At 35.0% G+C, this 70,353-nt stretch overlaps 9 protein-coding genes and 1 long non-coding RNA gene across 12 annotated transcripts in view; 3 read left to right on the forward strand and 7 right to left on the reverse strand.

The window, feature by feature from the left end:
* Window positions 1-7,412: 7,412 nt before the first annotated feature.
* LOC141686565 (TMV resistance protein N-like) lies at window positions 7,413-11,784 on the reverse strand. The gene is made up of 5 exons (XM_074491589.1): window positions 11,348-11,784; window positions 10,085-11,183; window positions 9,589-9,876; window positions 7,998-9,503; window positions 7,413-7,883 (listed from the first exon to the last, which is right to left on the reverse strand). The coding sequence occupies exons 1-5, from the start codon at window positions 11,782-11,784 to the stop codon at window positions 7,413-7,415; spliced, it is 3,801 nt and encodes a 1,266-aa protein (XP_074347690.1).
* A 737-nt stretch (window positions 11,785-12,521) lies between these two features.
* Window positions 12,522-13,886, forward strand: LOC141684953 (LIM domain-containing protein WLIM2b-like). The gene is made up of 5 exons (XM_074490085.1): window positions 12,522-12,802; window positions 12,899-13,001; window positions 13,132-13,148; window positions 13,253-13,348; window positions 13,429-13,886. The coding sequence occupies exons 1-5, from the start codon at window positions 12,668-12,670 to the stop codon at window positions 13,696-13,698; spliced, it is 621 nt and encodes a 206-aa protein (XP_074346186.1). The 5' UTR covers window positions 12,522-12,667; the 3' UTR covers window positions 13,699-13,886.
* Window positions 13,831-15,549, reverse strand: LOC141684952 (salutaridine reductase-like). The gene is made up of 5 exons (XM_074490084.1): window positions 15,391-15,549; window positions 15,029-15,272; window positions 14,854-14,922; window positions 14,386-14,574; window positions 13,831-14,301 (listed from the first exon to the last, which is right to left on the reverse strand). Exons 1-5 carry the CDS (start codon window positions 15,420-15,422, stop codon window positions 13,924-13,926), a joined length of 912 nt encoding a protein of 303 aa, XP_074346185.1. The 5' UTR covers window positions 15,423-15,549; the 3' UTR covers window positions 13,831-13,923.
* Window positions 15,550-16,724: 1,175 nt separating this feature from the next.
* On the reverse strand, window positions 16,725-18,755 carry LOC141684951 (salutaridine reductase-like). The gene is made up of 5 exons (XM_074490083.1): window positions 18,653-18,755; window positions 18,278-18,521; window positions 18,110-18,187; window positions 17,299-17,487; window positions 16,725-17,226 (listed from the first exon to the last, which is right to left on the reverse strand). The coding sequence occupies exons 1-5, from the start codon at window positions 18,682-18,684 to the stop codon at window positions 16,849-16,851; spliced, it is 921 nt and encodes a 306-aa protein (XP_074346184.1). The 5' UTR covers window positions 18,685-18,755; the 3' UTR covers window positions 16,725-16,848.
* Window positions 18,756-20,044: 1,289 nt separating this feature from the next.
* Window positions 20,045-25,071, reverse strand: LOC141684950 (DEAD-box ATP-dependent RNA helicase 47, mitochondrial). 3 transcript variants are annotated; one of them, XR_012560718.1, is made up of 4 exons: window positions 24,951-25,063; window positions 22,643-24,361; window positions 21,438-21,589; window positions 20,045-20,425 (listed from the first exon to the last, which is right to left on the reverse strand). XR_012560718.1 is itself a non-coding variant. In XM_074490082.1 (3 exons), exons 2-3 carry the CDS (start codon window positions 24,307-24,309, stop codon window positions 20,401-20,403), a joined length of 1,692 nt encoding a protein of 563 aa, XP_074346183.1. In that variant the 5' UTR covers window positions 24,310-24,325; window positions 24,951-25,071; the 3' UTR covers window positions 20,045-20,400. The 3 variants fall into 3 exon arrangements, 2 of the variants coding, with proteins under 2 accessions (XP_074346183.1, XP_074346182.1); XM_074490082.1 differs by lacking the exon at window positions 21,438-21,589 and having other exon boundaries at window positions 22,643-24,325; window positions 24,951-25,071; XM_074490081.1 differs by lacking the exon at window positions 21,438-21,589.
* On the forward strand, window positions 20,257-21,810 carry LOC141684954 (CASP-like protein 4A4). The gene is made up of 3 exons (XM_074490086.1): window positions 20,257-20,489; window positions 20,621-20,756; window positions 21,426-21,810. The coding sequence occupies exons 1-3, from the start codon at window positions 20,257-20,259 to the stop codon at window positions 21,609-21,611; spliced, it is 555 nt and encodes a 184-aa protein (XP_074346187.1). The 3' UTR covers window positions 21,612-21,810.
* Window positions 25,072-25,658: 587 nt separating the features above from the next.
* Window positions 25,659-28,084, reverse strand: LOC141686566 (uncharacterized). Its single transcript, XM_074491590.1, has 6 exons — window positions 27,962-28,084; window positions 27,575-27,640; window positions 27,084-27,470; window positions 26,593-26,899; window positions 26,261-26,476; window positions 25,659-26,180 (listed from the first exon to the last, which is right to left on the reverse strand). Exons 1-5 carry the CDS (start codon window positions 28,082-28,084, stop codon window positions 26,463-26,465), a joined length of 897 nt encoding a protein of 298 aa, XP_074347691.1. The 3' UTR covers window positions 25,659-26,180; window positions 26,261-26,462.
* Window positions 28,085-29,282: 1,198 nt separating this feature from the next.
* Window positions 29,283-29,864, reverse strand: LOC141684006 (uncharacterized). Its single transcript, XR_012560527.1, has 3 exons — window positions 29,746-29,864; window positions 29,457-29,666; window positions 29,283-29,377 (listed from the first exon to the last, which is right to left on the reverse strand). It is a non-coding gene; the product is annotated as an uncharacterized LOC141684006 (long non-coding RNA).
* A 34,400-nt stretch (window positions 29,865-64,264) lies between these two features.
* LOC141687259 (uncharacterized) lies at window positions 64,265-65,677 on the forward strand. The gene is made up of 4 exons (XM_074492466.1): window positions 64,265-64,461; window positions 64,985-65,056; window positions 65,156-65,185; window positions 65,279-65,677. The coding sequence occupies exons 1-4, from the start codon at window positions 64,372-64,374 to the stop codon at window positions 65,489-65,491; spliced, it is 405 nt and encodes a 134-aa protein (XP_074348567.1). The 5' UTR covers window positions 64,265-64,371; the 3' UTR covers window positions 65,492-65,677.
* Window positions 65,678-66,087: 410 nt separating this feature from the next.
* Window positions 66,088-70,353, reverse strand: part of LOC141685311 (protein IQ-DOMAIN 22-like) — a 4,500-nt gene continuing 234 nt past the window's right edge. The window contains 4 exon segments of the mRNA XM_074490419.1: window positions 66,088-66,969; window positions 67,057-67,131; window positions 67,486-67,686; window positions 70,076-70,353. The exon segment at window positions 70,076-70,353 is cut by the window's right edge and continues 15 nt beyond it. Of these exon segments, the coding sequence (XP_074346520.1) occupies window positions 66,208-66,969; window positions 67,057-67,131; window positions 67,486-67,686; window positions 70,076-70,353 (1,316 nt within the window). The 3' untranslated portion in view covers window positions 66,088-66,207.

Raw genomic sequence — 70,353 nt, forward strand, 5'->3', positions numbered from 1 at the left:
TTGAACCCGTACCCAACCCATTTAATGCGGTTTGAATTTTTTTTAACCCAACCATGGATCCGATTTTATTCTGCCTAAAAGAAGGTTGGGTTGGGTGGGTCAGTTTGATCGGGTTGACGAACCTATGAACACCCTAGGTGCTACAATGCTGAGCAGAACGCGTGATTAGGACAATTTCATGATTTATTTTTGAAACAAAAAATGGCTGAGAATAGGAAAAGGCAAAAAAAAATGTTAGATTCTGAAAAAATAAATTTACGACGGAATTTCTAGGTTACTTGCAATGATTGATCATCATTTTTTTAATAAATTATTTTTGTAAATGTAGGTAGGTTTCTTTGTTAATTTTCGACAGTTTGTTAGTCGCAAGTTTCTGACAAAATTTGCACCTATGACATTATGACGAAAAGTATAACTTGTGACAAAATGTGTATTTATGACGCAATTTATAATTATGACGAAATTTGTTTTTGTGACGAAAATCCAAATTTAAGGCTTGAGCAAAAATAATAAGATTTTTTCCGTCATAACTGAGCCAATTGCGACAATTTTTTGTATACAAATTATGTCATAAATGACCAAATTTGTTGTAGTGTCATAATCACACCTAATCATTTATTGATATCATCTTATATTTAAATCTAAAGTTTATAATAACCTAATATTTTGAAAGAGTCCGAATTTCTCACAAGCCATTGTTGTAATCACTGTTCAATATACTTAATATTACGTGAATTCAGGGAGGCACGTCGTCTATATATTCAGCATAATCCAAAAAGTTACAACATACGGGCTTTCATTTTGTGAAGTAACAACAAATATTCCTCACACAGTTCATTATTAGGTGCACACAGTCACACTCACGTGAAGATATTTGTTGGGGGAGACTGAAGATGAAGCTTTTACCTTTTCTGATCACATGTTAACAGAAGTTAACCAGAGAGTTATAGTATTATGGCATTGTTAATTGCTCTTAAAAGTTCAGTGCGTAACTTGTATTGAAAGAAAACTAACTAAAGACAAAAGAAAAATGCAAAAAGAGAAAGAAGTTAAAGAGAGAGTTAAAAGACAAAATACATTTTAGGAAGTAGCTAGGGTTTATCCCAGGCGTAAAGAGATGATGAGGGTGAAATGATGAGATTGTACGCACACTTTTATGGCCAACTGAATGTGATAACGTGGTCGTCCCCATGCATGAGAGTGCTCGCACTCTTTTGCAGTTTTGCTCACTAACTCTGGAGAGAGAGGGAGAGAGAGAGAGATGGGGAGGGAGAGAGAGAGTGAGAGAGAGAGAGAGAGAGATGGGGACTGGGGACGGAGGGAGGGAGGGAGGGAGAGAGAGAGATTACAGATTTACAGATAAGAAGATGAAAGTTTCTAAAGGACAAAAGCTGCAGGAGAGTTTGCCTAGTTGTTCTTGTGAAAGGTAAAAGTTGATAACTCATGATTTTTTCTGCCAAGATGAACAAAAAATGAAGATAGGGGGGGGGGGGGGTTCAGCTGGTGGTTGAGCCTCCAGTAAGGTACCACACTAAAGAGCCATTGTAGCTCTTTTCATATCAATTTACTGGTTGCCTGCACTGCAAGTCATTTTAACTCATTTTAGCTTGCTGTTATTAATACTTCGGAGAGGAGCGGATCCGGGAATTAGATTTCGGGAATATCGATTATATTTTGTTAATTTATTATTATATGATGACAAAATGTTAAATTTTGTTTTAGGCGGGACACATGTTCCGGTGATACTTACTAGATCTTAGAGCTGGTAATTTGATATACGACACGATAAGACGACACGAGAACGACACGATATAATTGGATTTATGTTCAGCTTTTTGGTACACGAACACGAAAGTACACAACATGAAGGAACACAGAATCTAAACGGCTACGGATATGTGTTTACCCTGGGATACACGACACGACACGAAAGTACACAAAATAATAAATTTCTTATTTTTTTTAATATTTATATATTCAATTATATAAATATACATATTACAATAATATTATATGTATATAACTATATATACATAAAATTCATATATATATTTATAAAAATATAGCCAAAATTATACCTTTATATGTATATATATATATACATATATTTTAGTATACATATATGTGTGAAATTATATCCATCTATATAATATTTTATAAATTTATTTATTTTTATACACGAAATGTGCACGAAACGATGAGTCACGGACATGTGTTTACCCTCAAGTACACAAATTCTAAACTGGTCGGATATGTATTTTCCCTTCACTACACGAAACACGAAAGTACACGAACGACACGAATTACCAGCTCACCTACCTCTTCCCGAGCCTAGGAGCTAAGATGAGTTATCCACATTAGAGAACCCTAACTTATTATTTCGCTAGCTAGAAATTAGAGAGTACTTTATACCGAGATATTTAATTTCGATCAAACATTCATGACCAAATAATTATTGTACAGTCACAAGGCTTCGATAGGCTCACTAGCAGTGTAGCAGTCACGGGCTTTTTGTGTAATCAAGGAGCTAAAAGAAATATTTTATCTTTCATTAGTTTGCTTTGTTTCGTGCTCACTTTTCTTGGGCCTGGTTCATCAGTCCAAAAACTGAGACATTGATTGGGCCTGCGCGTCTAGCCCATTAAAAGCCCACAGTCTTCTGGGAAGATGTTTTCCACTTGTCAGAGCAAGCCTTATAAATATTATAAAACATTAACTTTTAGCGATATAAGACATGATTTTTAATTTGAACTCCAACAATGATCCTTATTTTCATTACTTATTATTATAATCATAATACATTTGAATAAGATATAAAATGAAGAGAGAGAAAAGAACTAAAAAGAAAAGAGAGAAATTAATTTTTTATTTATAAAAACGAAATGAGGGATGACTTTTGATTCTTTAAAAATAAGGCATGGGTGTCTCACTAAGACATTGAAGTGCAATTTTATGTCATATTTCTTATATTTGAACTTAAGAGCATGTTTAAAGGAGCTGTAGGACCTGCTCTTAGTGCCTCAGTGGCTGTTTAATGTATATCTTTTCTTGTTTGAACCCTAGCTTATCCCGAAATATTTTTAGAAAAGATACTCAATTATAAGATTATAAGTCATGTATATCAGAAAAAGAAAAATAAAATACTAGTACTCGTATCTAAATCAGGATATATAATAACCGATTGCTAAAATTATCTTCATCTGCTTGGTAAAATTATCAAAAATAGATATAAATCAAAAATTGATATAAATGCAAGGTGTGACATCCCGCATCCGTGCTTAATTTTTCTTTTTTTGAAATTCCACTCTTGTTCGTGATAATTTTTCACTACCGATCATCGTATGTTATGAACGGACTGTCTTTAACTTTTTTTAATTGAACTACATTGCATATAGTCAAGTTTATAACTTGCATAGTTGCATCTCATATATTTTAATGAAACAAATAAAGGAGCGTGCTTGAACATATTTTAATTTAAAACTTTTTTTGGCAATGTTGATGACCAATTTATAGTTGACCCAAACCACTGTATAATCCACAAATGGACATACATATATACACGAGATATTATATTATCATATTAGCATCACAGGTTCGTAATTATACCATATCTTAACTGACAAGTTACATTACATTATTATAATCACTTGTATTATTATAAAGGAAAATGCTAGAGGCCCAAATATTATTACAAAAATTGTTCCCAAATACTTTATAAATGGTAATTTTCCTAGTCATAATATGGGATCCCATGTGCATTCATATATATACCCACGAATTATATTTAAACACCTGTCATGACACATCACTTTGTAACTATTTTGATATCAATTTTGGGTTACTCCTACCTGGGGTGGGTTCTATGGAGTCCACCTTTTTATCGGAGTCCTCGGAGTCCATCTACGTTCTGCAAATAAAATATATTGTAAAACGTGTTATTTTGCAAAACATGTTACACAAATAGCATAACTTCAACAAAATCATGCAAATCTCATATATTTACGGTACAATATGTATTTTCTGCAATATGTTCTGCAACATGAACATTTATGTTCTGCAAACTAAACATGTTTTGTAGAATATATATTTTTGTAATGTTCCGCTTGTAAAATGTATGCAATCTACAAGATTTTTGATATAATAGTGATGTTTGTCGAAAAATAATATGTTTTGCAATATTTTAAGCTATATTTTACTTGCAGAACATATATGAACTCCGAGGACTCCAATTAAAGGTGTACTCCATAGAACTTTACTCTACCTAGCATTACTCTATTATAAATCTGACGTTTGGACCGTATCGTTGCCGATCCAAGCCAATCATTACTGATCGGTCCATCTAAAGCATCTCTTTCATTTCACAAAATAACTTCTAGAATATCAAAGAGGCCAAAAACAAGATGTAGACGAGTAACAATTTAAACCATGATGTTTGATTGTAATGATTGTCATTTTCCTCTCCTGCGAAAGGTGAAGAAGTTCGATTTTTTTCTTCAACAATTATCTTTCGATGTGATTTATTTTGAGCTAGTAATTAGTATATTTCTCTCTCACGTGATTGGTGAAATTTTCGATTATCCTACTTAAAAATAAATGTTGGAAGAGTGTTATGATACTCGTTTGGAGAAATGTATGCAATGATGTTATATGTTATAATCAGTGTTGTAAAAAGTGGGAGTGTTGTAAAAAGTGGGAATCGGACTTAGTCGGTGAATGCACAGTCCAGAGATTAATCGGAATGATTAATCGATCACTAATCGGAATTAATTTAATATTATTTTTATTTATAAATAATAATACATGTAATTTATTTTACTATTTTGATTATATATATAATTTTATAAATATTTATACAAATAAATTTAAAATATGAAATATTATTAAAGTAAATATAATTCTAAAGATCTAATTTATGAACTGAGATTAGTTTGAGATGAAAAATTAAGAAATTTATTATTTAACCATTTAAAATAATAAATATGTATACAAGATTATTCTTTTTCTTAATTATTTTACAAATTTATATATATATATATATATATATTTTATATATGTTTTTTTTAATTTTTTTACCAATGAGCCCGATTTTAGACCGATTAACTCGATTTTTAACTGATTAATCCGATTTTCGTAAAAAATGATTTTTGACCTGATTTTCGCTTAATCAATTCGATTTTCTACCGAATAATGATTAATTTCCGACTTTTAAAACACCAGTTATAACTTATAACCTCCTACTTTTTGATATATTTTCGTTTATAACAATTTGTGGTGTCTTGTTCAATTATGATTCAACGTACTATGGACTTAAAATGTACTTCTTCCGTGCCGGTTTATGTGAATTAGTCGAAATTACACATTATTGAAGAAAGATACAGTTTGACTTTACTATCATTGATTTATGGAATGTGTGGTTGTAATAATAATAAATTAGTATCAATAAATTCATTATTTATGAATATTCATAAAAATAACATAAAATGGAACGGAGGAAGTAATGTATTGCTGTTGCAAAGCGCAAAATGATTTTCTGAATTTGTTGTGCTCAGGAAATGCTTGTTCTTGATCGATCAACTCTACGCCTCTACTACTGTACACGTTTCATTTTGTATCCAGATTTACGCAGTTCATAGGTCAACAAGAACACAAAACAATATACAATCAAAAATTCATTGATAGAGATCTGTTAAATTAGTTTTTAATCGAGTTGAATAGTCGTTAGCAGCATTTGGAGTTGAACTACAAAACACAGACATGAAACTGTCTTTTTTGCTTGCTCCAGCAGGCCTGCACAGTGCCGGCCAACACACATTACGCTCCTCAACACGCATATAAAACCCTACAATAATCTCTACATTACATTTCCGTACACTCCATCGCTATATTTTGTGATGAGGCAACCGGGAGCATATTCGGGCCTTCTGTCAGGCGGAATATCTGGGAAAACAGGGCCACATTTGCTGCCACTGGCACGAATCAAGAAGATCATGAAGAAGTCGAACGACGATGTGAAGATGATATCGGGAGAAGCACCTATTGTGTTCTCGAAAGCCTGTGAGCTTTTTATTGAAGAGCTTACGAAAAGGTCGTGGAATATGACTATGCAGGCTAAAAGAAGGACTCTTCATAAGGAAGATGTTGCTTCTGCTGTTGTTGCCACTGATATCTTTGATTTTCTTGTCCCGATTGTTTCTGGAGACTCCGGTGAGGCTCGAGATGAGGTTGAGAAGAAAGAAGAGATTTGATTTCATACAAATTCAACCTGTAAGTTAGAGTTATACAGTTACATTGCAGAACACTGAATTTAAGTGTTCTTGATTTTTACTTGTATACATACCTTGTACTATTACTTAACCTAGACCTGACTATTCATGTTGGGCAAGTTAATGGAAATTGAAATGTAACTAACAAGATCAACGATGTATTATTATCATTATTGTGGTTATTGATATCTCCACTTTGATTCGGGCTGAGCGAGCCGGGCGTAATTCGGCCGAGATTAATCGAGTCGATCCGAGCCGGCTCGTTTAGTTAAACGAGCCTAAAACTCTGCCCGAACTCGACTCGTTTAATTTCACGAGTCGAGTTGAGTCGAGCCGGCCCGTTTAGCTAAATGGCTGGTTGATTAATTTTACACGTAATCGAGTCTAAACCTCTACCTCAACTTGGCTCGTGTAACTAAACGAGCCGAGTCGAGCCAACTTAAACGAGTTCGAGCCGCCCGACTCGAATTACAACCCTAAATGAGTACAGGTCTAACAGTCTTTGTAATGTGGTGTACAAAACATAATTTAGTCTGTTAATACCTAAACATAATTTAGTAATGGGAGAAACTTAATTTATCTCTTAAGAAGCGTTTCTTGTATTATAATTTGCTGATAGAAGCTCACAACAGTTCTTTGAAAAACTGCATCTACCAATCTACAAAATATTCATGTTGAGCATTCAGAACTCTTGAATGTAGCTGCAAGTCTGCAATGCATCTGTAATACGTAAATAATCGCAGCATCTTTACAGCTTGCCATCAAAGCCTTGGATAGCAAGTATGAAGCTCTCTCTCTCTCTCTCTCTCTCTCTCTCTCTCTCTCTCTCTCTCTCTATCGAGACTTGAGCTCAGTGGCGGTGGAGCTACTGTTGGCTGCACAGAGGCCGACGGTCTTGGTGTTAAGATCATTGGCACCTCTGTTCTTGTCACGTAGAAAATAAGAATTTTACATAAGGAAACCACACATTCTCATCATAAAATTGCAGAAAAATAGTAATAAGTGTTAAAGAGTATAAGATCTTGTTCGGGCCTTCCTCTGCCACCTTAAGGTTTTAGATGGACTGGTTACTTAACAATAACAACATGCGAGAAATATCATTTGAGAAAAACACAGAAGGAACATCATAATAAACCAGGTTTAGCCAAGTTAGTTCTTGTCACTTTCCAAATGTTTCAACTGTTTAGAAGGATAGCTTCTTTCATCTTCTACACTGACAATGCTGCTGTTGTGCTCGTCCATTGTTGTATTCTCCGTTTTGTACAGTAGATGAAGACCAAAAATTCCTCCGTTTGCTCTTAATTTAATTCTTTCGTCACCATCATTGACTGGGAAGATTAACGACGGTAATACTATAATCACTACATCATGATAATTATAGCGAAGACTGTCACTCCTTTTAAAATCACTTGTAGTATTATGTACTGAATAGACAAGGAAATCGAAATCTTGATTCCGCACTTTTTTGAAGCAAAGGACCATCGCCAAGAAATTGTGTGACACATTTGGCGGCAAATCCAAAGACACCCTTGAGCCGAAATTACTTAATTGACTAATCCAATCCGGAAACTCTGCTGGTAAAATATAAATTTTAACTTCATGCCCAAATCCAGAGATTATCTGTTGCAAAATGTATGGGAGAGAAGTTAATTAACAGATTTACAGTGGCTTAAACATATCTCATTTTACACCTGATATGTTAATAAGACATTGAGAGTTGAGACTGATTAAAACCTGAAAGAAGCGCTTTGTGAAGGTGTACGTTAGAATCGATGAGCTGCATAATCCCAGATGAAGTTCTTTCAAAGAAGTGAGTTCCTCCAAGCCTTGAATCTCTCTTAAACTACTGCATTTGATAAGGTCCAATTCCTCCAACTTGTTCAGGTTCGATAGATTTAATACTCTTAACATCGACGTACAACTTAGAGTCATCCCTTTGAGATTAGGAGGAAGTTCTACAATGGACAACAGATGATGACAATCCTTGAGGTCAAGATATTTTAGATTCGAGAGCTGACTAAAACCGGATGGCAAGGCTGTAAGAGCACTCTCACTTAAATTCAAACATTCCAATGATGATGAAATCTGGCTTGGCTCTATATCAGGAAGTTTTCTTAACACAGTACTACCACTTGCATCAAGCTTCCTTAACCTTGTAATATTCCATAGTTGATCGGGTAGCATCTCTAGTTTTCCACATCCAGAAATTCTAAGAATTTCTAGTGATATCATATCGCTGATGGTGTGGGGAAGAGTTTTAAGCTTGTTGTTATTACTTAATTTCAGTTCGACAATCTTACTAAGACGTCCAATTGAATCAGGTAATTTTGAGATAGTTAGTCCCTCCGCATTGAGCTCTGTTAAGGATTGAATGTTCCCCAATTCTACAGGCAGCGATTCCAGACTTCTGCATTGGTCAACACTTAGAACTTCCAATGCTCTCAGGCTGCAAATGGAGTCTGGAAGAGTTTTAAGGCCCTCATTAGAAGTTAATCTTAGCTCAACAAGCTTACTAAGGCGTCTGATAGAATCTGGTAATGTTGAAAGACTTGTGCAATAACTTATACGTAGAATTTCCAATGCTGTCAAGTCACAAATGGTGTCCGGAAGAGTTACAAGCCTCCTGTTATAACTTAATCTCAGGTCAACAAGCTTACTAAGCCGTCCAACTGACTCTGGTAATTTCAAGATATTTAAGCCCTCTGCGTAGAGCTTTTCTAGAGATTCAATGTTCCCCAATTCTATAGGCAACGCTTCCAGACTTTTGCAGTTACTTACACTTAGGAATTTCAATGCTCTCAAGTAGCAAATGGTGCTCGGGAGAGTTTCAAGGTTATTGTTATCATCTAATCTCAGATCAACAAGCTTACTAAGACGTCCAATTGAAACTGGTAAATTTGAAACAGTTAGTCCCACTGCATCGAGCTCTTTTAGGGACCTAATGTTTCCCAATTTTGTAGGCAATGCTTCCAGACTTTGGCATTTCCCTATAAATAGAACTTCCAATGATCTCAAGTTGCAGATGGTGCTCTGCAGGCTTCTTAGATTCGAACAACCCTCAAGATCTAAGTAAATTAACCTCACCAAAGTTCCAATCGATACATGGACTTCCTCCAAGCTTGTGCAGTACTTGAGACTTAAACTTTCAAGAAAAGGTAGTTTAGTGAAGTCTGGAGTTGTACTTAAATCTGATGAATGCGACATGTCTAGGGTCGTTAAGTTTTCAAAAACATGTGAAGCCTGTAATGACAAGTACAATTGAGATAAATGAATCAGACTTTTATTTAAATTTTCATATATGCAAGTTTATATTCACAATACCTACCACATTCAGCTCCCACATTGTTCTCATTTTGCTGCAAGGCAACTCAAGGATCACAATTTTTTCGGGGTAAAATTCAGCAGGTAAACACTTCAAAGGACAACCTTCCCAAGAGAGCAACCTCAAGTCTTCAAAAGCATGTTCAAAACTTCCTGTAAGATTTACACCTTTGAGGTAAAGAAATCTTAATTTACTCATCTTCTTGAATGATTCAGTTTTAAACGATACTCCCTCTAGCGCATCCTGGTAGTAAAACTTGCCAGGGATGATACCTTCAATGGCCTCAGTTCCCTGAGGCATACATATCAAGAGAGAAAGGTGAAGATTTATTTGTCATAAATAAATTTAAGAGAAAATAAGAGATATAGAGGGCAAAATTCTATCTTATGATCAATTGCATATGAGTACATGGAGAAAAGTTGATGAGTGCCTATGCATCATATAAATCATGTGAAACCATCAACCATTGTTGGATCTATGTATATATTTTATAAATTACCTTGTGCTTCTTCAACACGTCGCATATATCTTTTGCTACCCACAATCTACTATGTTTTCCAGGCTCATTAGGAGAATTGTTATGTGCTATATTCCTTCCCATATCCCGAAGCAGATCATGCATCTCTAACTCGTCTCTATCATTGACTGTCAGTAAACATCTTTTCTTTAAAATGTCAATATTATGATTGACAAACGGATAACAAGTTTTCAAAATATTTACAACCTCATTTTCCTCCCCTCCGATGAAAAAACAAGCAATATCTAGGAAAATATCCTGCAACATAGGATCAACCAACTTTAACGAATCAAAGCTGACCACAAGCTTTTTCTCAACATCTTCAATATGAACTCGTTTCAGTTTGTGAATGAACCATCTCCATCCTTCCTCAGACTGGTTAAGCAAGCTTGAGCCAAAAGCCTTAAGAGCCAACGGAAGCCCTCCAGCACGTTTCAGAATTTCTTCTGAAAATTCTGCGAATGTGTTGGCCATTTTATCATCTTCAAACGCATGCTGAGTAAAAAGTTGCCTTGACTCAGCAACTCCCAGTACATTCACTTTGTACCTGGATTCTACTTTAATTGAATCCAGCAGATCTTCGTTTCTTGTGGTTATAATGACTCTACTCCCAACAGCGAACGGTCCTTGTAAAAATTCCAGATGTTTTGGGTCATCCAGATCATCAATAACAATTAAAACTTTCGACAAACATATCCTAGCTCTTATCGCCACAATTCCTTGGTCAACATTGTCAATCTTAATGTTCTTACATTTAAGAACATCATTAATCATTTGCTGTTGCAAACACACTAGGCCTTTTTCATTCACTGCAACCTCCCTAACGTTTGCTAAGAAGCAGCTTCCCTCATATCGGTGATAGTTTTGGTTATACACCGCTTTGGCAAGAGTTGTTTTGCCAACTCCACCCATACCATGCATATCGATCCTAATGACACCTTCTGTGCCACTGCTCAACAAGGTTGTTATGTCTTGAACACGAGAATCCAACCCAACTGGATATTTAGCGACATCCAAAGTCATTGGATTTATAGCTAGTAAAATTCTATCAACAATTTTATTAACAATATCAGCTTGAGACCTGCAACACAATTGTTTTTGTTTATTGAACTTGTAGTATCAGATCTTAGTTTCCCATTTTCAATATTTCTCGACCTTGACCTTAGCTTATTTCTCGACCTTAATATAAAAGCACATTATAATTAACAACCAAAGACGATACAAATTTAAAAAATAAACACTTACATATTTCTACAGACATGGTATCCTGAAAGATTCGCTACACTGGTCAGTGTAACGCGCCACTTATCCAATGTATCACTGTCAAACCGAGATTGATGAACTTCAAAAGCATGTTTACAATTTCCAGTCTGGTGCCGTACGGCTGATGGATCAATGTAGTAAAAAACAGGAACAACCAATCTAGCCATAGACTTGATCTCCACAAGCTCATCAAGGCACCATCTCGAAGAAGCATAGTTTTCAGAGAAAACAACAATGTAGGTCTTGGAATCATGAATGGCTTGGACCAATGCGTCTGAGATTACTTCTCCGCTATGTAGCTCAGGATCATCTTTAAATGTTCGAATACTAGTACGATTCAAGGCATCATAAAGATAATCAGTAAATGTGTATCTTGTATCTTTGCCTCTGAAGCTCAAGAACACATCCCATTGAGTCATTGAAGATTCAACAGCTTTAAATTATCAAATATGAAGATGTAAAATGTAGTTAAGTAGCTAAGTGAGATTAGTAAGTGGGAGATGATTTCAAGATCCCTGATCTAGTCAAAGGAGTCCTTATTATAAGTTTGATACTTCATTTAGGGCATTAAAAAAGTTAATGGCCTGTCTTATTTTAATTGTTTTTATACTTCTAGGTTTCCGGGAACATCTTTGCATGACTTTCGGTCAGATGATGAGCACTTTTTGAATGAAAGATATGCTCTATCTTTGTTTATTATATTCTGTATACAATTCATCAATGAATACATTATTTACTGAAAAAAATATAATAATTATTTTTATACTTCTTAACAAACACATTGAAATGTTAAAATATCGCATTTAAATATACTAGTTGATAGCCCGTACAAAACTTTACTGAGTCGGAATATTTAGGCCAAATGTTACCCGAATTATTCATGGCTAATCCGAACCCGAACTGAAGTGACAAAAAGATTTGATATAATGAATCTTATTTTCATTCAAGGAAAAACAATAAACCTTGACAACCATGAATTGTTTTCCTACAAAAATGGCGGTTAAGCAGTGTTTCAGTAACACTGATTTTTCCATCCCTTAATTTTTTAGCACTAAATTTTATTTTAAGGAGGATTACTAAAAATAGTTGTGAAAATTTTTAAGGATCTTAGAAATGAAAGGTAAGAGATGGCTATTAAATATGATACATTCTTTAGTTCTGTCAATGGGGGATAAAATCATTCTGCATTCTCTCAATGAACAACAAAAGCTGAAACTATTAATTTTTCCATCCCCTTAATTAAGTTTAGTTCAAGATTAATCTTCTGTTTAGCAATTCTTGGATAGAAAGAAGTTGGGAAAAATGGCTTTTACAGGGACAACACAGAAATGCAAGGTCTGTGACAAAACAGTTTATTTCGTCGAGTCTGTGTCTGCTGATGGAGTTACTTATCATAAGAATTGCTTTCGATGCAGTAACTGTAATGGCAAGCTTTCGGTATGAATCCTTAATTGCTTGCTTGCCTCATTATAATCTGTTGCATGCATTATGTCATGACTGTGTGTTCTTGTTATATGCCATGCATTGAAATAGATTAGCACTTATCACTCCTTGGAAGGAACACTGTTCTGCAAACCTCACTTTGAGCAGCATACAAAGGAGAATGGAATTGTTCCCAAGATAACACATAATAGTAGTGAGTGACTTTATATCTTTTCGGATTTTGGCTAATATACAAACACATTCTTGCTCTTTGTTGTTTTAATCTACCCTTCTGTTTTTTGGTCTAATAATTTGTTTTTTTGATTCCTGAATTGTTTGATCAGGTGGAAAAGACATGTGGGTAAGAAACCAAACCCTGCCTTATTGCCTTGTTCTTGAATTTCTCGTAATCTTCTAGTATGTTCCCAAGACTAATTTGTATGAATGTTTCACTTATGTGCATAGGAAAAGGCTAAGACACCTAGCAGACTTGCAGGCATGTTCTCTGGTACACAAGAGAAATGTACAGTTTGTAAGAAAACTGTGTACCCGCTGGAGAAGGTTCGTTATCTGTCACGTTCCCATATACGCGTAGTAGATAGATATCTGTTGATATATGTAAAAAAATTTGTTATATACAGGTGACAGTGGAGGGAGATTTTTTCCATAAGACATGCTTTAGGTGTGCACATGGTGGTTGCAGCCTTACACCATCCAACTATGCAGCATTAGATGGAATTGTATACTGCAAGCCTCACTTTTCGCAGTTATTTAAAGAGAAAGGTAGCTATAGCACACTCAATAAAACTTCCGCGAAGAAAAATGAGGCTGATTCAGAAGAAACAACAGCCAGTGAAGATGCTAATCAGAAGCCAGATGAAGCAGAAGCAGAAGCAGAACAACAAGCTTAATCCTACCCTGTGTTTGGGTGAATTAATTCCCTAAATATGTATTTTCCACTTTTGTTTGTGTTTACATTTTTGATTTTGAAGAATCTGTGCATTGAAGGTGTACATTTGTTAGCATTACTTTTACAAACTGTAAAAGGGGGAACAAAAACTTTCTTGAAATTACAATTAATCCGTGTTTTGATTATTAATTATTTATCTACATAAGTTTCATTACATAAATTGGTACTAAAAGGCTGATGGCTGCATCTCTGAGAAGAAGATACCGGAAGGACCATCATGAGGCAAAAGTGCCACCATTGTTGGAGCTCTAGCGCCTTCCTCGGGTGTCAAGGGTCCTGTTCCAATTGTAATGTCTGTTTGGACATAGCCTGGATGAACACAATTAACAAGAATGTTGGGGTACTTTCTCGCTAGCACTCTTGTATAGGCATTGATGGCTGCTTTTGATATTTTAAAAGCTGATGCTGTAATAGGCCAACCATTGCCCTTTAAGCTGTTCTCCTTGAAATCCTTCAAAAACCACTCCACAATCTCATCAATTTTCTCCTCGGTTAAGTTCTCCTCATCATCCAGCTCCGCTCTCACTTTCTCATTGTAAATCCACTGAAACGACAACAAGAATGTGTTATGTAAGTTTCTACTCTTTATTTTCCAGAAGGAAGCATAAAAAATCATGTAATAAATTACTTTCAGTTCTCCAAATGTTCCTGTCATATTCACTATTCTTGCTGAATTGGAGAGTTTGAGCAGTGGAAGCAGCTCTGCAGTGACTGCTTTTGCTCCGTAATAGTTTGTTCTGAGACAGTCTTCTGCCAATTCATAGTCCTCCCTGATGATTCCTTTTAACAGATGGACATTCTCATCATTCACCTGATACTGAAGGAAGACAATCATATTTAGTGGTCTAGTAATGCATATACTAAAAATTTAGAGGCCTATACATGTTCGATAACATTAGCCTAGTAAATAATGTGAATCTGCAGCTTAATTAGCATTTTTAGTCCATATATTACTCTGTGAGCATTCTTTCGATACATGTACATTTAAACCGTAAATCTAGACCCTTCATGATTACTGTTTCAGATCTAGGCAATGCACAGATGTTATAAACACTGTAAATATGCTATGCGACATCCAGGAGTTGTAAACACTTACAAATCCTCCTCCATTTATAAATTTTTCAGGGCTCACAATAACAAGTCCAGGAACTGCTGCATTGTTCACCTGCACATAATTTTCAATCAAAAACAGATGAATCATGATACATTTTTTGTATTAATTTTTAGCGTGATTAGACAGATTATCGAGGAAAATTATGACTACATGGTACCAGAATGTCAAGTTTTCTGAAGTTAATTTCAACAAAGTTTGCTAAAGCTGCAATACTTGCAGGCTCTTTTATATCTAGTTGATGGAAAAACACATCTGAGAGACCAGAAGCTCTAAGCTTTTCAACAGCTTCTCTTCCATTTTGCTCATTCCTTGCAGTTAATATGACTGTTATTCCATTTTCAGCTAGCTTCCGACAGATCTCAAGACCGATTCCTTTGTTTCCTCCTGTTACAAGGGCGCACCTAGAAACAAATTCAAACGAAAGTAAGTTAATATAAAGTTTCGATAAGTAACAATTACACTGCATTATTTCAGAAGTCATCTGGATTCTATGTACACTTTTATGGACTAAGATGGTACCTTCTTACAGTCGGATTGCTGGTTTCTGCCATGGCTTACTGGTTTTTTTGCAGATAGATAATGTTTAGTTCTTGAAATTGCTTTGTGGGGCTCTTCTTATCTGATAATTTGTCAGCTTCATGATTGATTAATAAAGCCTGATGGTCCACAATTCAAAGAACTTTTCTATGGGTCCTGGTCCTTTGACATCAGGTGGCCAATTATTAAGATCTGACCATATTATAGAATCAAAACTCTAGCTTAGTTTCATGAGAATGAAACTAGGAAAATGATGAAAATTATTGTTAGAATAATATAAGATCCTGAAAAAGGCCATTCTCTAGCACCTTAAGATTTTAGAGTACCTGGTTCCTTGACATGGTATCAGAGCCCTTTCCAGCAGGGTTTTACTTAGTACTGCTGACCAGCAGGGTCCCTTCTCTTTAGCTTCGCGACAGAAATGTTGAAGATGGTTTTTATTTGCAGTGCCAGAATCGGGGACTTGCACTGGCAGCATTTTCTTTATTATATTCTGTTTCCACCTTGAACTCGCGCTGCGCTCTGTGGTAGGCTTAGAATGTGGAAGAATGAATGAAGAAATGCGAGGTAGAGAAGAAGGATTAAAAATTTTAAGGTAAAGAAAATTAGAGGGCACACATTAAAAGATTTGAATCACAACACTAGCTTAGATTCATGAGAATGAAAAATATACTCTTTAGTTTTGTTTTCTGTTTGTGACACAACAGTAGTCTCACTTTACTTTCGGAATTGTTCAGCTATCACATGATTAAACCAGCAGGCATTCTATAAAAACTTTGCAGTTCAATTTATAGGGTACATTCACACTGATTCCTTGGAAGCTACAGCGATGAAGAAAAAAATATGATAGACTTTAGTATAGGGTACAGAATGGGGCAGGGCATCTGAGAAATGACTTATGATGGCATCAGATGTATAGCCTCCCTACGGTCATGATCATGGGAACTGTAATAGCCTCGTAGCTCTCCAACCTCACCCCTCCCCATGGTTCCATGAAATGCATTACGTAATAAAAGACCTATGTCTACCGTAGACATGGTGTGTCTTCAGAATCCGTGAGTCCCAGTGTCTACGACAAGAAGTTGTAACCGTAAGCCACACCTCCGTAGGCGTCTGGCCCCACATCTCAATCTTATCCTCTAAATAGTACAAGTGTCATTCACCAGGGTACCATGTCATACCCTTCCCTTCTCCATACCTTCCACGTGTCAAATAGCCTATAACAGTCACCCCCTACTAACTTAAGGGACAGCTGGCTCATAGGGGGATAAAAAGAGAAACAAAAGAAGAAAGAAAAAAGGACACAACATGACAACTAAAATAAAAATAGACTTTCCCTACGGACAATACCCAAAAACAGCTTACAACGACACCAACTTATTTAGTCAATAAAGAGAGCTTCCAGGTGAAGTTTACAAAATTAAGAAGACAATATGTAGACTAAAAAGCTGATGGTTGCATCTCCGAAAAGTAGAGCCCAGAAGGGCCATCATCAGGCAACAGTGCTACCATTGCCGGAGCTCTAGCGCCTTCCTCAGGTGTTAGGGGTCCTGTTTTACATGTAATATCTGTTTGGACATACCCCGGATGAACACAATTGATTATCATACGAGGATACATTTTTGCCAGGAATCTTGTATAAGCCGCGATGGCTGCTTTTGATATTTTATAAGCTGATACTGTAATAGGCCAACCATTAGCCTTCAACTTATCCTCCTTGAAATCCTTCAAGAACCACTTAACAACATCATCAATTTTCTCTTCTGTTAAATTCTCCACATTGGATAACCCTGCTTTCACCACCCCATTGGGAATAAACTGAAATCAACACAGACAATTTAGTTTTTGCTAATTTGGCAATTAGGTATTTATGTTTGTGTATTGACTTACATGAAGTTCTCCATAATTGGATGTTACATTCACTATTCTTGCTGAACTGGAGAGCTGCAGTAGCGGAAGCAGCTCAGTAATAACTGCTTTTACTCCATAGTAGTTGGTTCGGACACAATCTTCTGCTAATTCATAGTCCTGCACGAGTATTCCTTCCAACAAATCGGCATACTCATCAGCCACCAGTGCCTGGTTAGCAATTGTTTTTTTATAAGCACTTAGTAGTGAAATGCTGCTCAAGCTTTAAGCTTTAAGTCCGCAACATGGCAATGTATTGACCTGAATAACTTTATGTACTTTCCTGGACTTGCTAAACTTATGTGAATTCATCTAATTGCATAGTGTTAGAATACTAATATAAGATCCTGAAAAGAGTCTTCTTCTAAAATCTTGACATTTTAGAGTGATTGGTTCCTTGACATGGTATCAGAGCTCCAAGTTGGAAGAAGACTCGGGTTTGATCCCTGCTACCCCCAAATATTCTCACAATTTATCGTGGCACGAAGGCAATTTTATGCCCCAAAAGATGGGCGCCCGTGATCCACTCTCGACCCATAAATGAGTTTTCGAGTGAGGGGGAGTGTTAGAATACTAATATAAGATTCTGAAATCTTCGTATTTTTACATTCCAAAGAAGGTTTTGATTTACAACATTTTGATCGCTTTGAATCAACAACAAAACATGACACAATATCCTAGAACATTAAGATCTATATATTGTTATACTATCAAATTTGACAAGAGACAGAGGTCCTTACTAATCAAACTCTTATCTTTGCAGTTCTATGAAATCGGTAATTTCAGTACTTACAAAGGCTGCTCCATCTTTAAATGATCTTAATTCTTCAGGCTTTGCAATAACTACTCCAGGAGCTGCTGCATTATTCACCTGTATAAGATTTTCCCATACAAACAAATTTATGATATATGATCTTAAGACCTGTTGAAGATACCATCATCAGAAAGTAGTAATAGTTACCAGAATGTCAAGTTTTCCGAAACTGGTTTCGACAAACTTTGCTACTGCTGAAATACTAGCTTGATCTGTTATATCAAGTTGATGAAAAACAACATCTGAAAGACCAGAAACTTTGAGTTTTTCAACAGCTTCTCTACCATTTGTCTCATTTCTTGCAGTTAATATAACTGTTATTCCACTTGCTGCTAGCTTTCTGCATGTCTCAAATCCAATACCTTTGTTCCCTCCTGTCACCAGAGCACATCTAAAGTACAAGATCAAATCACAACTAGTTAAGTTTCATAATCTTTTATGCTTTGCATTCATCTAAAATATGAACAGAATCACATAACATGCACCAAACATATTTGCACTATAAGTACAAATGTATTTAACCTTTTTTTCATCAAATTGTTGGTGTCTGTCATAGCTTTCTTCACCTGAAAAATTGTTCTGGAAAAATAATTTGGTCTTTTCTTTTTGCTTGTACATAGAACTTGATGATCAAGTGAGAATAAGATCTTGAAAATTGGCATTATTTTATACACGGAAATGAACATGACTAATAATATAATAATAATATATGTTATCTTGTTCCTGGATTATTTCCAAGATTAATTTTGACTTTTTACGGTCAACTTGTTTATACTTGGACAGAAATTTACATGTACCATGGAATTGAAAAATATATCAATAAAAAGTATATTTAATCTATTTTCACGTGTAACTTTCAGATTTTAAAATAATTAATAAATAATGTTTAATATTTAGTCAAGAAATTGGTCATTTGAATTATAGAAAATTAAAATGAACATTTAATTAGGTACATAAGGAGTAATTTATGAACATGACAAAGTTTATGCAACCCAGAAAAAATAGTTTAAAATATTTAATTTGAACTAAATTTTAACTATCAAGATAGATTTAGGATGTGTTGGGTCTGTTACATACAGCAACAACAGCTTTTAGCTGAAAAACAGTTAAAAAACTGTTTGGTAAAATTTAAAAGCTACTTTTCCGAAAAATGCTTTTGGCCTAAAAGCTGCCGTTAGAAAAAACCCCATACTTTTAGAAAAAGCTGCTTTTCAGCTGTTGCAGGAAGCATATTGATTTTACCATCAAATCTTACCAAAAACATCATTATTTTTAATTTTTTGCATCAAAACATATACGTATCAAAAAAATTACCAAACAATCATCTGATTTTTCCAACAGTACTTTTTCCAACAGCACTTTTTCTAACACCACAGCAATCCCAAACAGAGCCTTAGATTTTTCAAAATCTTGATTATAATGAACTTCTTCGATACATGTTCCGGATGCAGAACTACATGAAATATATTATTCTAAAAATATATTATATTTACGAACCCAAACATATATATGATTCAAAGGACTCTTGAATATTATTTATTTACACTCCTTCAAATTTTACCTATGTATGTATAATATGATGGTGTCATTGCTGAACTAACCTGAAAATATAGTTAACGTTGTTAAGTGAACTTATCAATAATTCATATATGTATTTTATAGATTACAGTATTAGAAAAACCAAAGTGTCTCACAATACAGATTGTTGACCTTGACCACAATATTAAGTATTAACAAACTAAAATTTTTACCAAGGATATCAAACTCTGAAGAGTCACCTATCAATGTTACATAATAATTTAAAGAATAAAAAATATAATGACAGCTTCGTCGTATTTTCTTCCTGTACCTGCCTCTTTATTTTCCGTCTAATTTTAGTCTATCCAATAATATAATTATTCAGAGAAACAATCATCAAAAATTTGGCAGGCTTGAAAAAGACAATGAAACTCTTACACAAACAGGTATTGACTTCAGTTTATGTAGTCTACTTGCTACTTAAACAAAGCTAACATTAAGTACTTGTAGCATAAGAGGGTTCCTACTTACTGTAAGGAAGTTGAAGGGCATGAACAATCAAATATAAACAATGAGGTTTGGTACTAGTAACAGCTCGCGTATCCATCATGTCTAGTCTTTCAGCAACACCTGGAAGCTGTTCTCAGCCTACACCATCGCCATTTTCATATTCGGTTGCTTCTACAAGGTTGAGCTCTAGACCATCGTTTCATCTTTCAAATCTCTTCCTCCGGTCCTTGTCCCTGGTTCTCTCATCCGTTTCTGCTTTCTTGGTGGCTGGTACATCAAATACAAAGGACGATGATCAGAAGTCCAGTTTTAATGAAAGCCCGGAACTACTGTAAGGACTACAATTGAAAGTCAGTTAAAGCAAAATAGTTGTAAGAAGTCATCAAAAGTCAATCTTCATCCACACACACATAACAGTCATAAATCTTATTTATTAGTTTTTAATTGATCTCTTTTGTACAGATATTGCTTCACAACGACTCTATTGGTTTTCATTTACTCGGCTTATCAACTCTTTAAAGGTGTTAGTGACATCACTTATAGAGGTGTTCTCATCTCAGACATATTCTCTGATTACAGTAGCTTCCCTCTTGATCAGGTATAATTTTCTGTAAGGTTCATTATTTAACACTACAAACTTTTTAAAACATATAACTACATGCCTACAAGTGAACAAACCTTTAGCAATATTACAACCAAAGTTACTTGTGAACATGATACATGCGATAATAGTAACCACTAAAATTACAAGTAAATTAAGCCTGAATATTCAACAAATGAGAAACACAAGTATATAACCCTGCCTAAATGAGCATCTCTTATCCACTTATGAGCTTCTAGCAAAACTTTAACCATGGAGTACGAAAATGTGCTTATAAAAAAGAACTTGAATAAGGAAATAAGTTGCAACAAAATGAATTAGAAAGCTTTGTTATTGTCATGCTCATTTTTTCTGCCTTTATGAATATACATTTCAATTTTCCTTCCAAACCAATTTACCCAAAAAGTAGGAAGATTTGGAGAGTAAAGCAAAACAAGCTTAAATATTTTAATCCTCAAAAATGCCTTTTGCTATAAAATCAGGGAAACACAATCGATTGTTTTCTTCTTTCAACTTATATTTTTCTCTCCTAACAAAACTTAGGAACAAAACGTAACAGATGAACTAGGTATTGTTTTTGTAGGCAACTCAATTTGTGTACAACTTCACACTCAACTATCTTTTACTAATTCATCTAACCGGATTATTAATCACGTCTTGCATCAGATGGCAGCTTACCTCCTCGTATCATCATCTTCAGTGGCAGTAACAGCCATTCAACATAATGAACTAAGTACAGCACTTAAAAGGGCAACAATTGTCTCTGTTTGCATGTCCTTTTCGGCTTTTGTTGTCACTGCCGCTTGTGCTATCTTGTCGGGCTACAAGCTCTGTACAAGAATCATATGGTGATGCTTCACAAAGGCTGAGGATCTCCAAACTGGTTATAGTCCTCAAAATAGTGACTCAGAACATCCCTTTATCCCCTCTTGTTTATATTTTGGTTTAGCAATTTAAAGTCATTCCCACTTCATGAATAATTACGCAATAACCACTTGGTTTTGACAGATGAAAAGAGAACTGTGAGCCTAACACAGTCCAGTTGTGGCAAGTCTCGTTGCTATGGTAATAACATACAACAATTATCAACACAGGGGGGAAATAAATGAAAGAACAATAGATTATGAACTATGGTCCTCATAATAGTGACTCAGAACATCCCTTTATCCCCTCTTGTTTATATTTTGTTTAGTAATTTAAATTTATTCTCACTTTATGAATAATTACGCAATAACCACTTGGTTTTGACAGATGAAAAGAGAACAGTGAGCCTAACACAGTCCAGTTGTGGCAAGTCTCATTGCTATGGTAACATACTAACACGTAACTGAAAAACTATTAGTGTAAACACCACAACTATTATCAACACATTGGGGAAAATAAATGAAAGAACTATAGATTATGAACAAGGATACTATTCAAAAAGATCTTGACAAAAAACATATTACTATATACTAGCAATAAAGATGAAAACATCTGCAGGAGCATGATATCATGGCACAGAGCAGAAGTTGAAGCATCATTACATAGTTGATAAGAATGACCAATTCAAATTAACGGAAATTCAGTGAGAGAATATTTTCATGTTTTTACATGAAAATGTCCCAAGAAGATCATGAAGGAGGCCATTACTTCATGAACACAACTATATAAACACAAGTTTTACTTATGTACCTAACATTTGTCCTGATTATAGAATTATTATAAATTTTACCCTTGAACCATAGATGTTGGAACCAGCAAACTGGGTTTAGTGCTACAATTCAGATGTCTCGAACATCTCACATATAACAGGCTTTAAATTAGTAAAGTATTAGTCATACTACCAATACATAAACATTCAAAATTCAAAAGATGTACAAGAAATTAGATAAGTTTATCACCTCCCGGTATCAGATGTCTTCTCATCCTCCGTGACAAGAAGTTTGCCTTCTGCAAAGTCACATGCTTGAATAGGAACAGCCAGCTGCTTCTGCATTTTCTTCATAATAAATACTTCACGCTCCTCACAGATGGTAACCACAGAACCGTTTCGACCAAGGCGGCCTGTTCTACCTGCTCGATGTGCGTAGTGAATAGAGTCTGTCGGTAAGTCCAGATTAACTACAAGATCACATTCTGGTATATCCAAACCTCTAGCTGAGAGCTCATTTGTAACCAGTACTCTAACCTGACCACTCTTAAATTTCTTTAAGATTGTTGATCTAGCAAGCTTTCCAAGATCTCCATGTAGTTCAATAGCATTCATCCCACGAGCTTCTAACTTATAGACGGCATCCTTTAGTTGTCTACTGTGATTCATGAAAGCAATTACTGACTTGGCATCAAGTGCATACACACATCTTCTCAGAGTATCAATCTTGTGTTGCAACCTTGCGATACAGTAATAGTGCTTCAAAGCTGGTGGTAGACTCTGAACCGCAGATGGAGTCTGCATGGCTGAGGTTGAAGCAGAACCGGATGATGTTCCTGTCAAGTTAACAGGTCCAGAGGGAGTAACAGAATCAAGAGTGACAACCTTTTTTGCTTGGACAAGAAGAGGATCACAACCCCAGCTCCGAGCTGCCCTTACAACAGAAAATGGCACAGTTGCAGACACCATTATAGTCTGACGTCCAGCCTTCCTGGCAGTAGGGATTTTCGAATCACTTTTTCCAGAACCGGGTCTCCTGCCGACATGCTCCAGTATCCGATGCATATCCTCTCTAAAATTAAATGAAAGCAGTTCATCGACTTCGTCTAGGACCAGGTAACGACAGTCATGAGTGTGAAGCTTTCCAGATGCACTAATCTCTGCAAGTCGTCCAGGTGTTCCAACTATGATAGCTGGCTTATTTTTTCTAAGAGCTTCTTCCTGTCTTGATCTATTTGCACCCCCAACAAGCTGCTGAACCATTTTTTTGTCTTCAGGTCCTAGAAGCTTTTCAACCTCCCTAACAATTTGCATTCCAAGCTCCCTTGAAGGAGCCACAATTACTGCTTCTATATCCATTTTCTTCCTAGGTTTGTCGGAATTTTGGAGTTCATTCAGAGGACCAACTCCTGATAGTATAGGAAGAAGATAGGCCAACGTTTTACCTGAGCCTGTGTAGGACTGAATTACTACATCATGATTTTTAAGTATCGTGGGAATTGCTGAGGACTGAACATCAGTAGGAACTGTAAAACCTTCCCTCTCTAGCCTCTCAATCAATAATGATGGAAGACCAAGTTCCGCAAATGACTTTGCAGAAAAAGGAGCAGCTTCAATTTCAAGAGGGTTCCTCTTAATGACTGGCCTGACTCCTGCACTTCGAACTCCTTTTACTTTACTTTTGGGTAATTCAATTGTTGAACTTATCTGCTGAAGATTATTTTTCTCGTCTATCGTAGTTGTTTCAAGTTCACTCCTGAAACCGAGGCTTGCGAGAGTTAGAGGTCCATTATCATGACTAATGCGGGTAAAAAGCCGAATACTTCCGGGAGCTGCTCTCGGAAACCGTGGGAACTTTTTAACAGATAAAGAATCTCCAACTAGAAACAGCAACCGTGTTGTCACCAAAGCTGTCATCTTCTACACTCCGCCACTATAAATACAATACAAAACTCATAAAAATACAACCCTGGAAACATGAAAAAAAAAATCAATCTCCTCAGCGAAGTCCGTTTCAGCTATCTTGAAAATTTGCTATGATGCATAAATAATACTGAGAACGCCTAAGCAAATTTAGACAATATAATACAGGAAAGTAAAAGACCACGCAACTTTACAAACGAGAAATCTCTAAAACCCAATTCCCTCAACCACGTCAAACTTACTATACCATTGTAATATTGTAGTAATTTCAAAATGCATTCGCCTTGTATAAATACCTTTGTATCATTATATCATATCATAATCTCTCGCAACGGTTTTAGCTTGTACAAATGATCATAATTACCAAAACCCATCTTTTACCGAAATTCTTGAACCACACAAAACCAACACGTTTACAAACACGAACACAAACCCAAATCAAAAAATTGACAACCCAATACAGCTATCTTCAAGCTCATATGACGACACAAACTTATTAGCAGTATTTTTAAATTAACTTTCGTTGAGGCATTTCATCAAACATGTGGTGAGCATTAAGTTATCTTATGTATTTCAACAAAGGAAAAGACTAATATGGACAAAAATTATAGAGTAATTAGCAAAATGATAGTAACCTTGAATATCAACGACGGCGTTTGGGTGAGAAAGAGTGCCGAGTTAACTCAGCTCCGGTTGCAGCAGTGAGTTGAAGGAGATAATTGATAGCAATTAGCACCCTTCAAATGTATGAAAAAATGAAACGATATTTGTTTAAATATTTTTTTTTGAATTTATTAGCAAAAAATATATTTGAAATTGAGGTTTTCCTAAAATGTTTTTTTTTTGAAAAAATATACTCATAATTTTTTAAATATAATTATAATTTTTTTTGAAACTTCTCATAAAAATATAGTTTTTCAACTGATGCAACCAAATTAACATTAAATACAAAAAAACAACGGTAATATTTTAATAGAAAACATTAAAGAGATTACATTTTTATCAAAAAAATAGTTGTATTGAGTTGTATCAGTTGTAAATCGTATTTTTACTAATATTTTTAAAAATAATAATGAATAGTATAAGTTTAGGAGAATAATATTTCTGGCAACTTCAATTTAAAATTTATACATAATATATTTTATTGAATATAAAGATCGATGACCTTTATTTTATTCTTTTCAATATTTGTTATACTAGAGATAAGCTATTTTCTTAAAGAATATTTGAGGAAATAGACTTTTTTATTCCAATAAATTCTTAAGGATAATAAAAAAAAATTGCAATCCTACCTTGCCTTATAAATTTGATAACAAATTACTTTAATCTGTGATGCTTCAACATTCATGGAGACCTTGTATAGTACCTGTTACAGACTCACAGTGATCCCACATTGGCCAAATCTAGTGGCATTGCTCACTCTGCTGCGTTACAAGCGAGGGACACTCGACATTTGAATATAGCTGTGGACTCTCGACTCTTCATTTAAAACGAAAACATGCAAACTTGATACTCTATTTTAAAAGAACTCGAGTCTTTTTCTTATGAAGACGACTCATGAACTGTCATCGACGCTGAACAATGTGTTATCGCAACACCTGAAGTTAGTATTTATGAGCTGGTTTCTATAAAACCAGCAGAACTCAGAAGAGCTGAAAATTATGACAGGTGTCTTATAACACACATCTGCAGAATTGACAGGGTTCCGTGTTTATTTCTGCATTGCAATCTATATCCGCTCTATTCAATGTTCATTTATGATCAAAGAGTTTCATCAATATAAATCTCCAACAGCCTCGTTTACGTATATAGTACTGAACAAGGTCTTTAAGTAATTAGGTTAACATACTTCTGGAAACCTTCACCTGCAAGGGAACAGAAAACTTGATGTTGAGGAAAAACTCCACAATTACATTCTAAATATTACATTGCACAACAGAAGTACCTGTAATCACTCAGAGATGTCATCGGAATTAAGGCTAGGCTTAACATCCCTAATCTCAATCTTATGACATGGAAAAGAGGAATACATCGATATTTTTGTTTGGAAGGTAATGGCATTCTCATCAGACAAGGAGGCTTCAAAAGTAATAGTGTAATTTCTACTCCCACAACCAGATATCATTGCCTTGAGCACTTTGACATTGTCATAGTATGTGACCTTGTGAGTAGTGTAAAATTGTTAGATTAGATTAGATTATAATATCAATTCCTATTTTGAGATAGAGGCACTAATCAAACAAATTGTAACACAAAAATACAGATTTACAGACAAACCTCCTTCATGTTGTAAACGCATAAAGCCAGTTTGAGAGAGATAAACTAGTTGATTCAAAGAAGCAGTAGAGAGGTTCCGGTTTGGTGGGTCATAATAAACACGAGGCACACAGCAACTAACCAGCTGAATGCGAGGGGCTTTGCCCCCTACAGTTTGTCTGACAGGGCGCTGTACATTAATGCCTTTCTCATTAGAGAGCTTTTCCTCGTTATTTTCCTCATCAGATTTGTCAGAGAGCTCTTCTTCAGAATTTTCCCTATCAGATTCAGAGATATCTTCTTCAGAACCTTCCTCGGATTCAGAGACCTTTAAAATCAAACAAATTTATATGTATTTAGAGACAAACCACTTTCATGTCATAGACAGCTAGCAAGTAGGATCACATGCGGATAGATTCCAACCTCAAAACCCTACGGTATCTACTGACACACGCATCATAACCAAAAAACTGAACAATATCATGTATAGCATTTAGGGTAAGGAAAAGTACTTCGCTCTTTTTCACATCGATGGAATTTGACCGAGGGCCTTTGCCCCCCACGGTATTTCTCACAGCCAGCTTTTCTTCAGTGTCTTTCTCATCAGAGAGCTCTTCTTCAGAATCCTCCTCATCTTCAGAACCTCCCTCAGACTCAGAGACCTTTTCTTCGGATTCCTCTTCCCCGTTATAATCAAATTCAGATGGCTTCATCCTAACAAACTTTACCTCTACCCTTGTAGTTTGGACCAAGGGAGACATAAATATATTTGTCTGAAAAGTTTTAGCACCACTGCTCTCATTAGGCAAGGATGCTTCAAAAGTAGCAATGTAAGATGTTCCGTTAACAACATCCAATGATTTCATTGTGACAACATTCACTTTCTCATAACATGTTCCCTACAATTGTCAGATTATTAGTTTCTAATAGTAATTATCACTACCAGTAGAACTGGTTTATAAATTTACGAAAGCTCGTTTAGAATAAAGATGCACAGACAGACCTTCTTGGAGTTGAACACGGAAAGAGCAAATGCGGAGAGATAAAGGGGCAGTTTGTATTCAGAATCCTACATTGCTCAAACAAAGGTACATGTATAATCAGCTCTACTAAGAACCTTAAGAATGTAACAACTAATCTTATTTTTTTTTGACAAATATAGCTTATAGCCTTACAATTGAGTATCTGTTCTCAGAAATTCTCGGGTGAGCGAGGGTTGAGCTATCCAACCTCTAACCAATTTTCATAATTTTTTCAATTTCGGATTTTTGAGAATCTTGTGACGCAAATAGTAACAAACGAATGGTGAACCTAAAATGTATGTTCAATAAAAATGAATTATATATGTAAACACTCTGATCATAATCATAAAACGATCAAGAAAACGTACGGTGAAGATAGTATAATTTTCGATGTCTTCGGAAGACGGAGAAGCTTCTAATCTAGGTTTCTTGCTGCAACTCAATGCCTCATCTTCGTCGAAAACAGGGCGACCGTGCACAGCCTTCTCCATAATTAAATACAAGGATAAAGGATGAAAATTTTAATTTTAACCTAGTTTGGTTTTGAAATGCTTATACAGTGTAAATAAATGAATAATAAAATGTTGGGCCTTAACAAGCCCAACGCATTATAACAGAACTTGGAACTTAACATGGTATGATGAGAGTTCTCCTTAAACAAGGACTCGAGTTTGAGTCCCTTCTATCCCAATATTCTCCTGATACGATGAGAGTTCTCCTTAAACAAGGACTCAAGTTCGAGTCCCTTCTATCCCAATATTCTCCTGATACGATGAGAGTTCTCCTTAAACAAGGATTCAAGTTTGAGTCCCTTCTATCCCAATATTCTCCTGGTACGATGAGAGTTCTCCTTAAACAAGGACCCAAGTTCGAGTCCCTTCTATCCCAATATTCTCAATAATTATTGAAATTGGAATTTGCCATAAGGGCCTGATTGAGCTCGAAAATCGGATATTAGCTGAGAGACCTCCCTCTAACAGGGATGATGCTATACTTTGAAACTCGATTCGAATAAAAAATCGTCATGTTCCATGGCATTGCATTCTCTGGCATCCTTTACATGTTCCCAGATTTTCTTTCATTCTTTGAGTTTCTTTGCAGAAGAGATTGTCAACAAATGACAAGCTGGCCAGATTAGGTTTCTCTTTAAATCAAAATTGTTTTCTATGTTCTGGGATTCAAGAAACTCATGATCACCTTTTTCTTTTTGTTCTTGGTAAGACAATACAATTTTACATGACAAAAAATAAGACCAGATAGTAACTGGCCAACAGTTTTAGGCTCCGTTTGGGAGTGCCGTTGAAAACTGATGTGCTGTGAGAAAAAATGCCGGTAAAAAAAGTGTTGTCAGGAGAATTAGATGACTATTTGGTAATTTTTTTTAATTTATACATATTTTGAGATATAATATATAAAAATAATATTTTTTGAGAAGATTTGATGGTGAAACTGATAGCTTCTTCTTGCAAAAGCTGAAAACAGTTTTTTCGAAAAGCATGGGGACATGTTTTTGCTAACAGCAGCTTTTAGACCAAAAACGTTTTTTCAGACAACAACTTTTAGAATTTACCAAACAGCAATACCAAACGGGTTAGATAGTTTAAGTTAAGCTGCAGCACAACAAAAATATTGGTTCCAACAAGTCTTTCAAGAACTCATACACAGGAAGATCGATAAATTTTATACTACCCACTGATTAAAAAGTTCCATTTGATAAGTTTACATGTATGGTACTGAATAAAGTCTTAAACTAATTAGGTCAATGTACTTCTGGAAAGCTTCACCTGCAAGGGAACAGAAGCATTGATGTTGAGAAAAACTCCACAATTGCATTCTAAATATTACATTGCACAACAGAAGTACCTGTAATCACTCAGAGATGTCATCGGAATCAATGCTGGGCTTGATCCTAACAAAATGTATCTCGTTCTTATGAATTTCTACCAATATTGTCGTTTGGAAGTTCATGGCATTCCCATCAGACAAGGAGGCTTCAAAAGTGATCTCGTAAGCCATACCCAGGTAGGCATATATATTTGTCTTGAGCACTTTGACATTGTCAAAGTAAGTAACCTTGTAATGTAGTATAGAATGAATACATTAGGCTATAATCAAACAAATTGTATAACTAAATACAGATTTAGAAACAGACCTCCTTCATGTTATAGATGCATATCGCCAGTTGAGAGAGAGAAACTAGTTTATTCAAATCAGCAGTGAAGATATTAATCCTTGGTGGCCCGTAATAAGCACCACCGCAAAGAGCCAGCTGAACACGAGGGCCTTTTCCCCCTGCAGTTTTTCTCCGACCAGACTTTATATCAGTTTCTTTCTCATCAGATTTGGAGTGCATTTCTTCATCATCTTCCTCTTCAGATTCTGCAGAGACCATTTCTTTAGAAACTTCCTCTTCAGATTCTGCAGAGACCATTTCTTTAGAACCTTCCTCTTCAGATTCTGCAGAGACCACTTCTTTAGAACCTTCCTCAGATTCACAGACATTTTCTTCCGAATCCTCTTCCACATTAAAATAAAATTCCGATGGCATCATCCTAACAAAATTTATCTTCATCTTTATAATTGGTTCTAAGGGACTTAAGGGAGACACAAATATTTTTGTTTGAAATGTTTTAACATTATTGCTCTCATTACGCAAGGAGGCTTCAAACGTGACAAGGTAAGTTGCTCCCTCGACAAAATCCAATGATTTCATCGTCTTGACAACATTCACTATCTCATAACTTGCTTCCTGTAATCGTATATATGTAGTGTAAGATGATCAGTACTTTCAGATCATAATTATCCGTGTGGGGAGAACTGTAGAAGTGGTTAATAGACATTAACAGACAAACCTTCTCGCGGTTGAACACCGAAAGAGCATACTTGGAGAGATAAAGGGGAAATTTGAATTCAGAATCCTACATTGCTCAGACAGAAGTACATGTACAGTCAGCTCTATCAAGAACCTTAAGAAAGTAAAAAGTCAAGACGGATAAATTGGGACGGAGGGAGTATGTTTTAGTGAGTAATGCTACAAATACCAAAACAATTCTAAAATGACACATGACGCGTTTTTATCAGCGAGATTCATATTACCGCACATTGCCATTAATCATGGTGGTAAGGAAACTGTCCTCGTATAGTCGTATCCATTACAAACAGAGGTTTTGTGCAGGTAGCTGATAAGCTAATTACTGGAGGAATTGTGGACTTTAGTCCTCTTAGATTCTTGCAGCAAAACCGGAAGATAAATCTTTAATTACGCAATGTTTAAAGAGGTTTATTAATATTAAAGCTCCAACAGCCTTGTTTACAAAACCGCCATCTCAGATTCTGCTAACTAATCATCATCTATTCCAGCATCCAGGTTACTCTCTTTCACATTATGCAAGTTTCCAAATAAAAAGAGTCTAGCACTTGGATTGGATGCATCAATAATGATACTTGTTACTTATAACTCCTAGCCAATAGTGCAGGATATCTAAAGCAAGAAAAACACTCAGAAACACATCAGGTCACGGTTGTACAAAAATAATATATCCTGTTTATTTGAAAGAATCTCACGTCGTAACCATTTTCTGTTTCACAACAGAAACCGTGAATCATCCTCACAACTTAAAAAACAGGATGGTGCATCAGGCTGTAAACATGTAGCTTGATCATAGCTGAAGGACTTGGCGGACTTTAGATCTCTTAGATCCTTGAAGTAGAAAAAATTGAATAAATAGGCCCCGAGTTTTATATCAAAATCTTATGCAATGGAAGAATAGATCTTTAGTCACAGAAAGATTAAACTCAATAAGCATTAACTAAAAAGTTTCATAAATTTAAAGCTCCAGCAGTCTTAACCTAATTAGGTCTGACATATTTCTTGAAAGTTTGATTTTCATCGCCCAAAAGTTATGATCTCTTGGCACATGACCTGAAACTCTGCAAGGCAGCGGAAATTATTGATGTCAAGAAAAATTCCACGATTACATTCTAATTGTTACAACCGTGGTCTGTGCACACTAGAATTACCTGAAAATTCTGTAATCAATTAGTAATATCAGGAATAATGCTAGGTTTGATCCTGACAAAGTCAATCTCTATCTCTTTATACGGCAAAGGGAGAGATGCGTATAATCTTGTTTGGAAGGTTACCGCAATCCCATCAAACAAGGCGGCCTCAAAAATGATGTTGTAATTTGTACCACCACAACCAGACCTCACTGCCTTGACCACTCTGACATTGTCATAGTATGTACCCTGTATATGGTGCAAATGAAAAGATTAAAATGATAATTAATGGGTTCTAATTAAAAAAAAGTATCACTAAAATATAGTTCTGGAGACGAACCTCCTTCATGTTATAGACGCAAATAGCTAACTGAGAAAGATAAACTAATTCATTCAATAACTCAGCACAGAGAGTCTTTGCTGGTGGATCGTAATATCTATGAAGCATACAACAAGAACCTTTCACATGCGGATAGTATCCAATATCAAAACCCTGCAGATAACTCAATATAACCTTCAATCAGCGTTTCTTCCCCATCAAATTCAATCAGCGTTTCTTCTACCGAGTTTTCATCATTATTTTATGCGAACATTTCTTTTGCAGAGTTCTGTACATTAAATTCTGCGACCTTTTCTTCTACAGAATTTTTTCCGGCTAATTCAGAAGGTTTTTCTTCACTTTCTTTCTCATCAGATCCTTTAACATTTCCCTTAAGGTCTCTTTCATCAGATTTAGCGAGCTTTTCTTCTGCAGAGTCTTTACCATCAAATTCAGAGATCTGTTCTTTAGTGTCTTGCTCATTAGATCCACATAGCTTTTCTCCAATGCCTTCCTCACCATATTCAGAAAGCGATTTTTCAGTATCTATCTCATCAAATTCAGAGACCTTTTCTTCATCATCTTTTTCATCAAATCGGGTGAGCTTTTCTTTGTCAGACTCAGAGACCTTTCGTTCAGAGTCTTCGTTCCCAAAATAATCAGATTCAGATGCCTTGATCCTAACAAACTTAATTTCAATCTTTGCAGTAGGGTCTAAAGGAGACATAAATATGTTTGTTTCAAACGTTTGAGCGTTACTGCTCTTATTATTATCAGGCAAGGAGGCTTTAAAGGTAATAAAGTAAGTTGCTCCCTTCACAGCGTCCAATGATTTCATCGTCTTGACAACATTCACTTTCTCATAACTAGCTTTCTGTACGCATGCAGATATGTTGTGTAGGATTACTAGCTTGTTATAATGACAAGAAGTGATAAATGATACTCCTAGACAAGAGCAAACTCAGTGCTGCATTAAAATATTGATTCGAGACAAGCCTTATCGGAGTTGAACTCCCCAAGAGCAAACTCAGAGAGATAAAGAGGCAATTTGTATCCAGAATCCTACATTGAAGTGAGAATTTGTGTTCAGTCTATATACAATTTGATGATTTACATAATTAAGATTAGTACTCAGTGGCAGAACCAGATCGCTAGTCTTTCAAAAAATTAATAACAAACTGATCTTTAAAGACAGTGATTATTTCTTAGGCACCGTCCACATCGAGGGGATTTAAGACTTCAGTTCAGGGTGTCCACATCGAGGGGATTTAAGACTTCAGTTCAGGGCAGAAGTCCTACTACGAAGTGCAACAACAAATCATGATATTTTAGAGATATGTGGTGGGTTTTGGACTACCCAAGTTGGTTGCATGGGCCAGTAGGCTTCGGTTTATTTCTAACTCGGAATTGAGACTTACCCTGGTTTCAGAAAACACTCATGTATTTGATCTGGATTATCACATATTTGTAACATCTCACATCGATAAAAATAAGAGTGTTTGATGCCTTTATAAGGACATGTTTAGGGTTTAATGTACACCATATTGCTAGCTATTTTGAACTACTAGATTGTTGAATCCTAATATAAACAAATTATGTACATACAAACAAGCACACACTCATCAGTATCATAAAACAATAACGTGAAAACGAGAAAAGCAATCGTACGATGAAGGGAGAGTATTCGGCGTCTTCCGAAGCCGGAGAACCCTCGAATGTAAGTTTCCTGGTGCAACTGAATAACTCAACTTCTTCAAAACTGGCAGGGGTGTCCACAGCCTTCTCCATTATCAAATTGTAATGTCTGTTAGATTCTGATTTTTCGGTTATGGGTTTGTAGAAATAAGTTTTTAAGAAGTACACTATAATACGCCGAGGAAGAAAATTGTGAAAGCCAAGATTTTCGGAAAATGATTTTTTCGTCATCCAACTTATCGTGTTTTTAGGAACTTACCTTTCAACTATTATTTTTTTTTTCTCACTAATGTTAGGTTCATATTTTTTTTAGTCACTGACGATAGGTTCGGATTTGATTATTAACATTATGTCAATTTTTTATAGTACTATTAAAATATAGTGGTAGTCTGTAATATTTTAATGATTTGATATATGTCTATATCTTTATATATAGTACTCCATATATCCTCAAGACGTTTACCTTGGTGATTAGAGTTTGACAAGTATTTTAAGGCTCCTAAAAGATGTAGTTTCATGAATTATTTTATTTTATTTTCTTCTTAATAATAATTTAACGTTTAAATTTTTATATACAAAAAAAATCTTAAAAATAAGTTATAAAACTATATTTGTAAGAAAAATATCTTGTGAGAGTTGTTTGATTTAATACCAAATTCACATTATTACAATATTATTCTATTTTTGTGTTTATATATATACTTGTTTCACAATTCTATTAGAGTGTATGTTTATAATTTTGATTTTGGGTCGGTAAGAGTTGTATGAAGGAGTCGTGATTAGTGATTTTATTTAGTTTTTGAAAGTGTCACTTGGTAAAATATTGATATGTAATTTTTTAATATTTTTAGTACTTTATGATCAGTTTGCTAATTTGATTATATTGAATTTTTTATTTTTTTTATTTCCCAATAATTTTAGTACGGATTGGGATCTCTCTTCCTAATAATTTTGGTTTTGAGCTTAGTATCCCACCTAAAAAGTAACAGACATATATGAACTGATTTTATGCGTCTGTTTACAATGTATGTACATCTGTTCTGATCAGATGTTTAAAATAATATGCGTCCTTCCTATAACATACGTATATAATTCAGTACGGCTCCTCCATATGCATCTAGCAAACTCATACACAAATAATCTTTCTTACAAGAGACATATGACACTTTTTGTACTGGTTATCACCATATTTTAATAATGCTATAGAAAATTGACAAAATACTACTCCCTCCGTCCCATAAAACAATTTCTATTTTGACTTTTAACACTATTCATGGTAAGCGATTGACTATTAATTTACATCTAATCTATAAGATCAAATATAGTCATGAGTGATCTTGTTGCATTCGTATTTATGAGTACTTTAATACAATAAAATTTTTATATTTAATACTAATACGAAATTAAAGATATTAACAATCAAAAGTGTACATTGGCAAATGTGTCCAACACAAATAGGATACGTTTTTAGGGACGGGGGGAGTAATAATCAAATCTGAACCTAACGTTAGTGGCTAAAAAAAATATGAACCTAATATTAGTGAGTAAAACAAAAAAAATTGTAGTTGAGTGGTAAGTTTCTAAACACACAATAAGGTGGGTGACGAAAAAATTCATTTTCCCTAAAAAAGATGCAGCTCTGTCACTAGGGTGAAAACTACTGTAAAAAACGTAGGGTGAAAATGAGCGGAATTATTCATGAGCTATTCGATTCGATGATAATTGAGCAAAATTCGTGTTTACTAGATTAATATACTGAACCAAAATACAATTTCAAATTATTTGGTTTGTGAATCTCGCAAGCCTAATTGAGCTTGTACTATTATTATTGCTAAGTTGCTAACTCATGATACGTGCATGCATATATTTGTATATATATAGAGGGTTCTATGGAGAACTAACAAGATTGGAGTCCTTGGAGAACAAATGCATAACCATTGGATCTAGTTTTATATCAATGGCCCAGATTTAAAGAAATATAATGGCAATTTTGTAAAAAAGTTAAATATTTAGGGCAATGTATTGCATCTATATTTGTTTTGTCTATTGATATAGTCGTGCAAATTTCAACTGCTATTATCCCGCAGACATCAAAATCGGCAGTTACAAGAGCATGTTTATCACTTTTTCTTTCAAATGAAAAGAGAGATAGCAGAACAAATAATTAGGTTCAAGTTCAATTTACTCTACTTTTGACAGTGAAAGAGCAATTGCAGCACTTCCATTACCACGAGTGACGGTATGTTTCGTGAACATGCATGAACGATTTCCCTTTTAATGATTGAATGTATTGATTGATTCTTGTTGTTATTTTTCAAATGAAAAGAGGATTTAATTTATCAGGAGTTTATTCTATTTAAGTTTTAAATAATATTCTTTGTGTTTGTACTGCACTCTAGTGTGAATCTAAGATTAAAGTATATCAGTTTTGCTAATATTTGATCAGGGTAGTACTAAGATTTATTTTGAAGTAGATAATTTGATATACATAGTAATGCACAACTTCATTTAAACATTTTAGCATATATGATTTAAGTTCTGCGAAAATTGTGTATGATAGAATCAACATGTCGTTACCATGAGAAATATTTTTTTTTTGTAAAAACCTTCATACACTACTAGAAAAACGTTAATAGACATCGGCTAAAAACCGATGTCTATGAATGCAAAAATCCGATGTCTTCGTGGTTGATGTTAAAGACCCCCCATTTAACATCGGTTTTAAACTGATGTTAAATACGACATATAACATCAGTTCTTTGTTTAAAACCGATTTCTGTATCTTGATATTAAATTTCTCATGCATATTTAATCTTCATATATCATCATAATATGATATTTTTATCAATTTAAATATATGTGAGCTAAGCAAATCTTTCAATATAACCAATAAACTGATGTTACTAGTACCAGTAACAACAGTTTTCATCAAAAACCGATGTTAACAATACCTTTAACATCGGTTCTTAATTGGTAACTGATATCTATTTATAACAAACTGATGTCTATAATGTTCAGTAACATCAATTTTTTATTTTAAGATTTTTTTGTTGTAGTATTTAACATCGGTTTTTACTGATGTCAATGGTCAACGAGAACTGATGTATTAAGTTTTGACATACATCATTTTCCATTGTAATGATATTTGTACTTGTTTTATTAATGCATATTTTAAAAATATAGATTCCAAAAACCAATGAACTACTAAAACCAATTGCTGCACAATACCAATTATCCATAAATCTAACAACTAATATTCAAACATCCGGTACAACAAATTCATCTAATCCAAATATCAAGTACTAAATATATCCATCCATATATTCTACTACTGTGTATACAAAGAATTTGACTTGGTACCGACAATAACATGTAAAATATCATTTGAGGAATGCCCTTGTTCTTCTGCATCTTCCCACTTCTTAGTAAAGCTCCTGTAGCCTCTAGTCCCGTATGATGACAATAAGTTTTTGACAAACCTGAGAGGATTAATTTTGTTGTAGAATACTTCAAGCTATTAAAACAGTAACAAATAACTATCCTAAAACAACAGAAACAAAGAAAAACACCAAAAAAAGCATGACATTCACCTGCCACTTTACTGTCTCAAGACTAGTTGCTAGTTGACGCCTATGATTGTTTACTGACGCAAGTAGCCTATGGTCAGGATTACGGGTTTCTTGAGCAAGACTTTACTCGAGCAACAAACTCAAAACACTGATTCCATCCTATAACAAAAATCAACCATTTTAAGTCATAGCATAAGCAACAACATAAACATCTTCTCTTATAATGTATAAGATAACACTCATACTCAATATACAGAGCAAATAAATCAAAAACAAGTTTTAAAATTACCATTTCAAGGACTTCTATTCTATTGTATGCCCTGTCAGAGATCACAATAAGATCTTCAACCACCGGGACTGCCACTTCTTTATACTTACAGGCGAGAAGAAGAGCTGTAATCCCAACCAGTTGGAGCTTTTTCCGAACCAGGTTGAATGGCCAAAAACCTGTCAATCAGATTCACTGTAAGATACAGGGTCTCCTGCATCAGCTCAAATTTATAGTGGACCTGCTCATTTCATAATAAAGTTAATAATATTTGCAGTATAGAACTTCCAATTGTAAAAGACAATAATGTTTAATATAAACCTTAATAATCCAGTCAACTAATATCCCTCGCATTCTCTTGTTAATATTGAATTGCGTGGACATGTAGTCCACTGGAACACAGATAGAACCCTACATCAAAATAAGGAATCAGCATTTGACACTCCTGACATCTCATTAATATTCGACGATGACCCCCCTCAAGAACCTCGATTTCTCCTCCGTTTCAATATCTTTAGCCTCATGATCAGGCCTGATCAGGTCCTAACACACTCTCATAGATCAATAGGCATCAAACCTCTTGTGTAGAAGTCATAGTATCGTGGCTTCACCACTATAAGGATTAATATTTAGATTGATATGCCAACCTCTGAATACACTGGCTTGCCAAGTCTGACTGCGTGTAACCTTGTTGTGATTCTTGACCCCAATCCTGCAAGTTTGTAAGAATTTTTTTAACTTGTTTGCTTGGATTCGTTTTCCGCTACAAGCTACAAAACTATATGTAATGTAATCAATTTAGGTTATGAACAATGGATCTCTAGAATCTTCGGTGAGTACTTTAGCAATTAAAAATATTCTGAAAGATAATTCAGAGTGACCATAACATTTAAAATAGAACATATGTATAACTAATTAATCCTGGTTTTTTGTTACTGAAATAAAAGATGATCATAGATTCTAGACATCTTTTCCTGTAGTTAACCCAAAAAAAGTTTTACAAATCAACAGTTCTTACATGTGCCCACACACAAGCATTCCATTCTTGCTTTTCAGAGACATTGCATTTGAGGAGATCCATCCTGGTTTCAGTAACAATAGGATTCCCCTTCCAGGAAGCAAAATGATCTCTATCCATCCAGCTAATCCTAGTGTTCCCTTATTTTAGGTCCTTCAACAAAGAATCCCATGGCTTTATATTGATCTCAGGCCTGAGTAAGTTCAAATAAGAGGAAAGTTTACAGATACATATAGTCGTTATGATTAAAGCATCATTTTACTAGCAAATGGGCAAGCACTAAAAAACTGGTGTTTTTTCCTGATAAGTCATTGCTTGTGCAGATGGAAAATAAAATGTGTTATCAATACCCAAGAGAAAAAAGGTAACATAGTACTTACCATCCCCAGAAGGACCAGTCCGGGAAAACAATGTCCAATGTGGAATCATCAGCACAATAGCGAACCAATGGAGGTGGGGCTGTGGCATTAGGCCCACAGTAGAACCTTGATCGGACACCTGGCCAGTCAACACAGTCAAATATAAGGTCTAAATCATGAACCTTGCCTGGGTACATTCTCAACAACCGTAGGATTATGTTTTAACAACTATTACACTCAAACTACCTTGGCCACTTTAGACTCTGGTTAACCTGATATATGTTTTAACAACTTTGTCGATTATGCTTAACAAAGAAACATCTTTAATTATGCCAACAAAATTTCAGTTGTACTACATTTATATTCTTTACAGTGGGTAATGAATAGTTTCAACATAAGAGAGTATTCATAAACTTAATTTCTCTTCAAACTTTTATGATTAGGACATATAAAGGCGAAATCCGAGCCACAGATTTCCATCACTACTGTTAATAGTTTTTGAAATTTATAAAAATGAGTAGAATACTGGAAAACAAATGTTTATAAATGAAAGGGACAACTGTAATATAATTTTTTTTTTTACTTCAAGAATTTTTCCAGAGCCGTCAAGGATATGCTTCATTGCTGACATCGCAGTACCAGCAGCTAGAAGTGAAGCATGCCAAGATCCAGGATTTAAGAATATACCAGAACAGAAGTTTTTTCCCCACATCGATCTGCTTCAATCAGTTCATTTATATATTCTGGAAATCATGACAGTCATATGAGATACTTCTTAAAATTTTAAAACCATACGCCAACAAGAGTCATGTTTAAGAAGATTTCAAGATTTATTTAACCACTATTTTATATTATTCACAATCTCCGATTAAAGATTTAACTGTAACAATTGATTCAAGTATAATGTTGAATTGTTTCTTAAATTTGGATTCATACGCAATCACATAATTTAATTTCAACCTTTGTGAATATAATCAAATTCTAACAGGAGGATACTTTTCCTAACAGATTCTAATTCTCTGCAGTACAATACTCTCAATTCCATAAATCTCTAATTGAGAATTTCAACAATAAAATTTAGAAAATTTGATCAAGTGGGCACAAGGAAAAATAGGAAAAGGAATCAATTTATCAACATAAAATGGTGAGCGACAGCTAAGAGTGAGAGTGATAAAATTCAGAAAAAGGAATAAAGAAAGGAGGTAGAATACATTACATACATGGAGTATGAAAAGAGTACAATTGAGAAATGAGAGCAGGCCTTCCAGAATGCCAAGAAAGAAAGGGTGAAAGAGGACCCTTTTTCAAGATAGAAAGCATGTTCTTGACTCTGTCAGCATTTTCAGGGGGTTTGTCGAGAACATCAAGCAAGCCAGGGTCCATCCAGTGTCAAATACACCTTTGCCTGTGTCATGTTCAAGCATACCCGCATCCCAAAACACATGGGTTCTTCTTTCTTCTTCTTCTTCTTCTGTTGCACATGTTCTTTCATCACCGTCGGACATAGACATTTTCTATCCTTGGCCACTTGAGACTCTGGTTAACCTGATATATGTTTTAACAACTTTGTCGATTATGTTTAACAAAGAAACATCTTTAACACATGCTACAAAAATCATAACAATAACAAGTGAATTACCTCAAGCCGTCTTCAGGAAATCGGACCCATCAAGTGAAGAAGTACCCAATTTAAAACCCTAAAAGTCAAAATCAAATAATTTAACAAGAACACAAATTTAAACCCTAAAATTTAAAAAACACATCCAATTCTCACAAACTGATTTATACCAATCCAGTATTGCGTTGTTGTAGAAGATTGAAAAGAAACATTTGTACTTTGTAAATTGTTGGGAGCTGTCGGGAGTAGAGAGAGCAGAGAGAGCGAGCAGAGAGAGTACAAAAAGCACTAAAAAGCAGTCGGGGGAGATAATTGAATCTTCAGTTGAGCACAATCGAGAGGCATAAGTGATATTTAGGGTTCTTCATAGAGGGGTGAGTTTCAGTGAGAGAGAGAGAGAGTCAAGAGACTGAAAGGAATTATCTTTTAGATTTTTGATTTTGAAACTATTTGATATTTTTAAAGCGTAAAGTTGAAAAAGCGGAGAGAGTTTGAAAAATTCCGAAGGCAAAATCTGTGTGAAAAGAGGGGGAGAATTTTTCTAAGGTAAAAAAGAGGGGGAACAAAGAGGGAATGAATTATTTGGTTAAGGGGGGAAACAAGGAAGAGGCGCGCTGATTAAATTTTTTAAAACAAATGTTTAACATCGGTTGGGCTAAAACACCGATGTTTATAATAGCAAAAGACATCGGTTGGTTAAAACCGATGTAGAAAATACCTTTTACATTGGCTCCAAAAGCAACTGATGTCTAAGAGGCGATGTCTATTCTACTTTTTCTAGTAGTGATATTTGAAGTATTGACCATCATATGTAGTTTAAATTGTATGTTCTTTCCATTACAGGTCGTCGAAGGAGTGGGAGATTAATTGCAAATCCTTGGCTAAACAAATACCAAAAAAAACAACGTCAATGTAGGTATGAAAAATAGAAGCAACCAAGGATTCAGTGGGATAGTAGTTAGTGCAGGACATAGAGCAAACATAATTGATACCCCATATATGAGAAGAGAAATGCAATTCTGGAGGGAAGAGCAAATAAATGACTCAAGTGATGATGATGATGATTTCGTTACGCCCGTTGAAGTATTTGAGAGTAATAGTAATCCGGGGAAATCAAAAAAATCAAATACGTCTATCTTGAAGATGGTCATGACTGAATTGGAAAGAGGTGTATATGAGGTCCCTGAAAATATAGTCACTGGTGAATCAAAAATTGATAAAAAGATGATTGTGGACAAGGTAATTATAGCTTTATATTGTTGTTATGTTTTTAACATGTAATTTAATGGGATGTGTTTGCAGGAAGCATGTTAATTTTTTTAATGTCCTGCAGGGTACAGAGACAAGGATTATATGTAGGATGGAAGTAAGTGAGGAAATCGGGAGTGGGAAAAAATTGCGCACAGCGACAAAGAAGTTAGGGTATGTTTTAAATATTTTTGTACCAATAAAACATTTATTATGAAAAATATATACTTTATTTTAGTTTATATAACAAATAATTTAGTGTTAGCTACAATTATATATGATATTTCTGTTTGGTGGATAAACAAGATAAATCAAGTGCTTGTCACATTTTAAGAAGATCAAAAGTGGTTGGAATAAGAAGAGTGAAGAACATTACACCCAAAATAAATGAAAAGAGAAAAAAAGTGAGGATATATAAACGGTATATCCAAAAGAAGTTCTCACCGTCGATAATGAAAGATGTTATAGTTAGTTTATCAGATTCGCAAATAAAATGGGTAAACTTAACTGGACTTGGGTCATTACTGTATTTTCGGATGGAGTGTTATGCGCACAATATAGGTTATAATGTTGTTGAATCTTTCGATGGTGAAACTTGTTCAGTTAAGGTAAAAGCAGGGAATATTGAAATAAATGATGTGACTGTGCATAGTGTTATGGGTTTGCCGATGGGGAACGAAGTGATTGAATTTGATGAGAAAACTGTAGCGTATGTTGTTTGGGTTGAACAATTTCCCGGATCTGTAAGCTCCCAAATTACACCTTTAATGGTTAGGGACAATCTCCTTGCAAATCGCAGAGATGATACAAATTTTAAATGAAATTTTCTAATGATGGTTTATAACTTCTTTATTGAATCAAATCAAAATCGATATTTGACAAGAGATATACTACGATTCTCTGGTAATATCGAAAAATGTAGTGACTACAATTGGTGCGAGCTTCTAATTAAGAAATTGAAGAAAACACATGCTTATTGGGCTGCTGATACAAAGGGAAATTTTGCAGGACCACTGTCTTTCCTTATTGTAAGTTATAAGTTTCCAAGTCAGTTTTCATAATACTGGTTATATTGTTGAAATATGATAAAGAAACATATTTTCTTGGTGCAGTACTTGTATGTTTGCAAAGTACAAAATCAAAACACAACAAGTGTGCCTACGGTCTATCCAGCCTACCGTGTTTGGTCAGATATGCTGGTACGAGAGCGACCGAAGTATGATGCAAAGAACGAATGTTTTGGTGCGGGTAAATTAATAGAATTACATGACAGATTGGAGGTAAATAATCGATGCATTTATCATTTTTTTAAAATTTAGTTAATGTTTAAATTAAATTTTGTTATCTTTTCAATTAATCGTAATTCATGACTATGCAGGACGAAGATGTTGTCATCAGCAGAGAACGGGGGGTAAGAAATTGTATAATGTTAGTGTTAGAAAGTACACATAATAACGCACAGACTAGGGTTTGCTGTATAATTGGCTATATTTTGAAATTGGTTCAGTGTGGACTTTAGAAAGGCATCAATCTATCTTATTCTCATTATCCTAGTAAGCACTTTGGCAGTTGCCGATGTTATCTGCCAAAGAATTTAGCCGTTGGCCAGACAAGCTTATAAGCTAAAAGCTTAGCATAGTTAACGTCAATGTTGCAAGTCCACTTCCCTGATTCCCTGATGATCTAAATAACAGCCTTAAGAAATAATGTCAATGTTGCATGCTATCTACCATCCGCAGCAACAAAATATGTAGACTCACACTCATTATCATTTTGTGATTCCTCCAAATCTTCATCTGAGCTTTCACTACCGGTCTCTCCTCCTGAATCTTGTTCACATTGTGATTTATCAGAATCCTGTTCACATCCTGACTTTTCAGAATCAGAGCTCTCAATATGAGGATAGCATTCAGAACCTGATATAAACCATAAAATGAATTAATACAGGTTCTTCAATCAGAACACATTAACTTACTGCAATTTTATTAATAAATATGTGTAGTGCATCATTTGAATTTAGGACATAACATAAAAACAAGATACAACATAAAAAATCTACACGCACAAAAAACCTAGTTAAAATTACCTACAGATTCTTCAACATTAGTCATATTTGATCTTTATGGCCAAAAAAGCGACTGTTTACTGAAGAAGTGAAGGAGGAAAGTATGTGAAATCAGTTGGCTGATAAATGTTGAATAAGAACAGGCGGGTACTGAAATTGGATTGATAAGGTCTTTTCTAAATTTTGATAGAGACTCCTGTAATCTTGTTGGGGTAACTGTTAGGTATTCTATTTTTACGCACGATGGGGTGTATGTGTATAGTGGACTTGTATAAATCTATAATTATTATTTAAGAATTAAATATTAAAAAAATTGATTGTTGTATTAAACAAAAATGAATGGTCAGGATTTAAGACTCCAAGTCTCCAATTAAACTAGGGACTCCATTGAACTTTTGTCATATATATATATATATATATATAATGAAATTTTGTAAATAAATTCGAGTTTTTAAACCGATCTCCAACATGCCAAACTTTAGTTGAGCGAATTTCAAGCTTGAATTTTCTCGTTTACAATCCGAATTTTAACCTATATATTAAGATGAGGTATACTGCAAAACTGTTGAAATTAATTTTATTTGATAAGTAATCAAATATGTTTTTATTTATATTATTGATAGCATTACATATTTTTGTGTATATATTAAAACAATATTCATCAAAGTTAAGTTCTACGAAGATCAAAGTCAGCGAGAGACCTTTAAGATCATACTAGTTGTTATGCAAATAAAATAAGGTCTCCAAACAATTATCTCCAGAAAACTTTTTTCTATTCAGGTTCTCAATATATTTGAGAGCTATTTAAGCTTTTGGTTAATCTTTTTAGTATAGCTGATGAACTCATATCGGATGCTGACCAATGTGCAGCCCAAATAGGACTCAATGTTAATATCTATCTGCACTGTATTATTATAAACAAAACATAGGATAATTTGGTTGATTGGTTCACATTTTCCTAAAAAATATGTTAATATCTTTCAAAATAAAGTTTAAACAATTATAATTTAATTAAAAAAAATAAACCATGAATCTAATATAACTACATACTCTTATGAATTATTATCTAACTTAATTTCTAATCACATTCAACTTCTATCTTATCTTTTTTATAGGGAACCAAACACTTTCAAGATTAATTTTAGTAATTCAAATTATAATATAACAAAATAATTAATAAATCAAGGAAAAAATAAACAATCAATATTAAGAAAAACAATACCAAATCATTCAAATACACCAGTGCTACTATTCAAGACTACCACTTTCATATAGGCACTGCATCTACGCAGTAAATCGAAGGCCTTAGTAGAAAGACTTATTAAGATTTTAACTATTTAAATTTTGAATCCTTCAATAATATAATACATACAAAATAATATGTAAATATTATATCTTCATTAATCTCAATAATCCATACTTATTATTTTTCTTAAATTATTTTGATATAAAATAATAAAATTATAAATGTTATAATCAATCAGTGCATCGCACGGGTTACAGGCTAGTATTTTATTACATTCATGCTGAAATAAAGTTCTTACATAGAACAATAAAAAGATCCTTCTTGATCCTAACAGAAGTGATTAATCCTAAACAATTCTAGTAAACAACTGTCTATTGATAGCAGCCTATTCTTCATTTGATACTAATAACTGCTAAAGAAAAACTTTGTCATTGGATGCTGCACAATGTGGAACCAAAATTGCATGAAACAGATATGGCTGCATGTTAAACTTGCCCCGGTTAAGGACCCTGCATCATGATATACTAACGTTTCAGAACCTAGGAATCAAAGCTCTGATAAATACTCATGAAATCGGAAAAGGTTAGCTCTACCTGCACCTGAACTGAGACCAAGTGAGCTACTCAGTCAGGAAGCCTTCTGTAGCTGTCAACTGATGCAAAACAATGTTCCAGCAAAAATGGATCTGGCCCGATCCAAGTTGGAGCTTCACTTTTCCATTTCCCATCACTGGCCAGCCTACATTATTAACATATGACATTTAAGAAACTACCATCTGATTCATGCTCAATTGTATCCAAATAAAGCCTATGTGCTGCAAGTTTCAAAGTCCCTTAGTAGACTGTCATTCCTAAACATGTACAGTTTATTGCGAACTACTGCTGTTATTAATCATGAACTTGTTCATTTTATCTCTTCATGTCAACCCACCATTGCCAGATAAACTAACATAGAAGCACAAAAGAAATTATGAAAGCTATCTTGCAGAGATGTGCACAAATTTACAATGTTTAGTTAAGTGCAATCTAATGTGCATAATGCAGTATGGAAAATTCTTATGCATGCTTGACATTAAGGACATTCAAAGTTCTCCGATTATGACATCCAGGAGAGAAATAAAGATCGGACTAAGAACAGGTATAGTTAGCACAGCAGAGTAATTCTCGGCATCTTGAAAAGATTAATGTAACACTATTGCAAACAACTGCACTTATTAATTATCAGTCATCTAATTATCTTCTATAGAAACTGCATAATAATGGCTTTTAGGAAGAAAAAAACAAAACCAACAGAAATTCTAACCTTGTTTAATAATCTCTACATGTCGTGCTACTTCAACACACACGAATTAACACGTAAGAGCTAAAATGATGAAAGAGATCATACAACACATATCTGCAGAGTTTCAGTAAGAATAGTTCAATGTACATAATGCAGGGCCAAATATTCTTACCCTTGCTTGATGTTCTGGACATTCAAATTGTCTCCGACTAAGACATCCTTGAGGGACATAAGGCAGGGACTGTGAAAGAGTAAATCAAATTTAGAGAAGCATACTAATTTAAGCATTCTGACTTCATGATCATCTGGATCATAGCAAACAAGCTTAGGATACGTTCGTGAATTGCCTAAAGAAAACAGCAGTAGCTCTCCGCTCTCCAGCACTGTCATAGGCTGATACCTTCCTTGCAAGAACATATCCACAACCGTCGTGTCAACAGCAAAGTCCTTACTCCAAGATGCCTGATCACCGTATTTCTTCATCACCCAAATATCAAACTTCCCGGTTCTCAACACATCACACAACGCAAGACAACCCTCAAGAATTCCCAATGTCATTCTATACTTCCGCTTATGATACTTCTTTAAAATCCCAAAAGGCAGTCCAAATTCCCCAAATTTCTCCCTGTCAAAATCAAAATAAACCACGAACCTCGGGGTATTATTAACATCACACACCCAATGTAGCACCCCATTCAACAAAACAGGAATCGAAGTACTAGAAGGACAAAACGGAGAATCCTCAATCCTCCTCCACGAATCAGAACCAACATCAAGTACCATAGCATGCACCCTAACCATCCAACCAGGACTAACCAAACTCGAAAAAATCCTCAAAACCTTAAAACAATTAGTACAGCCACCACCACTACAACCAAAACCATAAACATTAAAATGATCAACAATGTAGCCAGTATCGAAAACATCCCCCTCAAACTCACCATACTTCTCCACACCTTTCGTGCACCGCGGTAACAAAACAAACTCACCACTCAAAGGATTACAAACAATTCCCAGATCACTATATTTCTCTTTATGCAAACACAAAACAAGACCATTGCAAGAGTTTATCATTCCACGATTAGTATAAGGAAGATGAGTTCTAGGCTTAAGTCTAGCTTCCATACCAAACCCTCGAAAAGTATCGAATTCGGGGTGAACCCAAGTGACGGTAGATGAAGTAGTTTCATGTTTGTGCAAGGAGTTCAAAATGTGGTTTCGAGAAGTGGAGAGTTGGGAACTGAGGGTCTTTTGAAGTTAAGTAGTACCATAATTTACAGACAAACTTGGAAACAAAGAGTGTGATTGTTGGTAAACGTGAGAGAATGTCGGAGAGTAGGTGATCAGGGAGATGAGTTATGTTTGTTTGAGGATGTCTTGGTGGTTGTCTTGGTTTGATCATTTGAAATTTTGAAACAACCATTGTTTGTGTTGTGTTTCGTACTTGTTCGCCAACAGCTCTGTTCGTGAAAAGCCCTACTTGTGTTTGTTTTGCGTGTGTGTTGTGTGTGTTTATGTGTTTAGGGAGGGGAGATCATGGGATTATGGGATAATGGGCATGATTTGAGTGGTTTGTTTGTTGGTAATGTTAATCTTTTTGGGCGCCATTTGTGATTAGTTTTTGAGGTCATTGTGCGGGTCCATTTATATTTAAACAACAAATATGTGACATGTGAAATTTGTAACTATTACCTCTACCATTTTCCTTTAAGATTTTACAAACTTCTAAGAAGATTTGCAAAATAGATCTTTTATTGTCAAAATATTTGTAAATATACGATCTGGCATTTCGTTTGTATAAATTGCATTTCGGATTATATTTTATGTTGCATTTTACGTTACAAATATCGTCATAAATTGGCAAAACGTATTTTGGTAAAAATTTTAAAAAAATTAAGTTCAAAATTGCAATAGATATTTTTGCAAGTATTTTAAAAAATTAATGATATTTTGACAAAAGATTTTTAAAAATTGGGTATTTATGAAAAAATCGCATGTTTTTTAAGATACGATATTTTTAATTATTTCAACAGGAAATATGTAAAGACCGATTTTCAAAATATTGTAACTAGATCAAACCATATTTAAACTCGAATGCAGTCCGAAACAATCTCGAATATAGCCAAAAATAATTTCATTTATCTTACAAACTAAGTAGAAAGAATATCTGGTATTTTGGAAAGTGTATTTTTACAAATATTTCTAAAATGTTGTAAAATCGTAAAGACTTTTAAACAAAAAGTAATATTTTTAAAACTTGCCTGTAAAATTATACTATTTTTAGCAGGATTTCTTTCTAGTTTCCGATCAAGAAGCGGGACTATACAAACAATAATTGAATAATCGAGAATATATCAAAATAATTAATCGGATTTTTCAAAATACGCTTTTCATTTTTTTTATAAATATGATTTTTTTTAGATTTTAATTTTTACAAATAAGATTTTTCAATTTTTTTAAAATCTATTTATTATATATATTCACACAAATATTTAATATTCTGTTCAAATATTATAGAATTTTGAGTTGCATATGAACACAGGTACGCCAAACTCTTAGGTACGATATTCATTTGAGATTCCGTATTCATGAAAGTTTTTGGTATGTTTAATTTAATTTGATTTAAGCATTTGATAAGGATTTTAAATCATCTATTAAAATTGACACGTATTCAAATCAGATTTCAAATAATTCCTTATAAATTATATTTCAAATAATTTTTATAAATTAGTCGATATTCAATTGAGATTTAATAAAATTCTTATAAAATTAGTAGGATATTCAATCCGGTTTCTAGTTCCTCTGATATTGGAATTTTAATTTTAATTTTTTTTAATAAAATTAGCATCCTTCCATAAAATTTTGTCGGGCCCAAATAGAATTAGCCAATTAGGTAAAAGCGTGACTAGAAAAAATTTAGCCAGGGTTTGTTTGATAATGGTGAGGACTGATCAGAGTGGCCGAGTTCCTAGATCAGATCATTTAGATTTCAGGCAATTTGTAATGAAGTATTACATTTATAATGTTTAATTTCCTGTTTGCTAAGTTAATTATCAAATAATTTGGTTGTACTGCAACGAGTATGCAGATGGACTTGTACTTGTAGTTTGCTGAGTAGGATCCTACATGGACCGTTGGCGTTACAGGGACTTTATTATATTTTCTCAGTTTGTTAGGTTGGTAGTTGTATCTCTAAATAAAAGGATATAGGGGTGTAGACTGTGATTCTCAATGTGTTGTATGCAAAGTTGTGGTATTGCAGAATTGCTCACATTCAGTCATTATCTTTTCTTGGTTATCTCTTTGCTCAAATAAATTTATTTTCAATTTGTGTGGTAGTCTTACTTATTACGATCCTCCGGTCAGAACTCTTTCTGCTGATATATTATACGGTTTAGTTCGTCTCGCTCAGTTGTCCATTTACCACTACAACGTGTACCAGGTTTTCATTTTTCTCGTAGAGCTAGTTTGGATCATGTGATTCCAACCTGATTAACATAAATGAGAATAATATTTTGATACAAAAAATATATTAGAATCTCACTCCCAGATCGGAGGATCGTCATGGTACAAGGCTCCTTCTTTGTTAGTTCTAATGAATCAATTTAATAAAAATGATTTTGCATAATTTATCACTATGTACCAGGTTTATTAAGCCGTTTAGATCATAGAATTTCAACTTGGTGAACAAGAATAAGAACGGAAGATATATTAGAATCGTTTGGATCATAGGATTTCAACTTGGTGAACAAGAATAAGAACGGAAGATATATTAGAATCTAGTTCACGTTAACTAGATTCTAATATATTGAATCTAGTTCACGTTAACTAGATTCTAATATATTGAATCTAGTTCACGTTAACTAGATTCTAATATATTTCTCGATATATTTGGAAACCGGGGAACTTTCTACAGCTTTTCCCCCTTTATAATCAAACTCAGAGAGCTCTTTCATCTCTTCTTCAGAGTGTTCCTCCTTGTACTCACCCTCTATTCTAAGTTTCCTGCTACAACTGAACGCTTCATCTTCTTCGGAAACAGGGAGACTGTGCACAGCCTTCTCCATTGTCAAATCCTAATGGTTGATTCAAAATTTTACGAGTGTTTTAAGAGAATGATTGACTCGTTGGATACGTTAGTACGTGCAGCTTGCTTTGATTTTATTTATCAAGATCTTCTGTTAAAAAACCTTTATTGTCATGAAATAATTACACAACAATTCCAGAACTTAATTGAGCGATTGCAGAAAGCCTAATATTTACCAACACCTTTCTGTCTCTCCGGTGAGCATTATAGCTATAACACTTGCTATTGTACTGGGAAAGTGAAATCAGACGATTGATCAGATCATAAACCTGACTTAATTAGTGTAATAATTAAGAGTGTAATTACCTCAACAACTACAACTCTAATTGGGCCTGGTTTAGTTACAACTCTCATTATTTAAAAAGAACAACAGGGCTCGTTGCTTCATTTATCACTGCAACATGTATCACGTTAGTTATTTTTTCTCCTTTTGAATAACGGGATTTCAGCCTGGTTAATGAGATTATATTTTAGTACAGAGAATTCTCGTTCTCGTTAACTGGATAGGAATCTCATGACGACACTTTAATTTTTTATCCTGAGCAAATCAGTTTCAATAATCTGATGAATTTGCACTATATGCTGTGAATACAATCTGCGATTAATACATATAATCAAACAAATGTGTGCGTGAGTAAACGAAATCAAACGGAGGAAGAAAAGATATAAACAAAAGAGAGATCCTCGAGTCCAGTTGAAACTGTCTCCTTAAAGCTATTTCGCCTCTCACCGTATATGCGAGTCGATAGCCTCCCAGAATAAAACGAGGTAGCGGCGGCGTTACGGATAACGAGCACCTTCAGCGAGCTTGAACGGGTACGAAACTATCACCTGAGAGAGAGAGAGTTTTGTGTTTAAAGGCGAATATGTTTTTGGTGTGTCTAACCCTAACGCCTTAGAGGTGTTTATATAGGTGTAGATAGACTTGTGTGCTACTCTTTTCCATAAATAATCTGAAACAGAATCAGATTAAATATATCAAGACATACACCATATCAATTAATCTGAAACAAAATCAAATTAATTTATGACATAATATTTGAGCCAAATTCTAATGGAAAATAATAATTTCATTATTAAGAGAATATCATCCTATCTCACACATCTTATAATGCTCAAAAATATGACTTACCAATATGGGACTTATACCCATATTTTCCAACAATCCCCCACATGGGTGAGATTGGTGATCTTAGTAGCACACACCAGACAGACAGACAGACACGGAGTTTGACTTGGTGATAGTTTTTTCGATCAGATATAGCATACGATAGGTAGAGAATGCTCATTGAACCTTCGCTCGAGTAAGCATACCGACTTTACTGGTAGACAGTAGACGTGCTTGTCCTTGAACTGTTCGACCGTTTTTGTAAACGATGATATACTTATCACTATATCGTTTCTGACTCGTTCAGCTCTCATGAGTATGTCCATTTTGGCCATGGAACATCGTCCTGGTTCTGCAGAAGTTTCTAAAGAATTGTGGCTCGTAATTCTCCTTTGAAGCGGCCCCACTTCTCTCCCACATAGGTGATCTTTATCTTATAGAGTAACCCGCGTTTACTCAACTGAATTCCATGTGTTCACTCCTGAGCTCCATGTATTCATCAAAGATCATTAAAAGCTCAAAGTTTAACCTCGTACCTTACGGGTCTCACTGTTTCCTCATCATAGGAACAGGCCAGGGGTTACCCCCACAGTGATTTGGTCATCATGATTTAGTTGTCCCATTGAACCAAGTTCTTGGGATCTCCAGTCAGCAATGGTTGGGTGTCCACCATGATGCCGTTAAGAAATAGGCTTAAGACCCGTCCCTCTCGATGATTTCTCAACCACTTCTCTTGATAACCCTTTGGTTAGTGGATCCGCGATATTCTCCTTTGACGGTATATAGTCAATAGTGATAATTCCGGTTGAGATCAATTGTCTAATGGAACTGTGTCGTCGTCGTATATGACGAGACTTTCCATTATACATCGTGCTCTGTGCTCTGCCAATAGCGGATTGACTATCACAGTGAATCCCTATTGCAGTTACAGGCTTTGGTCATCTTGGAATATCCTCCAGAAACTGACGTAGATATTCAGCCTCTTCGGCGCATTTATCTAGTGCCACAAACTCAGCTTCCATCGTGGAATGAGTTATCACAGTTTGTTTTGAGAATTTCCATGATATTGCCGTTCCAGCTAATGTAAACACATAGCCACTCGTAGACTTACGTGCTTTCTTGCTAGATATCCAATTTGCGTCAGTATATCCTTTTAATACTGCTGGGTATCTGCCATAGTGCAGTCCATAGTCTCGAGTTCCCCTCAAGTACCTTAGTACCCTTATAATCGCTTTCCAGTGATCAGCTCCCGGATTACTCGTAACCCTACTCAACTTGCTAATTGAGTATGCAATGTCTGGTCTTGTACAACTCATGAGGTACATCAGACTACCAATTATCCTCGAGTATTCCAATTGGGAAACAGCTACACCTTTGTTCTTGGATAGGTGCAAAGTCATATTCACAGGTGTTCTAGCTTTCTCAAAGTCATCCTTAAGAAACTTCTCAAGAATCTTGTCAACATAATGTGGTTGACTTAATGCGAGACCCTCTGATGTTCTAGAAAATTGAATTCCCAGAATTATATTTGCTAGTCCCATATCTTTCATGTCGAACCTTGATTTCAACATGTCCTTTGTAGATTTGATAACTTTATCATTGCTTCCAGCAATAAGTAGATCATCTACATATAGTGTCATCATGACATAGCCATTGTCATTCTCCTTGACATAGATGTTCTCGTTATCCTTGTAATAGGCACAGCTATCACATTTATTGATTTTGAAGCCATTGGCCAGCACGACCTCATCAAATTTTTCATGTCATTTCATAGGCGCTTGTTTCAAACCATACAATGATTTCACCAATCTACATACTTTCCTTTCTTGTCCTGGGACAACAAACCCTTCAGGTTGTTCCATATAGATTTCTTCATCTATGTCTCCATTTAGGAAAGCTGTTTTCACATCCATTTGATGTACAGTTAGATTACGCATTGCAGCAATAGCAAACATCATCCTTGTGGACGTTATTCTCGTTACATGAGAATATGTATCAAAGTAATCAAGGCCTTTTTGTTGCTTGTATCCTTTAATTACAAGTCTGGCCTTATACTTATCAATAGTGCCATCAGTTTTCAACTTCTTCTTGAAAACCCACTTGCTACCTAATGGTTTGCAACTAGTTGGCAAGTCCACTAATTCCCAAGTATAATTTTGCATAATTGAAACAACTTCATTCTTGATGGCCTCTTTCCACATAGGCCCATCAGGTGAGGTAACCGCCTCCTTATAAGTTTTTGGGTCACCTTCTTCGAGCAAATAGGTCATAAAATCAGACCCATAGGATTTCTCCGTTCGTTGTCTTTTGCTCCTTCTCACTACCCCCATATTTTCGTCTTCACTTTCGTCACTCTCATTATCGTCATCTACAGACTCATGAGATCGTTTAGACGTCGTAGGTTGTTGGTTTCCTGGATTACAGGGAAACATCGTCTCAAAAAATGAGGCATTCCTTGATTCCATAATGGTATTCTTTTGAATATCAGGAATCTTGGATTCATGAACAAGAAACCGATATGCAGTGCTGTGTGGAGGATATCCGATGAAAATACAATCCACAGTCTTAGGACCTATCTTCACCTTCTTCGGTGTAGGGATCAGTACCTTTGCAAGGCACCCCCACACTTTCAGGTGTTGGTAACTTGGTTTCTTTTTTTTCCATATTTTATAAGGACTTACATCCTTATTCTTGCGCATCGTAATATTTAAAATATTATTTGCGCTTAGGATGGCTTCTCCCCACATCGATTGTGGAAGCCCAGAGCTTAACAACATCGCATTCATCATTTCTTTCAGAGTGCGATTCTTCATTTCAGCCACACCATTTGACTGAGGGGAGTATGGTGCAGTGACCTCATGGATTATACCATGTTGTGAACAGAATTCTCCAAATGGTTCAACATATTCACCTCCACGATCACTTCGTATCGCTTTGATTTTCTCAGTCTGTTGTGTCTCAACTTCTTCCTTATAGATTTTAAATTTATCTATAGCTTCGTCTTTGCTTTTCAACAAATATACATAGCAGTATTTTGTACAATCATCAATGAATGTAATAAAATACTTGTTTCCTCCTCTTGTTGGAGCGAATTTTAAATCACATATATCGCTATGTATTAGGTCTAGCACTTTGGTGTTCCTTTCCACACGTTTAAATGATGATCTCGTTAATTTTGCCTCAACACAAGTCTCACACTTATGTTTTGAATCGATAGTAAGTTTAGGTATGTATTCTTTTGCACTTAAACGTCGTAAAGTGTCATAATTTACATGTCCTAATCTATCATGCCATAAATTAGGAGACTCAAGCAAGTAAGCAGAAGAATTCTTCATTTTATTATCGTCCTTAACGGACATTACATTGAGCTTAAAAAGCCCATCAGTTAAATAACCCTTGCCTACAAACATACCACTCTTAGACAAAATAACTTTATCTGACTCTATTACAATGCGAAAGCCATGATTATTCAACAGAGAACCAGACACAAGGTTCTTGCGAATATCAGGCACATAAAGTACATTCTTCAAAGTCAGATTCTTTCCAGAGGTCATCTTCAGGATCACCGTGCCTTCACCCTCAATGGTAGAAGTTGCTGAATTCCCCATGTAGAGCTTCTCACCAGCATTGGAAGCTTTGAGGCTAGAGAAAACCGCCTTGTCTGAGCAAACATGTCTAGTAGCACCAGTATCAATCCACCATTCACGTGAATTAGAACCGACCAGGTTCACTTCAGAGACCGTAGCACAGAGGTCTATGTCACCCATCTCCTTGGAGATATTCTCTACCATGTTTGCTTCTTTCTTCTTATTGGGCTTCTTGGGCTTCTTGCAGTCAGAAGACCTATGACCAACTTTATCACAGTTGTAGCACTTCCCTTGAAATTTCGACTTCGAAATCCCTCCCTTGGGTGCCAGCTTTGCCCCTTTACCAGAATTAGTCTTCTTGGGCTTAGAGCTTTGAGCATGCTCCACCATGTTTGCCTTCTCAGTGGCAACGTTAACTTTCTTCTCGGACCCTCTGTTGTCTTCTTCAATACGAATTCTACCAATAAGATCCTTCATAGACATCTCCTTTCGCTTGTGCTTAAGGTAGTTCTTGAAATCTTTCCATCCAGGTGGAAGCTTTTCAATAATAGCAGTAACTTGGAAAGACTCACTTATGACCATTCCCTCAGCATGAATGTCATGGATGATCACCTGCAGTTCCTGCACCTGACTGACCACAGTCTTAGAGTCTGTCATCTTATAATCAAGAAAGCGGCCAACAATCCACTTCTTTGCCCCAGCGTCCTCGGTTTTATACTTATGGTCAAGTGACTCCCATAAGACCTTAGTTGTTGGCTTTGCGCTGTATACGTTATACAACGAGTCAGACAAACAATTTAACACATAGTTCCGATAGATGTAGTCGGAGTGCTTCCAAGCATCAGCAGCATACACAGTCTGCATGTTACTCTCAGCAGTGAGCAACGGTGGTTCTTCCTTAAGTAAGCGATCCATATGTAACGTGGTCAGATAAAAGTGCATCTTTTGTTGACAACGTTTGAAGTTCGTTCCGTTGAACTTCTCAGGTTTTTCAGCATGTGCAGCAGGCACAGTTGGCATAACAGGTGCAGCAGGCACCACGGGTGGAACAGATGGTACGTGCGTCTGTACTACAGGTGTATGCACACCAGTAGGCACCGCAGGTATGATCGGAGGAGTGAATCATGCCGATATCTGTCCAAGAGGAACACTAAACTGTCCAATGACAGTGTGTCCCACAAGCACATGTCCCGAAGGCACATGTCCAACAGGCGTTTGACCCCCATCAGATCGTACGATCCGTGCGTTAGGGTTAATCGGTTGCTGGTGAACCCCATCAGATCCAGTGATCTGTGCGTTGGGATCAGCCGTCATGTTCATCGAATCGTTCACAGTTTGGTTCTCCATCGATCTGTTACTCAACAAAACAAGCAGATACAGATGTATCAGTCACAGATTTATATAAAATAAATAGCTTTAAGATTGTGAATATCATCTGCGATTAATACATATAATCAAACAAATGTGTGCGTGAGTAAACGAAATCAAACGGAGGAAGAAAAGATATAAACAGAAGAGAGATCCTCGAGTCCAGTTGAAACTATCTCCTTAAAGCTATTTCGCCTCTCACCGTATGTGCGAGTCGATAGCCTCCCAGGATAAAACGAGGTAGCGGCGGCGTTACGGATAACGAGCACCTTCAGCGAGTTTGAACGGGTACGAAACTATCATCGAGAGAGAGAGAGTTTTGTGTTTAAAGGACGAATATGTTTTTGGTGTGTCTAACCCTAACGCCTTAGAGGTGTTTATATAGGTGTAGATAGACTTGTGTGCTACTCTTTTTCATAAATAATCTGAAACAGAATCAGATTAAATATATCAAGACATACACCATATCAATTAATCTGAAATAAAATCAAATTAATTTATGCCATAATATTTGAGCCAAGTTCTAATGGAAAATAATAATTTCCATTATTAAGAGAATATCATCATATCTCACACATCTTATAATGCTCAAAAATATGACTTACCAATATGGGACTTATACCCATATTTTCCAACATATGCAAATTGCAGGATACTAACTACGAGGATGTCAAAGTGCTCAAGCCGAAGGCATACTTTCGTGGATACGACATCACTTTTGAAGCATCCTTGGCAGATGACCCCAAAGCCCTACATAAAACCCAACTTTTGTCAAATTTAAAGCAGATTTCATTAATAAATTGAAAAATATTCCATCGGGACAAACCGTCAATTGATCTTGTAATTAGGTTGTAAAACAAATAAATGAGCTAAATAATTAGTCGCTTTATTTCCGAATTGCCTAATCAACTAAATACAAATATTCTGAAAATTAAAACTGAAAATAATGATTTATGAGCGGTGTTACTGATTTCGGAAAATCGTAACTATTCGGTTGAGGTACCGATTTACGATTTATCGGATGATTTTTAAAAAATCGGATAATTTATCGGAGATTTATCGAAAATCGGTCAAATCGGACAAATATTTTTGACTGATTTTTGAGATTTTTGAAAAATCGGCCGATTTTTATAACATAATTTACGAGGAACCCTTTTATTTCAACTCATTTCACATTTTAAATTTTACTCTGTTTTTCCGACACAAACCAAACACCGCGTGAATTTTTTGTCCCGATTAATGGGAGGAATTACAAATATTTTTAATTTGAGAGTTGGAGGAATTTATAAATTCAAATATAAAATAATAAAATAATCAACATTTATTTTAAATTCTATTCATTATATAAGTTCACACAAGTAATTTGTACAATGTTCAGTTCAAATATTATACTAACAGGATAGAATTCGAGTTGGACAAGAACACAGACACAGCTAAATATTTTTTTCCCTTTTTTATTATTTTTACAAAAATAAACTTTATTTTAAATTCCATTATATGAGAGGCAATCCTATAAACTCTGAGCGGCCTCCTTCACAAGTTAAAAAATAAATATTAGCTAGGGTTTGATAATGGTGAGGACTAATCTGAGGGGCCCAGTTCCTAGACCAGATCATTCTGATAGACTTCAGGCGATTTGTGGTGGTAGTCTTACTTATTACAATCCTCCGGTCAGAACTCGCTCTGCCAATGAATTATGTGGTTTAGTTCGTCTCGCTCAGTTGGCCATTTACCACTACAACATGTACCAGGTTAATTAATTTTTCTAGTATAGCCCGTTTGGATCACGGGATTCCAACCTGATTAACGAGAATGAGCCAAAAATATATTAGAATCTCATTCCCGTTAACTGGGGTGGAGGAATGTCATGATCCAAGCGGCTCCTTAGTTTTTTTATTAAAACAAATCAATTTTATTAATCAAGCTAATGATTTTGCATAATATGTAACATGCAGGATACTAACTATGAGAATGTCAAAGTGCTTAAGACAGAGGCATGGACTACCGGTACATACGATATCACTTTTGAGGCCTCCTTGTTACATGATAACAATGCTGTCAAAATCTTCGAAGCACATGTAACTAAGTCTGGACCCTGGGATACTCAAAGGATAGTGATTAAAAAGGTTAGGATCAAGCCTACCATTGATTCTTCTGACAGATGACTGATGACAGGTATATGAATCCAGGAATCAAAATGTTCGGTCTGTTATTAGATTGAACAATTTATGTGAAAGTTGCAGTAGGAAGAATCGTTTATTTCACAAAATCAGACATGTGTAGGTTTTTATTAGTTTTTGTTCGATTAAACCTTTTGAGCTTGTTTCGATTCCTTCTGGAATTTAGAAGAGAAATGTACTTTCTAATGAATTTGTAGTTATGACAATTATCGAAGTTACATAGGTTCAATGATCAGTAGTAAGCTCAATGACATGTAGCAGACCTGTTTGGTAATGCCTAGTTCACCAGTACGTATAATTTATGTCTCCCTATTTATTTACCGACTATGAAGATATATATTAGGTTTGTTTGGACCAACGCCAACTGATTACAAGTAATTCTATCCTGCAGTCTTTAATCTTATCAGTATAATGGCATTCAGCTGGTAGTTTGATGTGATGTTATAATGTATCAAGCTAACAATGATCAGTTCAAAGTTTATATGAACGTTTTCTTTGTATGATGTCTTAAAGGCATCAGTGTCTAACCAGCTTAAAGAGACGCGGAGTATGTTAGTTCCTTAGATTCATGTCATGTGGTGTCATTAAAAAGCCATCTTGCAGGTCAGCTAAGTCGTGTTTTACCATGAGCTTTATATTCATGTAGTCCGACTAAAACAAAGGAGTAATAGCAGGGTTATGGCATATGGAATTTTATGCTGGAGTGTTTGCTCATCGTATCAGGTTATAAATAAACTTGCAGATCATAATATGTAGGAGATGGAGATCAATTATATGGATATTAGTTTTGAGATCTTATCTACTATGTATGAGTAGTTTTGTTGTTGTGCTTAGTAAGTTGAATTAAGATTTGAATCATTGAATTATGGAAGTATTTAGGGTATCGTTCCAGTTCCAACAAGTCGTCATCCAATCCTGTAATTTTTCGACTGTTTGAGATATAGCTACTTCTATCGAAACCTAGGCTTCACCAACATGTTTCTCTTGTAGCTTTAGAATGTTGAACTAGTCCAATTTGATACTGTTGGTCCAAGCCTTTTGTCAGCTGGTGTTAATTATAATCTGAATTCACTGTAAGAAGCTAAAATTGAAGCTGTCCTGCAATCCTTCAATTGAAGCTACTTAGGTAAGTTGTTCGTTAGAATGTGGTCTGGTGTTCCAGTGTTGTATTAAGTTACATACTCTGTAAAATCTATATGCATGTAGTGCTGAAACCCAAGTTGCAGAAAGTATTTTCAAAAATACGTTGCAACCTTACATGCAACATTTGCAACCTCATATGCAACTTCGAGCAACCTTCTCTGCAATCTCATTTGCAACTTTTACTGTAATTTTGAAACTAAGTTTGAAAACATGGGTATTTTTTAGACCCGGCAATTTTGGACACTACACGACTTACACGACACGAAAATTTAGTATTTGTGTTTACATTTTTAGTACACGAACACGAAAGTACACGGTCAAGATTTAGTGTCGGTTTTGTGTTTAACTTTCGAGTACACGACACGACACGAAGTATACGACATAAATAAATATTATAATTAAATTTTAATATTTTATTATAAATATATGTAGAATTATAATAATTTTATGCATATTTATTTTTAAAATATTATTTGATTTCATTATATTGTATAGAATTGAGATCTAAATATATATTTTTCATATATTTTATAATTTTTCTACCTAAAAATCTTATATTTTAATTTATATTAATATTTAATTAAATATATATTAATATTCAATTAACACGACATACACGACACGAAACGAAAATACACGAACACGAATGTACACGAACGCTAAACATGTCGGTTTTGTGTTTAGCATTCAAGTACACGAAACACGAAAATACACGACACGAAAGTATACGACACGCACGAATTGTCAGGTCTAGTATTTTTGATAAGTTCCCATGCATTTCACAAGATTATAACATATATATTTTTGTTTTTGCTTAGCAACAGAATAGGCGCTGTGTTATGTGCCTTTAAAAGTCGAGCATGAGATATAAAATGATCGTCTATTTAGACGTTGCACTATGGTGACATGGCAGTATATCAGTTCACAACATTGTCTCTGAACAGCATCATTACAGAAGCTGCCATCAGGACATGAATATCACACGCCAGGTACTTCATTACATCGTCTAAACCCCAATAAAGGGAAGTGTTTTGCCAGGGTGCCGAGAAATAAAATAACATCACGAATATCTCTAATTTTATTACAAAAAATTTGCAATCAGACAACGGTTAACAGACAAAAAGAAATTGTATTGTATCATGGATCGCATGCAAACTAATAAAAATATATTACTTTTTTGGCGACATATATTAAATAACTATTTTATATAGTATTAGAATAATATTATTTTATATGATTAAATCTCTAATCATATTTTATCTATGATCTTTGAATAGTATTAGAATAATATAATAATTTTTTATTTATAATTGTATTAAGAATCGATATCAATATAGACTCAAGCGAGTCAAACAATTAGATTTAATAAAGAAGTCAACCAATCAACATTTACCGTTTCATAAAGTTTGTTAGAGTCTTTGGTCCTGTATATAAAAATAGATCAAACTTACTCATTACCCACTTAGTTTCTTCATAATGTAATATACAGTTCTTGTTATTCATCAATATAGGTAGTTACATTTCTTCTCTTCATCACATTTGTCATGGTATCACAAGTGATGATGATTCATTCGCTTAATCCGCTACCTTGATCTTCATCTTCTCTTCAATTTCGATATGTATGTATCATGATCGTCTTCATCTGTTTCGAGTTTGATTTGTCCGTACAGTTGTTTGTTTGTCCGTACACTTACTCAAATTAGGGTTTACAACTTCTTCATTTATCAATTGTGTAATTTCTAATCATGACAATGAGTTATGCTGCTGCTACTGCTGGAGTTTCATCCTCTATATCAGGTGCATCATAACATGATACACATATTCTTGATGCTAATCATCCGTACTTTCTGCAAAATTTTGATAATAATAGGTACTCCTATAGTTAATCAGATCTTAACTGATCAGAATTATCATCAATGGAGTAGACATGTTGAAATTATTTTATTGCTAAGATGAAATTAGGTTTAATAGATGGAACTTTGAATAAACCTGCCATTACTTGACCTCTTTATGGCTTGGGGATTCGTTGTAACAATATGGTGTTGTCTTGGCTATTAAACTCCATTTCTACTGAGTGTGGCCTATTTCACCACTGCTAAGGAGATTTGGGATGACTTAGCTGTTCGGTTTTCTCAATCTAACATGCCTCAAACATTTCAGTTACGAAAGGAACTAACATTTATTTATTCAACAAGGCTCTATGAGTATCACAGCCTTCTTTACTAGGTTTAGAACTTTTATGTCTGAAATAGATAATATCAATCTTATTCCAAAATAAGTCTGTATTAATAACAATTGTGCATGTGATAATGCTAAAAAGTTGGAGAAATATGAAGATGCTATCAAATTAAGTTAGTTCTTGATATGGCTAAATGATCAATATACTACTATTCGAGGACAGTTGCTAATGATGAACCTTATCCCTACTCTGTCTCAAGCTTTCTCTCTGTTACTGCAAGAAGAATCTCAGAGAGACTTTGCCAAAACTGCTCAGAATCCCCTTTCAGATGCTATGGCGATGAATGTTAAGTACAGTAGACAATTTATATCTAAATCTGGAAATAATGGCCAAACTGTTGCTAAGAAACAAAGCTCTACAAACTTGTTATGTTATTATTGTCAAAATTCTGAACATGTGAGCGAACAAATGTTTTTGTCTACATGATTACCCTAATTGGCACAAGTTATTTGGAAAACCTAAGCCTAAACCAAAGAAGCTAGCTCAACCTGCTTCTGTCAAATCAGTTGCTCATGTTTTTACTTCTGATCTCGGGTCTCATGTCTCAGGAATTAACATATGTTTAGTCTGCAGCTACTGAATGCAATGAGTCATTTGTGTTCTCGGTTGCACGGTGTCAACAATTATCCAAAATGATTCAAGATTCTCTCAAAATGAACACCAATTGGAATGCTAATGCTATTAGCTCTCAACTTGCTGTTAATTTTTCTTGTTCAGTAGTTAGTGTCAATTATGTGACTACTGATCATTGTGACTCATGAATTTTGGATTAAAACCACAAATCATATCAGTGGTCATCTAACAATTATGACTAGTGTCAAATCTTTAAATACACAACTATATTTACTTGATGGTAATACAACAACTATTGATATGTGTCTAAACCCTACTTTGATCCTTCACGAGTTATTATGTGTACCTAACTTTCAATGTAATCTCATCTCTATTGCCAAATCTGATCTTTCATGTCTTCTATATTTCTCTGACAGGACCCTACTTTGAAGAAGGACATGGAGATTGTTATTTCAATTGAATTTAAAATTCTTATTTAATCTTATAAGATATAATTTTGATCGTGTATTTTTGAGACTGTTTTGCAAGTACATGACCAAATTTTTAGATAAGAATTTTCTTAAGCGTATTATATATAAAAGGATATATTATATAAATAATTACAAAAAAATTCTAGACAAATTAATGTAATTTTTTGAAATTATATTTTTTTAAATTTGTAAGTCTCCAACATAGTTAGATCACATAATTAACTTTTTTGAAACTAATTAATTAATTAGAATTAACTTTGGGGAATTTGACAAATATATCAACTTTTGGATATTTATTTGCAACTCTACTATCTTACTTAAAATCTTGCAAATTTACTATCTTTTTAAACATACAAACAATTAAATTGCAAAAATATCATCTTCATCTTCCGATACCTTTTTTTAACTTCTCTTCCCTCTCTCTCTTACTCTCCTCTCACCACCTCTCTCCTTCCCTCTATCCACACACAAATCATATATGTCTCCATCTTCTAATAAAGCAGCCGAATCCACACACTCGAAGATGACCAAATCAAACCAACCGGAGAAACACACAAACGCCGGCGAACCTCCTGCCGGAAAGTGTTAGCGTCGGCCGAGCGTCCGATTCGGTGAGATCGGCGGCTATGTATCGTCCGATTCGAATCGGAAAGTCATCAATAAGAATCAAAACAGTGGAAATTAAACAAATCAAAAACAAGGACTATAAGAATGCGAAAAACTCGGAGATTGATGAAATTGAAACCCTCGGTGGAGAGAAAGAGGGGAGATTGGAGACTGTGAAATCGAAAATGAGTTTAGTTGCGAATACGAAGCAAATTAGGTCTAATTTTATGAATGTGGATGGTCTAATTCGAAAAAGAGTTTAGTTACAAATATGATTTGTTGATTTTGGAGTTGTTTTCAGTGGTTGCTTTTGTGGTATTAGTATTGGCCCCGCAGGGCCATTAATTTTTCGCAATTTGCAACCACCTGGACAACTTATTTTGCAACTAAATATAATTTTTAACAGATTTTTTTCAAATTTGTATTTGTGGTTGTATATATGGTTACTATGAGTTGCAGATATGGTTGCAAATGCAACCTCCGTATTTTTGCAAATATTTTTTGAAAGATAGTATTTTTGCAATTTGTTTTAAAAAATGACAGTATTTTTACAAAAAAATTATAAAATTTGGGTATATATGAAAAAAGCCCTTAACTTTAACTATGTAAATTCGAAAACCCTAATTAAAGACCGTTCTCTCGTTTTCTCCAAGTACATGAACTTTGCTTGCGAAGCAATTTATTGATCATAACAAACACCGAACAAAATTAATCAGTTAAGGTTTGATAATTATGAATCAAGATGGGCCATGGAGTTGCAACGAGGAACTATACAGTGATTTCCATAAGGAAAAAGACAGCGGAGAATTTACTCTCTACACAGTACGTTTTCTTAATCGTTTTCATATGGTGACTATTTATTTTTAAATAATTGGCAATTGCTTACTTGTACTTGTTTTGTTCATTATGCATGATCTATGAGTATGTTTGTATGATTGTATATATATGATGCAGTGTAATCAGGAGTGTGGTTGTATAGCGATTGTTTTAACCATCTGTTCGAGCGGAGCCTAATATAGGTTTCGGATATAGGTTTACACAAAACATTGATGTGAATGATAAGAGCGGATATAGATTTTCGGATATAGGTTTATACAAAACATCTAAATGATAGGAGCGGATAGAGGATTTCGGATATAGGTTTACACAAAACTATTGACGTGAATGATAGGGTCACGTCACTCTATCTGTGCTTAATTTTCAGTTTTCCTTTCCGCGACATGGTTTGCCAACAATTGATTGTTGTGGACTGGCACCTATACATAAATACCAGTTGGCTGAAACTAAAGAAAAAATAATTGTAACTTCAAAATTGGACTGATATATTAATATCTTGACACTGTAGGAATCAGGGGCTGGATCCAAACTGCCCCTTTACCTCTCAGAGTTGGCTCTGGGAGACTATGAAACGAAGCGGGTTTGTCTTTAATCTTTTCTTCTGTGAATTTTTTGATTCCAACGTACAGTGATAAATTTTATGTAATGATCTTATTACGCTATGGGTTATCTCTCTCAGGATTCAATCAGCGAATATACCCTGAAACAGGTTTGTTTCCGAATCTTTTTGAAGTACACGATTCTCTTGTTTTTAAAAACCCCTGATTGTAATTTAAGTATTTTACACTATGTATACCTGCAGGATGAGAAGCATGACTTTCATTCACTGAATGTTCTCAAGACAATGAAATCTGTCAAGGCGAAGGGTACAACTTACCTTATCACTTTCGAAGCCTGCTTGCATGACTACAAGAACAGGAATCCTCAAACCTTCCAAACAAAAATATTTATGACTCACCCTTATCTGCCTACTTTAAAGATCGATATTAGGTTTGTTCGGACCAAGCCTAACTGATTGCAGGTATATCCTGTTCTGCAGCCTGTAAATTTTATCAGTATAATGTGGCATTCAGCTAGCTAGTTTTTAAATGCAAGCAAGAGTATCGTTGTTCATTGAGTTCATGTCAGATTGTCAGTGTTATTTTATTCAAGACAAATTGCGTTTTTTCATATGAGCATAAACCTCGAGCATTTACTGAAACTTTAGGAGAAATAGAAGAGTTATAATTTTTATCTTGTAATACTGGATTATGTTCTCAGCATGTCAGTTTTTATAATAAAATTGCAGGTCATGTCAAGAGATCAATTGTCTCAACTTAGGTCTGTTGGTTAAGTATGTAGTATGTGGGTTTGTAAAAATTGTCTGCAATTTTACAAGATTGTAGCATATGAATGGTGGTCTTGAATATACACAACAGCACAATTGGTGCTATATATGTGATAAAAGATTAACAGCACCACAGCATTTTAGGAACCTTCAAAGGTTAAAACAAGGAGACATACAATGATCTCAACTTAGATCACCACATTTTCTTTTTAAGCGCATCATTACAGAAGGCAGAAGCTGCAATCAGGACATGAATATCACACATGACATTATCTAAACCCGGATAATGGAAGTGCTTTACTACGAATAATATTAGATAATAGAAATCTTGTTACATAATTAGTAAAATTAGCAAGGTTAGCTGATGCACAGGCCTCATAGCTCCTACAAGTTTGACGTTAACCCTAGTATTTGTTTAAAAGGCCACCACTAAACCCTATCCCATCACCACCCAAGGGCATTCCGAGCCTGTCAAGCCTGCCAGATCCAGGGTAAGCTTTGCTGGCGAAGTTGGAATGCAATGCTGATGGAATCCGTTGTGTGCTTGATGATCTCATGTCACCGTATACATTATGAAGGGAGAGCCTCTTTGCTGTGTGGGATTTATCCAGCTGAGTCCTTTGCCGAGGAGCACTGAGAGACCTTACCTTAGCCTTTGACGATTCTGTATATGACATGTAATTCGGGTATAATTCAGAGTAGCCGCTTAGGCAGCTTCTTGAGGCATCACTCCTGGTGGGTGTAAATGGTCCGCTTTTCGTGAAACTACCACCTTTTGATGAAACAAACCTTGGGCTAGTTTCAGCAGTGCAGAAAGAATCTTCATCGACATCATTTGTATACTTGTAAGGGGTCAATGACTGAACTTCACCTGAAGATGGACTAAGTACTGCTTGGTGGAAAGCAGAGTCTTTTGATGTGGTGAAGCTGTGACTGTTTGGATCAGAAGCTGATGGGTAAAGAGACGAGTGAAAAAGGTTTCTCCTTTTAGGTGTTGCGTGAAATTTCCCAGAATCTATTTCAAGGATCTTGTCACTCTTTCCCTCATCCATCGATCCACTCCTAGTAGAATAAACTCGGTCCCATGATCCTTCATCCATACTGTAGTGATAGTTATATTTTTCTTTATCAGGTCCAACCCTGAAAGTTGATCTTGATCCATTTCTCTGATATTCATATATCAGAATGAAAGTATTAGGAAATTACATATGAATAATACACGTATGTATTAAGAGTCGAATTTCAACAATTACCTTCAGCATAACTGATTGATCATGCTTCGTACTCCTACGTATAGCATGTTCAGATTTTTCAGGAGTTGCAGGGCCCTGGAGATCGAATAGATAACTTAATTGCCAATAGTTTTAATTAATTGTAATAAAATAAATGTTACATTATTCACTCTTGCAACAAAGTTTCGAAATCAGTCATTGTCATCACCTTGTCTGAAAGCAAATTTGAATTAATGCTCAAGTGGTCATTGCTCCATGCAAATTACTAGTCAATATATTTGAAATTTGAAAGGTATAGTTAAAATGGACCACATATGATGAAGAAGCATGCCAAATCATTTTCTTTTTTAAAGGTATATAGATCTTTAAATATGAGGATCACCCTGGAAACAAAATATCCACATAGAATTCAAATTTGAATATTTTGGTGGGAAGTGAAATTGATCTTACTGGGTGATTCAGGTGAGAGAGCTTGATGGCTGATTGCGAAGTTTCATGAATTTGGGCCCGCAACACACGAGCTCTTGTTCGTGCCCGCAATGCAGCCTGCATCTGCAATAGCCTCTCTGTATCTTGCTTTCTCACAATGTGTCCCCTGACCAGAGCTTGAAGTTTCACCAACCCTTTCAATGCCCTCAAAGCCCTCCTTGACTTTTAATCAACCATCAATGCACCAATGCAGTTAAATGTTAGAACATTGAATTTTCTTCGGAACATTTCAAGTTCAAATTTAGACAAACAACTCTATTCACATGATCACTAAATCTGCTGGCACAAATAAAACATTTGCTGCTTAGCAAATAGCAATCTCTGAAATAAATTGAAAAAAAAAACAGATAATGGCGCCAAACAAGTATGAACAGAAAGAACTTAAATTTTCTCAAAAGTAACAGGCAATTTATTACTATACATCTATGCATGCTCTCTGCACTTTCAGAGTTCACACACACAAAAGTTAAAACCCCAGGACTAATAAAGAAGACCAAGACATATTACTAGTACCAAGCATACACAGTAAAAGTTAACCATTGCAGCTTTTCACTAACCCAACTCTGCTAATAGTAAGAAAAGACTTGATTTGACTTGGCTTTAACCTAACTCAAGTTGAGCACAAGTTGAGCGCGATGAGATAGCTCAAGTGTTTAAGGCCTTATCTCTTGTCATCCCAGGTTCTGGGTTCGGTTCTGGGTTCGGTTCTGGGTTCAATCCTCGCTCACCCCCGAGATTTATTAGGACAAATACGTGTTACAAAGGTGCGGTGTGATATAGTACTTATTTTCTATATGAAGAGCATTCATAATGTGTTTAACAAGTGCGGTGTTATGATATAGTAGTTATGATATAGTACTATGCGAATGATATGCTCCAACATACGTCGAACCACCATCCATATAGAGTTTGACAGATTAAAACTAGCCACTAAAGCCAGATTACTTAAGTAAAAAACTGAGCCAGCCTTTATCTAAAGGTACAAGCAAATCACTTATACAGAATCAGGCATATATGTACAAGATCTTTGCCTGCAACCTCAACCTCTTTCCCACAATAATGCAGTACTAATATTACACACATTCTCATTAATAGGCTTACTTACATTTCAGTCCCTTGCAGCAAAGCATTATAAAACCAGACCCAGAAATGTCAAAATGACAGTTGAGCATTACAAAATTACTAATTTACCCACAGTAAAAAGTGACTAGAACCTCTAGCTTCTGACTTACAGCAAACAAAAGGCTGGAGCATTACCACAAAATCTTGATCTTTTTTACTTTTACCCTCTGCAAGAATCTTTATCTTTACCATATCTCAAGGCCTTTTACTCCCTATATCTCATTTGTTAAACTAAACCTGTGACAACCAAATCCCCTTTTATCATTACCAGTCTCAAGAAATCCGTTAACTCGGAGGAGTACTCGGAAATCGAAAATCCGTTAACTCGGACGAGTACTCGGAAATCGAAAATCAACGGATTCGGATTTATGCGAGTACTACTCTACCGTTTACTTTGGGTAAGTTTTTTACCCAGCTATATCAGGCAAAATCTGAACTTTGAGGCCTTTAAAGATGATCAAATTATGAAATGAACAGTTGCCATAACAGTAAAACATCAAAATCTACAGTTGAGGGTAAAATCCAAAAAAGATAAAAACCCAACTGGCATTGATGTAAGCCAATCAATCACCAACCTCAACTTCCAATGCATGAAAGGACGTTTTGGTAGATTTTAAGGCCCACACGGTTTAGTTTAGTAAACAAACACAACTTGGGCTTCATTTATTTTGGTCTCAGTCAGCCCCCCTCTGCCGGAAAATGGATCACAACTGTATTGCTTCACAGTTCACACTACACTCATGGTTATAAAAAAAAATCGATTTTTCTAAAATTACAAACAAATTGTTCAAACATCTGTTAAAAAATTTGTCCTATTTTACCGATTTCGGATAAATTGCCGATAAATCATAATATTTTTTTATAAATCACCCGAATCCGTAAATCAGTATCTCGACCGATTAACTAGAAATATCCTTACAATAATATTTCCACGCCCAATTTTCTTATTTACAGATTTTAATTATTATTTGATTCACCTTGTGGGTAATTTTTATATTACAATATACATAAAAACTAACAGCAGTGATTTTCGTAGAAATTGAAAATCGATTCTCGCTCGTTCCGAAATTGACTGGAACACAATTATTTACAATGCAGATATAAGCGTAATTATTGGAAAAGACAGCGACGTCCCTCGAAACGTGAAACATTTCCTTGACTTAAGTTTTGATCATGTGTAACATTATGATATATCGTGTATCGAAACTCGACTCAGACTCGAATTATTGCATAATTATACGAAAAGAACTCAGAATATAAACCGATCAGGAATCCGCTAATTAAGAAACTATTTGTTTTCTCTTTCAAAAAAAAAGAAATTATTTGTTTCGTTTTTTGCAAATTTATATGATAAAACTTAATATTTCGGATAAGTTTAATAACGACACAAAAATGACACGAAAATAACAGTTTCGAGAAAAAAACGTACCAAATACCCCCGAAAATGCGACTGAATAGTGACAGCAGCCCAGTACTCATGACCCAAAAACAACTTATCACCACCGCTAGTAAGTTTCACCACCTCAGCAGCACGTTGAGCGGCAGTGACGGCGGCGTTAGCAACAGCAGCAGTGGCCTGAGCAACAGCAATGGCATGGTGCTGATCACTTTCATTATTTGCATGAAACAGATGAGGTGGAGCATGAGAGTTGTTAGAATGAGAAGGAGCGCGGTGGTGTGAGGTGGTGGACCTGACAAAGCTCCACC

The sequence above is a fragment of the Apium graveolens genome, chromosome 9, assembly GCF_009905375.1.
Source record: "Apium graveolens cultivar Ventura chromosome 9, ASM990537v1, whole genome shotgun sequence".
Lineage (NCBI taxonomy): Eukaryota > Viridiplantae > Streptophyta > Magnoliopsida > Apiales > Apiaceae > Apium > Apium graveolens.

Bases quoted from the DNA above. Each gene is read 5' to 3' on its own strand.
- LOC141684954 (XM_074490086.1), top strand. From the start codon at position 20,257: ATGTCTAGTCTTTCAGCAACACCTGGAAGCTGTTCTCAGCCTACACCA. The intron at 20,490-20,620 runs GTAAGGACTACA...TCTTTTGTACAG, and splicing joins AATGAAAGCCCGGAACTACT to ATATTGCTTCACAACGACTC. The intron at 20,757-21,425 runs GTATAATTTTCT...GTCTTGCATCAG, and splicing joins GTAGCTTCCCTCTTGATCAG to ATGGCAGCTTACCTCCTCGT.
- LOC141684951 (XM_074490083.1), bottom strand. From the start codon at position 18,684: ATGACAGACACCAACAATTTGATGAAAAAAAG. The intron at 18,188-18,277 runs GTAACTATTACT...AATCTTATACAG, and splicing joins TCGGAAAACTTGACATTCTG to GTGAATAATGCAGCAGCTCC. The intron at 17,227-17,298 runs GTAAGTCAATAC...TGTTGATTTCAG, and splicing joins CCAATTATGGAGAACTTCAT to TTTATTCCCAATGGGGTGGT.
- LOC141686566 (XM_074491590.1), bottom strand. From the start codon at position 28,084: ATGGAGAAGGCTGTGCACGGTCGCCCTGTTTTCGACGAAGATGAGGCA. The intron at 27,641-27,961 runs GTACGTTTTCTT...TGAGCAATGTAG, and splicing joins AAAATTATACTATCTTCACC to GATTCTGAATACAAACTGCC. The intron at 26,900-27,083 runs GTACTTTTCCTT...TTGATTTTAAAG, and splicing joins TCGATGTGAAAAAGAGCGAA to GTCTCTGAATCCGAGGAAGG.
- LOC141684950 (XM_074490082.1), bottom strand. From the start codon at position 24,309: ATGACAGCTTTGGTGACAACACGGTTGCTGTTTCTAGTTGGAGATTCT. The intron at 20,426-22,642 runs GTGATAAACTTA...TTGATGTACCAG, and splicing joins AAGACATCTGATACCGGGAG to CCACCAAGAAAGCAGAAACG.
- LOC141684952 (XM_074490084.1), bottom strand. From the start codon at position 15,422: ATGGCAGAAACCAGCAATCCGACTGTAAGAAG. The intron at 15,273-15,390 runs GTACCATCTTAG...ATTTGTTTCTAG, and splicing joins AGCAATCCGACTGTAAGAAG to GTGCGCCCTTGTAACAGGAG. The intron at 14,923-15,028 runs GTACCATGTAGT...AATTATGTGCAG, and splicing joins TCAGAAAACTTGACATTCTG to GTGAACAATGCAGCAGTTCC.
- LOC141684953 (XM_074490085.1), top strand. From the start codon at position 12,668: ATGGCTTTTACAGGGACAACACAGAAATGCAAGGTCTGTGACAAAACA. The intron at 12,803-12,898 runs GTATGAATCCTT...GCATTGAAATAG, and splicing joins ACTGTAATGGCAAGCTTTCG to ATTAGCACTTATCACTCCTT. The intron at 13,349-13,428 runs GTTCGTTATCTG...TGTTATATACAG, and splicing joins CTGTGTACCCGCTGGAGAAG to GTGACAGTGGAGGGAGATTT.
- LOC141687259 (XM_074492466.1), top strand. From the start codon at position 64,372: ATGAATCAAGATGGGCCATGGAGTTGCAACGAGGAACTATACAGTGAT. The intron at 64,462-64,984 runs GTACGTTTTCTT...TTGACACTGTAG, and splicing joins GAGAATTTACTCTCTACACA to GAATCAGGGGCTGGATCCAA. The intron at 65,057-65,155 runs GTTTGTCTTTAA...TATCTCTCTCAG, and splicing joins GAGACTATGAAACGAAGCGG to GATTCAATCAGCGAATATAC.
- LOC141686565 (XM_074491589.1), bottom strand. From the start codon at position 11,784: ATGACTCAATGGGATGTGTTCTTGAGCTTCAGAGGCAAAGATACAAGA. The intron at 9,504-9,588 runs GTAGGTATTGTG...TTGTCATTACAG, and splicing joins CAATGTGGGAGCTGAATGTG to GCTTCACATGTTTTTGAAAA. The intron at 7,884-7,997 runs GTTTTAATCAGT...ATTTTGCAACAG, and splicing joins TCACAAAGCGCTTCTTTCAG to ATAATCTCTGGATTTGGGCA.